The sequence below is a fragment of the Centroberyx affinis genome, unplaced genomic scaffold (assembly GCF_046629955.1).
Source record: "Centroberyx affinis isolate AG114_WGS23_722 - 3 ecotype Tasmania unplaced genomic scaffold, CSIRO-AGI_Caff_v1 ptg003307l_1, whole genome shotgun sequence".
NCBI classification, from domain to species: domain Eukaryota; kingdom Metazoa; phylum Chordata; class Actinopteri; order Beryciformes; family Berycidae; genus Centroberyx; species Centroberyx affinis.
Window position 1 is genome coordinate 349,490 of NW_027281313.1, and position 63,768 is coordinate 413,257.

At 43.5% G+C, this 63,768-nt stretch overlaps 1 protein-coding gene across 1 annotated transcript; it reads left to right on the top strand.

Moving 5' to 3' along the window:
• Positions 1 to 19,155: 19,155 nt before the first annotated feature.
• Positions 19,156 to 42,585, top strand: mdfic (MyoD family inhibitor domain containing). Its single transcript, XM_071538596.1, has 5 exons — positions 19,156 to 19,405; positions 19,722 to 19,880; positions 22,029 to 22,139; positions 35,028 to 35,411; positions 40,297 to 42,585. The coding sequence occupies exons 2-5, from the start codon at positions 19,787 to 19,789 to the stop codon at positions 40,545 to 40,547; spliced, it is 840 nt and encodes a 279-aa protein (XP_071394697.1). The 5' UTR covers positions 19,156 to 19,405; positions 19,722 to 19,786; the 3' UTR covers positions 40,548 to 42,585.
• Positions 42,586 to 63,768: the final 21,183 nt, after the last annotated feature.

The window sequence follows — 63,768 nt, forward strand, 5'->3', positions numbered from 1 at the left end:
TAGATAAAGTAGTTTGACACTTGAGGTGACAGAGAAGAAAATGTATTGGTGTTTAGTGAGGAAAAAAAAACAAAACCACAAGGGATACACAAATACTGAAACAGGACGTCCAAACAGGAACCAACAGAAATTATCAGGAAGTGAAAGGAGGAAAACAATTTGTCTTTACACTAAAAAAAAATCATTCTTTTTCTTTACGCATTGCACAACTTCAATGATTGGTCCAGCATTGTGTTTAATTAATGCTGGTGTTTACTCTGGTCATTACAATGTGTTTTAATTTAAACTTAACACCTCAAGTCTGAAATTTCACTCTGAGAAGGGGCTGCTGCAGGAGCTGCTGAGATCGACGGAAAACAGCGTGACCTCGATACAAAAAAAAAAAAAAAAATTCACTCATCATTACATCAGAGGGTCTTGACGTAAAGGTACATTTCACTTTGTGTGGACGTGATGTGCAGGGACCCACATAATGTATGCAAGAGAAATGCCTATTTCTCCAACTGAAACAAGGGATTAACCCAACAAAATGGTGAGAAACTGCTGATATTCATGAATTCTTGCCTGTGGCATTATCTACCACCTACAACACACACTCTCACAGGCACACACACATCCTATCAGCCTCTCTCCCTGTCTCACACACACACACCCCCACACACACAAGCACAGGGAGTCTTGACAATAGTCCTAATGAATATGATATGGTAACATGATATAGCTCATTAATTGTTTTTCTGCCGCTTTTGAAAACAACAACAATGCTTCTAGGCTGCTGGTAAATCTTCTCCTGATGAAAATAAGCACATCAAACATGAATGAAGGGGCAAAATCAGATTAACTAAATCCTCTTAGAAACAACACTTACCCCTCAACCACTTTTCTTTCCCTTTATCGCCTGTTTTTCCCCCCTCTTTCTCACACATTATATCTTTCTCACACACTACTTTTCCCCTTACGCATGAGCTGTGATAAATCAGGCTGTATGAGCTGGATGGCGTGCAAGTGGCTGGAGTGTTTATGGCTGAAGAAGCCCCGCTATCAGCTTCAATCCATTCCATGGGAATCGCATCTGGCCCTAATTGCCAATTCATCTGAATTTATTATGGAATGATTTCAATTACGTACCACCACTAGCACCAAGTTCTGATGTGCTGCAATTAAATTAGGGCGATGTAATTGTATCTTTGTCTCAAATCTCAATATGTTTTACGTCTTTTGTTTGTGGAACTTCTGACTTATGAGCGAGAACTTTAAGTTTGGTCTTGGCCTTGTGGAAAAGAAAGGAAAATTGAAAAAATTATAATAATAAAAAAAAAAAAAAAAAAACCTAGGGAGTTGATCATGATGTGGAGTGGGGGGTGGCGGTAAAGAAAAAAAAAAAGAAATATCTAGCATTAGTGAGGAATGGTGGGTTAAATCACTTACTGAAGATTTTTAATGACATTTCAGTGTTCCTCGTATAATTACTCTTCATCCGAGATGGGCCGTAATGCTGTTGGACAGTCGCGGTTCAGGCTCGCTAGCTCGCTTCATTAGCGTGTCATTCCTATTTCACATCAGAGGCTTTAATTGTAATGCTGAATATGCACAGCTCTCCACAGAAGCCTAATCAAAGTGGATCCACTTGTATTATTAATATCAGAAATCAGCCCGCTTGCTATTTTTTTATAAATAAAAGAATACAGACGCATAAATCAGCTGTCATTTATTAGCATGGGCCTGGCATATCCGCCAGACATGCAAGAAGAGCAACCCCACCCCATCCCTGTTCCTCCCCGCATCACTCATCAAGATTTAAAAAGAAAAGAAGAGAGACAGAGAGAGGAGAAAAAGAAAAAAAATGCCTGCATTAAATATACATACTAATTCCTCTGTGAAGTAATCAGATTACAAAGCAGGTGACACTGGGCACTGAAAATTCAGAGGGTTGGCAATAACGAGGGGATGGAGAGACGCTCGCAATCACAGGCGGAAAAGATGGAAGGATGGACGGACAGATAGGCAGAGGAAGGAGAAAGGGAAAAGGGGGTAGCGGGGAAGGAGAGAAAAGAAAGGATGGGAGGATTAGGGATTTACATTTAAAGGCAAATACTTCGGTCCTGGGCAGAGAAAGAGAGAGAGAGAGGCTGGAGCTGAGAAGAAGTGGTGTCTTTGAGTGGGCTGGATGAAGAGTGAGCGTGGCCCCATACAGGTTGTGCTGACCAACCATAAAAAAACCAGCTGTGTTTCGAATCCTGTGGCAGTGAGAGTCAAAGCGTCCCGAACCACTAATCCACCTCAGTAGAAGCCTTCAGTGCGGATCTGAATGGCACACGGGGCCGCGGAGAACGCAACTGGAAATACCTGCAGCGGGACTGAAAGAGAGAGCGGTGCTTTGGAAGATTAACCTTTATTTTGTGGAGGTGCATTTTTTTTGATGTGTAGTGATGCAAACTGATGATTTTAGCAGCTAATTTGCATTTATCACTTAACCAATTAGTTTGCATTAATTTCCCCCAAAAATGTTATTGATTTAAAATAAATATCAGGACAAAGTAGTGAATACATGAGCAGGACACACCACATTTTTCTTTATTTTTACTATTTTACACATTTTAGAATAATAGGAAAGACATCAAAACTATGAAATAACACAAATGGAATTATGCAGGGACCAAAAAAGCTGTTAAACAAATCAAAATTTTAGATTATTTAAAGTAGCCGCCCTTTGCCTTGATGGAAAGGCAAAGGCTTTGGAAAGAAATTCACACATAGGCATCAACATCACTATTTATATTTGTCTAAGAAACAAATTTCAAGTATTTAAGCCTTTAGATCAAAATGGCTTTAAGATAATGAAAAACATACATTCAATCAGGTGTGTCCAAACTTTTGACTGGTGGTGTACATATTTTTTACTCGTGTATATTTTATGTGCACACTATGTGATGATGTCATCCGCATGGAAGGTGTTTACGATCGGCCGGTTCCCAGGTCAGATGGCGTTGACAATGGTGGCCATGGCAACGCAGGGCAGCGCCATACAGTCACAGCTGCTTCCCATCAGTTTGGAGCGCTGCACGGATAGAGTCCCGTCCCGGAAGTCCTCACCACCACTGCCAGTAATGTTAAGAAGCCCGCTCGGTCACTGCCAACTCAGCCTGTCATCACTTATTTGGAGTTTTAGTGAAACGTCGAACGCGATACAAGTGTTGTCACTGACGTGTCTTTCTGTTTCTGTTGTTAAACAACATCACGGCTATCAAAAAGTGACTTCACTCAAGATCACAAAATGCTGACAGGCCAGGAATTATGTCGCATACTGTAGTTGCGACGTCAAAAATACAAAACCAAAGCCAACAAGCTGTTAACACTCAGTAGCATTTTGTGCTTTTGTCTCTTTCATTCAGCCAGTTTTTTGAAAATGCCAAACAGTTGCCGTGTGCTTTTCTGCACTGCAAATACACAAATTAGGGCTTTCATTAGCCCTAGTTAAACGGTTTAAGATAAGTGGACAATAAAAATGTGTAACACAGGACAAGACAAGACAAAGATGTCACATTTATTGTCAGAATACAGAAAAAGTTACGACAGCTTCAGGTAGACGAGACAGATTTATGACTAAATTATTAATTAGGCATTAATGGGGAGACAGACACTAATTAGGCATTAATGAGGAGACTCCTTATATGGAATCTGCCTTCACCTTCTTCCCAGTCACGTCCGTCCCCTCTGTTTCTATCTATAGGTCGGCCCTCTCTCTACCACACACACACACACACACACACACACACACACCCCTCTCATCTGTGTATATAGAGCCAGATGTGAGCTAGACTGCTATTTAGTCTGCAGGTCTAGAATTAACATCTTCAATTTGCTCTAGGATCTAGCCAGGTGCATTTTTGGACGATTCCGTTTGTTCCCCTTGTCTCGCAAAACACTGAAATCAAACAGCACTCAAATATTTCAAACATTTGAGGTGGGTGTTCCTGCGTTCACTCCATACATATTCCAAATGTGGTTGTTGTTGAGTTGTGCAAGTGACTAAGTGCAGCTTGGCTTCCCTTCCTGACATGTACCTGTTTTCTATAGAATTAGAAGGAGTGTGGCGAGGCGGGTAAAATGGGTGACACAGGCACGCAGGCCACCGTAGTTGCCAAAAGTCAATTGGATGTCAACATGTAAGAGTGGAATTTGCCACCGCTTTGTGAGGAAGTCTGCGTCTGTGTAAACCGTGTGTACTCAGTGAGCGATGAAAAGGTGCTTTAAAAACAGAGGCTGAGAAAGAGAGAAAAGAGAAGGACCGAGAGAGAGAAGAGAGAGAGGGGGGGGGGGGGTACAGTAAGGAGAAACTAAATTACTGGAGAGCGTACTGTAGATGCTTTAGCCGCGGTGGAAGGCAGGCAGGCAGGAAAATGATAGTGGCGGTGGGGGGCAGCATTCGAGTACAGGTCAGCTCCATTACCAAGGTGCAGCATGTCTCTCCCACACCCTGAACATACATATATAACCCCAGCTTGATGATATTCTCTCCCAATCTCGCCAGTTTCCATTCCAAACCTCTTTGATCTGTGATTTGCATTTCAGTGCCCACGGGGTGAAAATTATTTGGATGAGATTTTTTTTTTCTCTCGCTCTCTCCGTGCCTTTTTTTTCCCCCCGCATCTTCTCACTCACCCATTCACCGTACCTGGGGCTTGTAAACTCATCCCTACCTCCCTTGCCTGCCTGCCTGCCTCTCTCCCTCCATCCCCTCCTTCCCCTCTGCCTCCCTCCCTCGCTCGCTCGCCACCCTCCCTTTTAATGTCGGCGACGCCCGCGATCGAAACAAACAAGCCGGGGCGACAGGAGGAGCGGCGGCTTCAATCTCGGCTCCTCACCTGTGTGTGAACCCCCGGGGCGAGCAGACGGCCCTGAACAAACCTCCCAAACAGCGAGAGCGTGGCCAGGGACAGGCGGGAGGAGGCAGAGGGACACGCATCTGTTAACCCGTCACATCCCAGAGAGAGAGAGAGAGAGAGAGATAGAGAGAGAGAGACAGAGATAGAAACAGAGATAGAAACAGATAGGCCAAAAGAGAGAGACAGAGGTATAGAAAGATCATTTTGCGAGAGAGCGGTTAGACGAAAGCAAAAGAGAGGCATTCTGCAACGACCCTCCAAGCCCGCCCCAGCCTAAAAAAATGAACTCTGGAACACCCTGGAACTCAGGTGAGCATCATCCCACCAAAAGGCATTGTGGGTATGACAGGCCAAGCCTCCCGTCAGCTCGCTGAAACAAAAGCCTCGCAGCGGAGTCGCGGAGTCGGCCCGCGTCTGTGTACGAGGCACGTCGTCGCCCTCTAGACCAGACAACCGTCACGGCAAAGTCTGGCTCCGGCTTGCCGCCCATTTGATGTTTTTAAACAATTTATATTTGTTATCATATCAAAGAGGAGGCGTGCGGCTATCAAACGCGCGAGGAGCACACTCTCAGCCGAGGGGCCCGCTCAGCCAGCCACGCTGCATTCCTTATTCTATTTTATCTCTCTTGGTTTTTGACTAATGTCAGTAACAGCTACCGGTAATAAACTGCTTGTTAGAGTTTGTGCCGGTGCCTCCGAGCGCCAGCTTTGATACATTGTCAGGCCATTTGCCAGTGTTTCCTGATTACCTTACCAGCGACTGCATGTTTATTGATTGGGAGTTAATAAAGCGAGGGCCCGCGCTTATTCGCCCTCGCTTCCTTTGCAAAGGGGTGAGGCAGGCCTCCTTTGATGTGAAAGCGATACATTGTCAGGCAACATAAACGCGTGTGTTGTAATGTCAGCCTCGCTCCTGGCCCCCTCTGCATTGTGGGATGGCATGTGCAGTGCAGCGTGGAGCCTCGCTGTGGTTTTTCACTTTGAGCCGCGACTCTTATTGTCATCGTCGGAAATGAATTGAAGGCGTAAAGAAAAAAAAACAAATTGTGCCAATTATTGAAGTTACCTGCAGGCAGTCGAGGTTGCTTTATTTTGCTGTCTGTAATGCTGACATCTGATTCTGCAGACTTGTGTGTCTACAATGTCTCTTTGCATCTGTCTGTTTTTATGTGTTAGTGCTTTTATGTCTTGTTCTGCATTTGTGTATGGGTCTGTCATCTCTGGGTCTTTGTTTATCTGCTGGCTTCTCTGTCTCTGTCTTTGTCCCCTCCCCCCCCTCTCTCCCTCTCTCTCTCTCTCTCTCTCTCTCTCTCTCTGTGTACTGTACATCCTCATGACAGTCAGTACAGTCCTTCCATCCCTTACCAGCTGATTGTCTTGTGTCTCAGTCCTCTCTTGCTTCTCCCACCGCTGTTTATGCCGCCCCCTCCCCAGACACAGGCCGCCTTGTATGCTTCCATCTCTCTTCCTCTGGCTGTCTGTATCCCCCCCCCCCACACACACACACACTCCACTGAGCCGCCAGTCGTGTCAAATCAAAATAACATCTTTAAAAATTCAGTCAACATTGCCCCAACAAACAGCAAGGGTCTCCTTGTTGGCTATTCATGTATTCAGGTATACATTGTATCATGGTGTAGATGCATTCTGAGCGCGGGGAGCCCAACACGGCAATTCCATCAAAATTTGATGTATTCATTCACAGTCGCTAGTAAACTCTGTTTGTTTGCAGATAACGGGGATGTTTACCGGGGGCCGGGCGGACAGGGAGGCAGACGGGTACATGCAGATCGGTTTCTTATCGTACGAGTGGTGGCCCGGCACCTGCAGGCCACCTAACCCCTGCTAGGTCCCCGGTGGAACACGAGCCTCTGGACATGACAAGACTCTGCCGCTTTGCCTCCATGTTTCTGCCGCTTTCTTCCCATCCTCCTCTCTCTCCCTCTCTTTCTCTCTCTCTCTCTCTCTCTGTCTCTTTCTATCTCTATGTGTTTGTATGCTGTGACAAACACCATATGGCCTAAGAATACCCTCTCCTCCTCCGTCTCCACCGCTCAGAGTATTTACATTCTTGTTTAGTGTCACATTCTCGGGGTCAAACTAAAGTGCTTTAGCCCGGGGCTGGCTCCCAGGTTTGTGTACCATTGTGTTTGCTGATCGCTTTCACCAGCCTATCACACTCCAGCTCTTTTCCTGCCTTCTTTTTTTTTTCTTTTTAAATTCGTTATTATAAAATACCCGGTGGCGCTTGTACAGGCGGCCTGATCTGGAATAATATGTAAATAGAGAGTAGCAAAAGTTCATTTGGCACACTCACAGTCAGCCTACGAATTAGGAAGAGAGCCTTTTCCCCCACTCCTCCCCCACAATCCTCCATCTCCTTCCTCTCCTCCTCCTCCTCCTCCACTGCCTCCTTCTCTTCCTCCTCCTCCTTCTCCTCATATCTCCTGCTGCCTCTCTCCTCCCCTGGATCTCTCCCCACTATCTCACATTCCACCGCTTCCTTCCTTGGAACCGTCCCAAAATCTCATCGTGTCAAAATGCATTACGAACATCAAAACATTTCTGTTTACAACATCGCAGTCGTGTCAATTAAATCTGATAAATTATTCAAACATTTATCTTCCCCCACCATGCCTGGGGAATTTTTAATCAAGCCTCGTATTTGCTTTAAATTAGCACTGTCAAGTGTGCATTTGTGTAAAATCCCTGGTATCATTAAAGATTTATCAATTGGAAATCTGTTTGGGTTTATTTTACTGTTAATTGGCTAGGAGGCGTGCTGTGGCTCCACGCTCATCTGCAACAAGTGCCTGTGAGTTAGAGCTAGACATAGAGACAGAGCACAAATCAGCAGCCGCAGATAGAGTTGCGTTGGCTAGATCTGCACTCTGAGCCACAGCTGCTGCAGAGCTAAAGCAACCAGATCCTGATTCAGATCCAGAGCTTAAACATCCAGATCTCCTGTCAATCCAGCTGCATAATCAGCAATAGTTAAGCCAATATTTCTATTTAATACAAAGGTTTTACTTTTAAGCACTCAAACGGAAATTTTAATATTACCTAATGTAGGTCACGTTCCTAGTTTGTATATAAGGTAGAAGTAACATTTTCAGACAAGGTTTAAAAAAAAAACAAAAAAAACAAATGAGTGTGATGGATAGGCCTATGTCTACTGTGGCAAATATTGGCAGCGAACCATTCATTAAAGGAATGCACCAAGTTTTTGGTAGATTGGTCCATTGGTCAACAGAACGGAGACACCAGAGCATAGACACCACCCATGTGTCACTTTGGTGCTCCATGCTAACTCTTTAGCATACAATATGGTGAGTGATACTAGGCAACTAGCATTCGCCAAAGTAAGATGACTGACCTTTTAGTAATAAAAAGTTGTTGGTGGTTTTTAGTAAAAATGAACTTTAAAAATGATCATTAACTCAATATGGCATGCAGATCGGTCTGCTTTTGAGATAATTCTAGTCACCAGCTATCACTCAACATAGTTTATGCTAAAGCGTTAGCATGGAGTACCAGAGCAAACGATGGATGGATTTACATACATGGATGATTTTGATGTCTATCTTCTCATCATTTAATAGGTAAGTTGACCAACGGGCCAATCTCCCAAAAACTTGTGTGTTCCTTTCACTTCTATTGAGGTATGTAAAATGAAAAAGCCTTACCAAAGGGAAATATCACTTTAAAGCTAGAGTTAAAGCTCTATGTGATAACCTGGCACGTCAGCGGCTACTCAGAATTTGCAACTGCACTTTCAATGGCGACAGACAACAAACAAGTGTGTACTTATTGATCACGTAAACACTCATGACACTGTAGAGTGCATAAAACTGTTTGGACACATTAACACTCACAATACTGTTTCTTGGGATAAAACACAAGCGAGTTGTAGAATACTACTCACCAACGGGCTAATATATAGCTACTATGCTATGCAGCCGCGGTAGTTAGCATTAGCATCTGCTATAGTACCCTGATGGTACGTAAAACACATCACTGCCTGTGCAACAGTACTATTTGCCACCAGTGTACTATCCAGTACACTGCCGCATAGAAATGACTGTTCCAGAGCGTCTCATGTTACGTTGATGGTTTCACTGGAGCTTGGAAAGGCAAACTCCAACACTAATAGCAATTAAAAGTGAATGTTTTATCACAAAAAAAGTCATCACATCTTTAAACTTTAAAGCTTTAAACCATCTTGAGCTATGAACAAAACTAAAGCTACATCAGCCACAGTATCATAATCCCAGTAACATTTTAGAATAAATCTGCTGGTATAATAGTATTGTAAGCCAAGCCAGATGGCAACCACATGTCTGCCTGCGCTGACCTTAGAGGTTAGACTGGGGTCAAAGGGCCAGTCTGTGATCCTCACGCACCGCTCTCTCTCTCTCTCTCTCTCTCTCTCTCTCTCTCTCTCTCTCTTTATTTCTCTTACTCTCTTGATGTCTCTCTCTTCACTTCTAGAAGTTCAATATCCCTCAGCAGCAGATTAGAGGAAACTGGCACTGCAGCAAGTGTTTTACATTCTATTGTTTTCTTTACATTTGAGTTTCAGAGCAGCGCTTCATGTAGTGTTTTTGGGCATGTTTGAAGCATTTTTGAAGCCATATCAGAGATGACATGTTTTATGCATATTTTCAGACTGTTTCCCTTTGTAATGCAAATGGCCGTGACTCTGTCAATAAGTAGAAAGGCAGACGCAGGCTGGATGGATAGCCTGAAACTTCGGTGGTAGAGAGTTTTGACTGTTGTGAAGGATTGTAATGTTAACTGGTTGTGATAGGGGGTTGTTTTAGGGCTTCACTGCCTCCATTGAAACACACACACACTCACGCACACACATGACTTTACAAATCGGCAAGCGCACGTACTCTCTCACACACACACACACCTTGTGGATTCCAACGTTTGTGCTTCACTGCTCCCCATCAGAAAACACACACGCCCGCACATGGCTGCCCACGCCGTACATGCACTTGCACACACACACACACACACACTGTGCTGATTGTGAGGTTGTAGTATTGCGGCTGGCCGCCCCGCGGCCTGAAGAACCTGCAGCACATCTGTCTGCGCTGCGCCTCCTCCTCCTCCTCCTCCTCCCGCTCCTGCTCTGCTCCTCTAACCGTGGCCAGGTGTTTGCCCACAGCCACACGGCTCTTCATCTCCAGGCCGCCAGACCGACGCTGATGTAATTGCTCTCTCCGCTGAACCGTGAAAACAGAGAGAAAGCGAGGGAGAAAAAAGGGAGAAAAAGAAGAGAGTGAGAGAAAGACAGAGAAAGAGAGAGAGAGAGCGAGAGAGAGAGAGAGACCTGTGTTGTAAAGTCAGACAGAGGCTGGGACTATGTGACAGGGAGGTGTGGGTCCGGAGGAGGGGGGGGTGGTGAGGAAGGACATGGGAGTTTGTGTGTGTTTTTGGAGGCGGGCAGGGTATGGCTGTGTGTGTGTGTGTGTTTATGAGAAGGTCAGGGTTGAGGTGGGTATGATGTGTGTGGAGGGCTTATGATTTTTGTTTGTGTGTGTGTGTGTGTGTGTGTGTGTGTGTGTGAGTGTCTCCAGGTATGCCTGGAACCGTCTGCACGCATGTCCTCTCCCAGGAGAGACAAAGCAACTCCATAGCGGGAGCATGGCGTGCTCTTAGTGATGCGATGTGAGGGCAATGTCAATTAATGTATTCATGATATTTATATATTTAAATATATTTATAAGGGGTTAAACCCATAGGGGGTGGCGGCTTCCCATTTTCCTAATGACATGCAAATGGGGTGTAATGTTTTGTTCTGTCTCAAGCTCATTGCTGTGTGTTCTGTGGTGTTATGGGAATTATACCATAGTCTGTGTATGTGGCCTAAAGAATGGTTGATACATCATTGACTGTCTGGAATCACAAAGATGTTTGAGATGCAGTCAAAAAAAAAGTTTACATTTTGTGTTTACATTTTAGGCATTTAGCTGGCACAAAATGTGTGCAACAGGAGATTTAATTCCTAGATCATCAACAATACATACAGTTAGGAGTACAAGGATGAGAGCTACAGTGTCCTGACAATAGATGTAACAAATTATCCCTGTGTCCTTATAATTATCATATATGATAGAGAAGTACTATGGAAGGGAGGTCAAGTCCCTTTAGTCATATAAAAATCTTCAGATAAATATTTTCCAATAAACAAACCTGGATGACTAGATATGGTTCACTACATCAAAACCTGCATGATAAAAAAAAAGTGATGACACTATTTAAATTCCAATGTGCTAGTTATCCGATATTACACATATTGTGTACATTAGCAGCAAAGCCCATGTACTGTTGTCTATAAACCCATTCATTATGCAGCAGCCATAACAATGCAGCATATATAAACTGTCAAATACAGTGTACTGCTCACCAATAAACCTCATTAATCCAATATATCCTATTTGTTTCATCATGAAACAAACAACAACATTAATTTAATAGTCAGAGATTGCAACACTTACCAGGATCCCCTGGAGTTTTGAATGAAGTGTTGGATTAGATTAATGATTTCTCCCTATGTGGCTAACCTGCGGCATGGGGATGAGACGATAGTGTATCAAATTAGAGAATCAGAGGGAAAAACCCTCCCGCTGTTAGTGATCTAATTATTGCAAACACAATAAACAGCTTGATTATTTTTAACGTCTGTACTGTAGCCGCCCCCACACTCTCTGCTATACAGTTGGTTAAAACACAAAGGAGTTTTAATTTGAAGAACAAGAATGAGATAACTATTCAGATTTTTGTTGGGTAGGGTTTTAAATTTCAAGAAACTTCTCAGTTTTACTTACTGGAGAGTCCACTTTTCTACTGTGTCTGTGCACTGCAAAAGAAATCTTGTATTAAGTCTTAAAAAGACAGACAGGTATGCAGGCAGGCAAACATATAGATAGATGCTTTATTAATCCCTAGGGAAAATGGCAAATATTTATTAAAATAGAATAGTAGTAGGCCTACTAATCAAGGGTCACTGTTCAGGTATTACAACACTAAACTTCTCTGCGACTTAAGAGGTCAAACTGGTCTCAGTTCAGCATGACTTTTCTAGAATAACGCATACAGGGCTTGATCTCTGATCTGAATTTCAGATGGCTGCCAGTTCTGTTCACTGTTCACCACATCACCCATTTTTGATTAAATGGTCAGAGATAACATTTGAGGAGTTTTATTCCAAAACTCTACTATCCATTCGGGTAAAAAAAATCATGAACAGAGATCCATTTTTCAATATGTAGGCTATATAACAGAAGACTCAGTCTGTTAAAGAATCAACAAAGGATTCAAGTTTCATATTTTTCTATTAATTTTGTTCTTTCAGTCATTAGTTGTAGTCAGTGTCACTTTTTTTTACAAAGGGGAGATTTCTCATTTTGGAACAAAACTCTTCATTTACAGAAAAATGAAGTGAATCTATGCTGATTCAGCGGGAGAAAATATTTATCTTGTATCAAATTGATACTTGATATTAATTCATGTGTTCACTCTTGAAGTGTGCCCATGATTTAAGCCTGCCTCTTTTGTATGTCCAACTTTAATTAATTAACGTCATTACTATCATCGTGGTCCAGTTGATTGGTTGGATCATCATTTACTCTCTCCAAATCTCATCCTCTCCAGCAATGCTGACATTTGGAGAATTCTTGATTAACATAATTAGACAACTTTGATAGGAGATTTGCAAAATCCCCCTTTTCTCCCGTCCTGACTTGTTTCCATGCACGTCTCACAACCTTCACGTTAATGCTGTGAGTCCATGGATTAGATGTGACATTTAAAAGGGCATATTCAACCATTGAATATATAGAAAATATCCTCAACGCACCAAGAAGAAATGCAGATGAGTCAGTGTTTACATGTTGTAACTACCTCATATAGGTGCACTATATCACTATACAAATATAATGCTAAATGTCACACTCACACATATGCACACACACATCTGTGACCTTACTTCACCTTGTGTGTTTGAGTCTGCGTATGAGTGTGTATGTACAGTATAAAAAAGAGAGGAAGAGTGTGAAAAAAAGAGCTAGAGAGAGACAGATAGAGAGAGACACAGACTACAGCGTTGCTGTTATTTCTCTATGAAGGAGACCATGGAGAGCTCCAGTGGTTTATTGATTTTTAGAGCTGCTCTGCTCTCATTGTTCTCCCAGGGTGCTGAGCACTGTTCATTGGACACACGCAGCACCTCAGGCTGTGATCCCTGTCAGAGAAACCCCAGCTCTCGCAACAGGCCCTTCCCACAGCACACAGCCCGGACCCCATTCATACCCATTCACGCCTACGTCTCAGTAGCTTCCACCGAGGTAGCGGGCGACCGTATGGGGAATAAGGCAGAGCGGTCACAGAGCATGGAGGCTCGTTCTCACATCTTTGAAATCTATTGTGTGTGCAGTGGAAGATGGGGAATACACTCCTTTTCCAGATGAGAGATTCCACTACGTCATGCAGAGTAACGGTGTATTGTGCTGTGGTGGAGGGGGTGGACAGCGGTGAATAGGGTTAAAGGTTTAGAATAACAAGGCATACTAATGTATTTTGGTTTCTTCTTTCAGTGCTTATTCTCACCACAGCTGTTGAGAGGCTTATCTTTGGATAAGTAGTCAGCCTGACATTAAGGATGTTTATCCCAGAATGCATCGAAACATGCTAACAGGAAATAACAACCAAAGCTATGACTCAAGTGGGGCAAAATATCACACCACTGTTGTATTGTCCACTACAGCCTATTCAAACCAGGCTGTCTTGAGTGCCGTTGTGAAGTGATGTCATGGCTGCTGCTCACCTTTAGCTCGGGTTTGTCTTTAATTATTGTCAGGGAGGAACACACAGCCCAGCTCATCAACTGGATAAATATTTGACCGCTGTTCCATAAATTGGCATTGGGGGTTTATTTTAACGATGCGTTCTGTCCAAGCCAGACATCATGCGCCGAGCGATGCACAGTGGATTGGCTCTCTGCAGGTGACCACAGCTCGTCTCGGCATGAGGTAAATTAAAACTCACATTTCTGTTCAGGAAATGAGAGATTTCACACACTTCCTGAATTTGTCTTATTTAATTATAACCTATGTCAAAGCCTAATCTAGGAAGCTTAGGCAGGGCATCCAATTAATCAAGAAATAGGTATGTTTGTGGACTGTGTATGGGTGTGCAGGTGTGTGTGTGTGTGTGTGTGTTTGTGTGTGTGTGTGTGTGTGTGTGTGTGTGTGTGTGTGTGTGAGAGAGAGAGAGAGAGAGAGAGAGAGAGAGAGAGAGAGAGAGAGAGATTTTGCATGTTTGTGCGAGCATGCTTGTGCCTTGTTTTTGTATGTGTGTGTGTGTGCGGGTGGGTGCACGTGTGTGCGCGTGCACGTGGGTAAAATTTGATGTGCCTCAACCCAGGGGGCTTCACTAACAGGACTCAGGGGTATGTGCTGGCACCGTGTGAGAAAGCTCAAAGCAGGACACACAGGCTATGTGGCGTCACGCCTTAACAAATAAGGACCCCACTGTGATTTTTGCCAGTGTCGCTTTATCTTGGCTTATGGTTTATGCTAATCGCAAATCTGTGATGGATCACAGAAATCCAAGCAGTCTGACATTTTTGATTATCATTTCATATCGGACAACAAAGGCAGCAAAGGACGATGAAGATGAAAACTTTTATGAATGAAAACTTAACATCTGTAGATATAATGTTGATATGTTTATCGGAATTTGGGGTGGGAATACATGCGCTGAAATCAAAAATACAACCGAAAATTATGAGAATAATGACATTTTTAATTTACCAAGCATTAAACTACTACTCCTGATTCACAGAGTTATATTTTATGGGTTGCACCTATCATGTACATCTCTCACTAAGTCACATGGTGCTACAAATAATAACTATCTTACTTATCTCTGTTAATGCTTTCACAATGTGGTCTGATAAGTCACAGATTCTGTAAGCGTTAGTAGCATGTATGTAGCATGTAGTCACACACTCCCACGGTGTAAGGTGTCATGTGATGTGTTTGTTCCATGTCTTGTGGTTGTGACGCTGTTGCAGCTGAGGAAATGGAGAGGCTGATACAAGAGATGGGTAATAAGAGAGGCAGACACGGGGCTGGCATCCATGTGTGCATGCATGCATGTGTGTGTGTGTGTTATTTGTGTATGTATGCTCCACATATCAAGTGGTCTCTGCATTTAGACATAAGTTCTAAACCAGATTTCACCTGGTTTCTCTGATTTCCACACATCATCAAAACATCAGGATATGGCAGACCAATAGGCCTGAATGATGGGTCATACACAGTTGCTGTCTCGGTGGCTTTGGAAGAGTGTCAATAAAGTTAAATTAATCACACATGGGTGTCAACTTTGATCTCATATTCATCTTTCGGGAGCTGGCGGTAGCCATTTTGAAGGCGCTCTCAAGCTGCAGAACAGACGCCTTCTTCACATGTGGATTTTGCATCGCCTGGCTAAAGTTATCATGATAACCTGCCGACTGGGGTCTTTTGTTTTTAATGTCAGTAGTAATCGTCAATCACCTGCCATTCTTTTTCAGTATCCGAGGGATACATATTTATGAACTCTGGAGCGTCTGTGTGAACATTTGCTACTGATTATGTGCACTCTTCTCTCCCTCCAAAGTTTGAGTCCAGATGTGGAGCTACACAAGCAGAAAGTCAGTCATTACTCAACTCCCCACGTCCTTGTCCCTTGAGGAATAGGGTGTTTGTTTGCATTCAAAGCACCAATCAATTACAGTAACAGGCCTCATTGTGATCACAGAGACAGAGAGATTTGGCTTTAATGAGTCTATCAATTCATGCCCTATTCATGTCATTTCATTTCAAGCAGACAGAATGATTCAAACTGGCAAAAACAAAGTCTGCTTCCTCTGACAGTTGGACCAATAAAAGGTTGAACGTTTTGATCAGACAGCCTCAAACGATTCTCTCCTTGAAAAAAAAGAAAGAAAAAAAAAGACTTACCATAATGCTATTAATCATGCGAGGGCGTCAGGGTTCAGCTGGTGTCACGGTCAGCCCGACATTGGATTCCCGCTTCAAAAAGCCAGACTTATTAAGTTCTACTCGTTCTGCGTGGTCTTATGTGTTAAATCTTTGAAGATTTGATCAGGTACGGGTGTGCGCCGCAGCGGAGCTCGCTGTTCAAAGCAACACCTCGACTCTTTTGCCTGGCCATTAAAGTCGGCGCGAGGGCCAGAGTGGGCCAACTTTGGCGTTTCTATTGGAATCACAGTTGGCTGAAGAATAAGCTCATTAGGGATAATTACAGGTGTTCTATCCTACGGCCCCTTTTCCTTCTCAGCTCCTTTTGCTGCAAAAGTTTTACTCTGTAACAAAAACCAAATGCGTGGACCACAGATGGCCAGCATAAAGCTCCTCATAAGGGGGCATTGTGGGAGCCCCATCGTTAACGCTACAGGTGCAATAGCAAGCTAAACTGGGACTGCTCAGGTTTGTTCCTTGACTCACACTGTTCAACAGATTGTCTGGCCTGGCCTGTAATCATGCTACTGTCATTGTATTCAAATAGCATTATATGCTATTCTGTCTCAGTCGTTTATCAAAGACATACAGGACAAGTAGCAAAGACGATATGCTTGGACTACTGCAGTGTGTATGTGTGAGCGGAGGGAGAGTTGGAGCGAGAGTGGTTGTGGAGTGTGTGTGTGTGCATTTGTGTGTGTGTGTGTGTGTGTGTGTCAGGGACAGCGAGAGAGAGACAGAGATGTGTGTTTGTTTGGGGCCAGACTCCCTCCTTCTCAGTGAAGGAGGATTAGGCTCGTCGGCAGTGTGTGCACCAACTGAGCCGGCTCCTCTCTTCGCCACTACACACTCCAGCAATCAGGCAGGCTGCCAAACAAACAGATGAAGTCAACAGAGAGACGTTTCCTTGTGTCTTCTGAGATGTGACTGCAACAGATGCAACGCTGACACTGCCGCTTGACACAGTGTGACAGCCTACTGTGTGTACACAGCCGGCTCCACTTTGACTTATTTTGAAGGAGGAGGCGGAGGAGGCAGAGGAGGAGAGAGGGAGGGGGGAGGAGGGGGGGATGACACTATGCACATGATCACACACAAGATAATGTTTGTCAGCAGCAACAGCGGTGTCACTATGTAAGAGAGAAGAGAGAGACAAAAGACAACGGGGGTTGATTTCACGGTGCAGTCGTGTTGAGTGTGCAGTCCTCAGAAGATTTCCACATGAGGGGGAACTTCGCAGTCAGTTTTTCGAGGTGCAGGCTTTGATTTGCACTGTGCATGATTCAATCTCACCAGGTGAACCGTGGCCATTACACTGGGAAGGTCAAAATCCCATTACTTAAATGCAATTTTATCCATGATATTTCTTACAGGCCCTATCTCTCAATATATCTCCGTGTTGCCACCCAGACAGGCAGGCTGAAAGCACTGCATGCTGGTTAACGGAGTTCTTGGCTTGGAGCGGCTCTAGGGGAGGGAGTGAGGGAGTATCTGTATCCAGGTAATTATAGTCTGAGGGGGCACAGAGGCCCTCTGTGATTACACATCAGCCCTGTAATGGATTCAACACTTATAGACGGAGAGAGAGAGAGAGAGAGAGAGAGAGAGAGAGAGAGATAGAGAGAGAGGGAGAGAGAGAGAATGCCGCATTCCTCTCCTTCCCATTGCAAAGGCAAGGGACGGGCGGGCGAGGGAAGGCAAGGTGGGGTGGGGTAGGTAGGTATATCTGCAAGATGGATTACGTGGGGTTTGCCGAGTTCAACATTGACACAGATTCATCGTAAATCATTATGCCGGGGACCCGGAGTGATTTCTGCATTAGGAGCAGAAAATGGAGTTCAGCCAGTCAATGAGGGAGGGCATATTTCACATCAATCACCTCCACACTCTCATGTTACCAGGGCTTAAATCTCACTTATACTGTTACCAATAGGGTTCAATGGCTATGATGGCAATCAGCAAGACACTGCACTAACAATAGCCTACTGACTACACAGAGGACACTGCATGGGGCTCCCTTGCCATTTATCTAAAGTGAATTATATATGAATTGAAATAGGGAGATCTAAAAGATGATGTTGTATATCTTATAGGCACTAAAGAAGTTATCTAGGTTATAGGTCCGGTATGTTCCAGTAGAATTATGAAGGCCTATATTTCTAGTTGGTGGCTGTTCAAACGCACTTTAACTAATGTTAACTAACTTTCAAAGTGAGTCCCTCGAGCAAGTTTGTTCATATACATTATACATGGAGATTACTTTTTGGACTTGTCGTTGACAGGAACCAAACCAGCAACCCTTCAGCTACTGGGAGGTCACTCCAACAAAGCAAAATCCAGTGGGGCTAAATGCAAGTTCAGTAGGTCACGTTGCAAAATAGTTTCAAATGAGTCATTTTCCAGTTTATTGAAACAGCACACTCTACACAAAGTGATTCATTGAATTTGAATTACACAATTCATCACTTTACCAAGTTGCACAACACATCAAAACAGTGAAATCAAATTAAACACTTAAATGATCATTATGGGCAGTTTTAAAAACAATCATTTAATATGAGCTAAGCTACCCAACTGGTTCCAGTAATTGTTAGTGTTTTTAGAGCAGTGGTTCCCAAAGTGGGATCCGGGGACCCGCAGAGGGTCTTGGGATCTTTTGAGAGGGTCCACTGAAAAATATATTTACGGTTTAATTTGACTATTTCAATCACTAGAGGATAACACAGTAAGAAAATGTACAGGTTTGCACTGTTTTCTCCCCACCTACAGTATGGACAGTTATGCACCTACACATCATGGGAAAAAAGGTCCATGGGGGGGGAAAAAACATTAAATGGGGGTCTGTGGCCTAATGCAAAACTACCTTAAATCAATCTATCCACTTTAATCCACGTTTAATTTGTGGAATAGTTTAGGCTACCCAACTTTTAAGGCTGCCATAAGGATTAATTATATGAAATTCATAATAAGTAGTATCAAACTGATGTAATAAATGTGAGGATATGGCCTTTTCAGAAAAAAGAAACACAAATTAATGCTTTTGTATTTGATATTTTTCATATTTGATTTGTATTCATGTTGTTTTTTGGGGGGGACACATGTTCAGGGAGGGCTTTGTAAATTTTCCTGCCGCCAAGGGAAGCCAAGGGAGAGCAGAGAGTGGCTTCACTGGCTGTGAGTACTGCAGGAATCCGGATATGATGAAAATGTTTTAGACGAAACTATCCTCAGCAAACTACCGCCGCTGAGCGTCGAAGGCTTCGAGAGGAGTATTATTGTGATTTTTTTAATGCGACAACATCTGCATAAACGGAGGATTGGGACACATTGGCAACTTACTGAAAACTTTTTTTGTTGACGCAAATCACGCTTTCACCTAGTTTTTTTTCCCTCCCGGGGTCTCAGGAAAAGCGTTGGAGGAAGGAAGGATGGGAATAAGTCAGAGTTGAAGCAGGGGAGTTGTCATGTTTGAAAGGTAGGTTATACTTTATAAACACTTATCTCCGTTTTTATAAACGTACGTCTGCACGCGTGGGTCACGTTAGACGATAAGAAATGAGAGTTTCTAGGCAAAGTGAGCAGCATGTGGAGTCTCTCAGCAGTTTATGTAAAAAGCGAGAGAAGGGGGAAATTTCCACTAAGTTTTTTTTTTTTTTTTACTGCAGATCGACGTCACTTTCTCGGCGTGTGAATAAGCGAGACAGCTTCTCAACTTGAGTAATAACCTGCACGGTGTTAACTTGGTGTCTTGACGTCTGTGCGCTCATGATGAGACATTCATTTTCACACAGCGCTGAGGGCTGAGGAAAGGGAGGATCTCATTCTGCCGTGTGTGTCCCGACAAGACGCCTGTCTCATGTCCAAGGAGACCGTCCTTCTTCCGGATGGGCCGGCCGGGCCAGGGACGGGCCCTCACCAAGAGACAAGTCCTCTGCTGCCAGCCTCACACGGTAAGGGCCACACAGTGTAGGCCTGTGAGTCGATAGAGCATGTGAAATAATAAGTACAATGCTGTGGTTCCCAAAGTGGGGTCCGGGGATCCAACTGGGGTCCTGAGAGCCCCCCCCCTAGCAAAATGAGGAATACAATAATTTCACTGTTATTTCATATGATCGTAGGATAGTGAGAGAATCTTAAGGGAATGACTGTTTTGATTGGGTTTACTCACCATCAGTGTAAATGCTTGTCCAGTTTTGCTCCAAATCATATCTAACAACAGACAAAATCTTATTAAAAGTGTATCTATTTACACTTTTAATGTCCAAAATGTTTTCTGACTTGAAAAAAATTTGGGAATCCCCGCTATAATGAATGGCTTTTGTGCACAGGTGAAATTCCCTCTTGTGCATGTTGAGTCTGTTTCACTTTTGTTTCCCATGCTGCCACTGCACTGTTAATGAAACTGAGCTGTAAACACCAGAGTCATATTCCTTCCAGAAGTCATGTTCCTTGTTTGGTCAAGCATGGGAGGAAAACAACGCAAATATTAAATATAGAAAATGAGTCAATGAATGCATTAACAGTTTACTGGTGCTTGTCAACATTCATCAGTTTGCTTGGGACAATAACACCCTCGTCCTTGTAAATTATAGTCATGTGGTTTTAGTATACATCAGTATCTATGCTGCAGTGTTAGGCGTGATAATGTTTTTCCTTTTTTCCCCAATAAAGACTGAAGAAACGCCCTGGTGACTATTAACAGCAACCACAGCCAATTATAGTTTTTAATTAACTTTCTAGTTGCCCGTAAGATTATCACATGTAAAATAAGCTTACACCCCCTCCCACCCCCCCTTTTTCATTTTTCTTCAAACAAGCAATGAACCGTTCACCATCCTATTTATACCAAGCATCATTATGGCACTGTCAAAAAATAGCAAAGTAGGACAAAGTAAGCAATCACTGGGGCTGGTGGATTGCGAATGGATTTTCGCTGGACCTTCAAAGGCGCTCTCAGTTAAGACTGGATTTCCCTTCTCTGGGGACTGTGGATGTACTGAGAATAGACCAATTTATTTCTAACTGTGATCACTAAATACCGCGATGCATCACACAGTACTGCTGCTAACGCAACTGCCGCTACTGTAGGCAATGGTGCATCGATCTCAGCAGTCACACCCGGGCTAAAGATTCACCATATATCAGCCCCAAGCTGAGATTGTGCCATATCTATCTAGAGCTACTGGCCTGCGCCGTCCATTCCACTCCCCCATCCATCATTGCTTACAAAACAGAGAGCGTTGCAGCAGTGGAACAAACGCATCAATACGTCCAGCTGTGGTAAACGTGACTGTCATGTTTTGCTGAATCATTCTTCACAGTTTTTGCTTGATGTGCACTAGGAAACTACACCAATAGAGCCTAAACCTACGCAACTGCAAGACTTGGCATACTGAAACCTCAGCCAGGATCTATGAGCAGGCATCTGGCACCAAACCAATGAATAAAGTCATTGTGGAAGGTTTATTTACTGAACAAAGCAGCAGTGTGCAATGAGTAGAGCGTCAGCAAGTCCTTGTGTCAAGAAGCCAAAAGACACGGTTTAGAGAGATGAGTGAAACTGTCTCTCTTGTTTTTGCACAGCTATCAGGCCGAGGGTTTTTGCAATGCCTACATACTTTTTCCAATTTAGATGAATGCTGCCTTTATGGCAGTAAAAGAAGCTTGGCAGGTAGAGCGCACCCGGGAGCAGAAGGAGAGAAAATGAGATCCAGAACTCTGGCAAGGCCTTTACCTGAACCGCCCCACCATGTTGTGCAGCCATTTGCCAAAGTCCTGTGTTTTATCTGGCAAAAATAGGCAGCGCGGCCTCTGGCTCGTCTAGCTGTCCCTGATATTTCGTCCACCGAGGCTGACCCTGCGCTAAGAGTTTACATCTGTTTTTGGAGGAATAGCTGTAATATACCTTAATTTAGAACAGTTGAGCTCTTAATGGGATAACATTAAAATAAACAACCAAAGCACTCTCTGTTAGTTTCTCTCTCTCTCTCTAACACATACACGCAGTCACTATGCAGCATAATATTTTGCTGCTAAACGCGTGTGTGACTGTTTTTCCTTCTTCGCTCATGTTTAACATTGCATGCTTGTGATCCTAGATGCTTGTGACAGCGAATCATCAGGAAGATCAGCGTCTCCCAGGGAGCCATCCACTGAAGGACGAAGTCACGTGACCGAGGAGAAGCCTAATTATTGCGAGCCTGTAAAAAGTAAGTTTTAACGACCTGGGAAAGCTGTGGGCGGACAGCAGGATATCACCGTCTTATTTTAATGATAAACAACAATGAGCAGTTTAACTGGACAGATTGAAGAAGCCTATGTAGCTGGCATAGTCAGATGGTTGAGTTCAACTAGGTCTTTAGCAATGTTTTATTCAACATTTGTGCGGTTATAGTTTCATAACTTTCTTATGAACAGGCTTCAACCATCAAGATGGCAGTTATGATTTTTGTTATGACAGTCGGACAGGATACATGCACGAAGGCGGGGTCGGTGGGCCAACTAAAATATTAGCTTCAGCGTTTCCAAATAAAATAATATCAAGATAGCACTGAGGTCTCGTGGCATGGTCTTGGCCAGTGAGTGGTAACATGCGTGCGCTCTCATTCTAGCATAATGACCAAGACTTGGCTTGTCTCTCCACTTTGCTTCTCCTTCCAACCCTCAGCCCTGTGTTGTGGGAGTGAGGAAATCCTGTTTGTGGCTCTGGCACTGACTGTCTCAACGCACTGATTGCAGTTTAGCCACAATGTTTTTACCCCATACCAAACATTTACCTATTGGAGGGGAATTGTGCCAGTCCTCAGAAGTGCTTTTCTGCTGAACAGTGTCGGTGTTTTCAGTGTCATTCAGCTGTTTTTAACAGCCTAAGTTAACATTGCAGTGAAGTTATGCAACAACATTATTAAAGATGAGGAAGGGTGTGTTATACTGTATTTACTGTATGTCTGTGGACATTTCTCAGGTTGATCATTAGGTATGTCACTACCAAATCTATCATACCATACCAATACTTTAGGATACAGTGGCCTTTTATAATTCAAAGAAAATTTGATTAGGCTACTTCTTTCTGCATCTTATTGCATTTTGTCTTTTTTCCTGTGAAAATGATAGGGGAAACTAGTCTTTTTTTGATGGGAAAGTTCTCACCATTTTTTCTTTTTTTTTTTTTGAGTCAACGGAAAAGTATTTGTCACACCCATTTCCACAAGCCCCATTGTAACTCTGTGAAATAATAGAAACAACCTGTTCAGTCCAGAATGTTTTGCTAACAACTTCATGTTGTGCTCCTAATTCAGTCACATTGTTTTTGGCTAATGTCATTACACTGGGAAAGTATGGCAAACAATAATTTGGCATTGGAATGCTTGAGCTTTAGGCTCTTGGTTGCAGGTCTCATTAAGTCTAGATGCACTGTTGTTCAGTTAAATGACTTGACACTGTGCTATAGATTGCAGGTCACAAAAGGCAGCTGCCTAAAAGCCTTGTGTGTTTTATTGTTCCTAAGAAGAGTGAGAGGTGTCAAGCGAGGCTAATGGCAGCTGATTGCTTCCATCCATGTAAGTGCCTAGCTGTAATAAGGATTGTGTTTGCATTTGACACAACAGCTCTTTTGTTTCTAGGTTGTTAACTTTTCCAGGGCGCCTTTTCCTGCCTTTTTTTGGTTGTCGGCTTAATGACTTGCCAGTGGCTTGTTTACTGAAGCAGCGAGGAAAAGAGATTTGGTTGCAAAAAAAAAGATTTTCTGTCAAGAGGTCTTTCTAGCTTGGCAGGTGTGTGGAGTATTGCACTTCTGGAGGGAGGCATGCTTTTCTTTCATCTCAGCAGATAAGCCCCTGTGACAACAGTTTTGCGTTGTAATTGATGTCACCCCCCCACAGACTGGCTGGTAAGGGAATTTGAAAGGGAGGAAGATATGCTACTTCTCCTTTGAGAGAGTTACAAGAACATAAAGTAGTCACTTCAAATAAAGGCAAAACCCCAAATTTGTGTTATGATAATCTTTGTGAAGTTTTTTTTTTTACATCAGTGTCTGTTTGAGGTAAATGAAAGTAAGTTGGAAATCCTTGCATTTAGAGGGATTCCATTTAGCCTCTTTGTGTCATAGACCAGGCAATCTCACTGTGGATTCGTTTGTTGAGCTGACCAATCAGATTGCTTGCTGGCAGGGGTAATTGAGAGCCTTCTTCACTGCAGAAACAGGAAATCAATAAGAAATCATCTGCCTGCACACATCCTGCCCCTCGCTGTTTTCCTCCCCCCACTGTCCGATTTAGAGCTTGTGTATGCCAGTGATTTTTGTATCATAACAAGAGGAAGCCTATTCTAATGTTGTGATAACACCACAGATTTTATTTCAGTAATGACAAGGTTGTTTTGACAGTATTGTCGTTTTAGGCAAAGAGCTTCTCTTACAAACAGGAAAGTAAACATGGCAGTAGTTCCATAATCATTTAAAACTGTTCTTCTTCACACGGAGCACAACATTTGTTTGCATGAGAGACACAGTTAACACAATGTCTAAATCCCGCCACACAACTGCAAAAACTGCGGCTTAAAATTTAAAGTGTGACCTAAAAAGCTGGCATGGAGTGTACTTAAAAGAGTATGTTATTTAGGATTTCTTTCTGTGCTTTAGCACCAATGTTTCCATTATTTGGGTCATGGTGTCATCCTTGTGTCTGAGTGCGCTGAGGCTCGAAGGAACCAGACCTGTAAGTAAAATGGGAAATTATTACCATCAATTGAAAGTCCTATTCTAAAACCCAGATGGCTGGTAAAAAAAGTAACTGGTTATTTTGGGAATTTACCAACCACTATGTCTTGTTAGACAAAAATGTAAAATCGCTGTCCTTCCTGTAAGGCCTTTGTCAGTGAACGGTCCTCCATGGCTGCACCATCCTGGGGGAGGAGGGAGAATCTCGTGGGGGAGACAGACATTCCTCAAGAGACCTCTCTGGGTTTTCAAGCAGCTGATATCTCCTGCAAACAGGGCCTTGGCTCTCTAGTCCCTGCCTCGAAATAAATTGCCACGACCCAACACCAGTTTTAGGCATTTAATCGTCACATTATTCACCGGATTGTCAAATACTTTTTTAAACGCTTCTGTGGTGGATAAAGATGACCTTACTAGCTGCTGAAGAACAAGTCTTTTTTTTTTATCTCAGGGAAATTCTGTAGTGAGGAAGGAAGGTCAAATAACATGGCTCTCTTTTTGAAAAGAAAGACATTAGGCTGGCCTTTGTGTGAATCCCTGATGGGGCTCTTTAGCGGCAAACCTTCAAGGTTATTACCTGGGTGCAGAATTGACCTTTTGGAAGTGAATATGTGACACTTGAGAAATGCACTAAAAATGGATTGTTTAATGGATGAGTATCACATAATTGCATCTGTCTTGCAAAAAGATGCCTTGATAGTGCAACAATTACAATTATATGCACAACCATATAGTGTTATGATACTATCAAGTTTATATTTAAATGGCGTAGCTATGAATTTGTCTAACATAAAACAAAGGGCAAATGCATCATCATCATCCTCATCATTGTCGTAATACTTTTGCTGCACAACAAGTATTGAATCAAACGTCTCAAACTAAAACCGTACTCAAACCATACTTGTCCTCATCAATATTCCAAAGTCAACTCAGTAACTCGTAAGTTTTTTTTAACCACATGCCAGGTTTTTCCTAGGATGTTTTTTTCAGTTAAAGGAACGGCATGATGATTGTTGTTATGCAAGATTCATATCTTTATTGTAATCCTCAGACCCCTGTCTCCGCAGAAATAATGTGTCTGAAGCACAGACCTATTATAAATCGAGCCGTAATTTTCAAGTGATTACTTACCAGTGGGTCATGGAATCAAAAACTGTATAAATAGGGTGAAATGCTAGTGCAGGGGTTGATTAAAATGGCCATTGTAATTCTACCTCTGTTGTAATTATTTTCTCATTGTCTTGGTGCAGATAGATTTCATATGGGAAATTTCAAGTATGCTAATTAGCATATTTTACCCGAAGTGCCCAAGTCTATTCACTGTGATTTTTATTTTATTTTTTCAAAAAAGATTCAAAATACTTGAGCCAAATGATTAGATATGCATAGCTCAATTTATGGACTAAACTCTTTTGAGTGCTTATGCCGGACATAAAGCAATATAGGGATGTTGATTGTGGAGGAAGACAATGGCTTTTTTCTGCATCAGAGGACAATTTGGGTATTCAAAGTAATCTATCCAAGTCATTTTGGTGACACTTGACCTTTGTGTCTATATCCCTGTTATGCAGCACACAAGTGAATAGTTAAATTCTGGCAACTGTAGGTTGTTATCTTGTAATATTATTTTCTATAATTCACAGAACAGAGACAGCTGAAATAATAATTTAGTTTCCTTTATTTCCTTGTTTAACCTGTCTGTTTAGCACAGGTAAGGCAGGTACAATACACTCACAGTAGCGATATACCTTTCCACTTCCAGCTCCAGCTCCTGTTTACCGCCTCTCCAACCAACCACACACAAGACAGTGTTGGTGCCTCTCACAAGCCAGTCAGAGAGAAAAAAGAAAAACATCAGCCACTTCAAATGAGAGCAGCGCAGGGGGGATTACTTGGCCTCTAACAGGGTTTTGGCTCCAACATTAAGGTTAAAACCCTTTTCTATTACTGAGATCTCTGCTGATGTTACCCCCGCCAGCGCTGACCCCCTCGAGCTTCCAGCTCCTTGCCCCCTTCATGTTTGCAGGTTCAGTGCCTCTCTGCTAGGTCATTCTGTCAGGCCCCCTGATCAGCGGAGGGTGACCGGGGACCAGGAGCTGGCTCCCATCCAGACACACAGACAGCCACAGCTGACACAGGCCCCAGCTAGTGCGATCCACCCCCTCCCCTCTCCCGGGCTAGAGCTAAAATCGATACGGCCGTCTCCGCGTTTAAAAAGCCACTCAGAGGCAGACGAGCACCCCTGTCCCAAAGGCTGATCTCCCAGCTTAAGGCCTTGATTGGCACCCTGAAGACGCGAGGCGCTGACCCACAGCTGTCCCATTAGCAGAGGGTTAATGCTGAGATTGATACTGAGCAAATAAAGGAACTAGGTCTGGGGGTATTTTGATAGACTGTCTATCCCCTCCCTGACCCGGAGACAGACCTCAGCTGTATTCTGGCTTTTAGGGAGTGGTAGTGCTAACTGTCAGATCTTCATCTCTGGCTCCCAAAGTGACTGGGTTGGTGTAACGCATAGAACTGGAGGCCCGGCAGATGCACATTGCATTTTGTGTGTGTGTGTGTGTGTGTGTGTGTGTGGTTGTCTGTATGTCTGCATGTCTGTGTGTGCCTGCCTGTGTGTGTGTAAGCACGCATGTGCGCATGTGCATGTCTGCGCGCCTGCCGTTGAATTTCAAACAAGCGAGTTTCCTGTGGAACTTCTACTTCAGCAAGGAGATTTTGAAACCGGCGGAATATTTGAGTCATCGATGTAACTGAAACTGAAAATACCCCTATTCCCTCCCTCTCTCCCTCCCTCCCTGCCTCCCTCTCCTCCCCTCCCGTTCACTCCTTCTCTGTTGCTCCGTTTTTGTTTTGAGTCGTCAGTGAGGAGAGGGTGGAGCACGTTTTTGGAGTATGGAGCCTGGCAGCTCCCTCAGGCCTGCTCTGAGTCACGTCATAATTGATCTTTCTAGAAATTGTGGTAGCTAGCTGTGTAAAGCCTAAATCCGTGCAAGATGTGCAGCTTTTTAAAGATACTGCAATCGCAGATTTGGCCGTCTTTTTACTGCATTCCTTCTCCCCTCTCGGATGGAAAGAAACAGACAAGGGGAGAATGAAGGCATTTGACAAAGCTTAATGCGGAAACAGGCTTGTGCAAATTCATCTCAGAAATGAGGAGAGAGAGAAAAGGCGCCATTTAGTGTCTCTCACAGCAGCCAGGTTGTAAGGCTTTGAATGCCCTTGATGTCTTGCGTTCTGCTACATTAGTACCACTCAAATTAGCACCGTGCCAAATTCCACACAACAGCGAAGAGACAAGAAGAAGAAGAGAGACTTCAATGGCCAAAGCTGGGTGGGGGGGGGGGTGTGTGTGTGTGAATGACTTCCCCTCAACGTGATTCATATAAGAGAAAATGGCATCTCATTGGGAGTTTTAATGATTTAGATAGCAGTCAGACATATTAATCTGGGAAAATGTTCCGTTTTGAAATCAAAGGATAATTGATGATCCCCCCCCCCCCTCCCTCCCCCCATACACACACACACACACACTCCCCCTCACCCACCTCCCACGCCAAGTGCGCTGAAAGGTTCAGGTCGTCAAATCAAGCTCTTGTCTTTCAAGTTGCCTTCGCCACTGTAAAATGTAATTAAGCAGAACAAGGTCCGAGGGGGTTATTTTTTCCACTCAATCAGCAGCAAAATTGACAAATTTGAAATTAGTAAATCCCTGACGCCTCGCTTCCCTCATTGTCGGGAGGGAGGGAGGGAGAGGGGGGGTGGTGGCGGGGGGTGGGGGGGCAGAGAGGAGGAGTAGGAGGAGGTTGGAAATAATATTAAACGCTCTCTTCAAGTGTCACTTCCCTTCAGCAGGTTGGAGGAGCCAAATTTGAATGACCGTCACAGAGAATTAAAAGGTGTGGGGAGAAAATAAAAGTGTGTCGCCACCAAAAATCTAGCTGAGCAATACTGACTGACTGTTCATCACATATTGGCAAAAAATCCTGGATTGGGAGGGGTGGGGGTGGGGGTGGGGGGTGGTGAAGAAAATGAGACATGAACAAAAGTGTGATGTTCCCTGCTGAAATGAGATGCTACACAATATGATCAGCAGAGGCGGATGAAGACAGCTAATAGAGCTGAGAGTTCTGTCACATGGCAAGTCGCTGCCACTGATAGGGTACCAATATCTCACACACACACACACACACACACACACACACACACACACACACACCGCATGTCACTCTTGCTGATGGGGCTCTCATATCAGAACAGGTAATTTAGCTCTCCTTAACAGTCCCAGATGGCCCATCATCATCATCATCATCATCATCATCCCCGCCCCATCATCATCAACATCATCTACCTTGGATAAATATAACACTGCGTGTGTGTATGTGTGGTGGGAGGGGTTTATGTGGGTTGTGAGTGATCTGACAGGGCCAGGATTGCTGTGCGATATACAGAGTCCCATTTTTTTTTTCATCACTTCTATTGGAACAGGTGACATTTTTGTTAGCCCATGTCAGCTGGCCGTCCAGCCTGTAAAAACGCTCAAGACAAGGCTGCGGACTTTGCATAGCGCCCACATCTTCACACTACGTTATTCTAACTTCTAATCAAACCTTCATTCATGGTTTCCTGTTGACATAGCCCATTCACTCTCATTTGACACTGTAGAAATCCGCGTTATATTGATACTAATCACAGTTGAGATAGGGTGGGGGGGGGGGTTTGTTGTGATGGGACACTTGAATGATGAGCCTCCAGTTGCTCGTCCGTTCCTTCCAACGCGTCCTTCCAGACAATAAAGGAAGTCCTTGTCCCGGAGTTTGGAAGGTCAAACGGTAAACGAGGCTTTGATATGCCCAAGGAAAATTTCAATCAGAGCCCTTTGTAATAACATTCATCGTGCTATTTTCTTCTTCCCCCTCTCTCTCTCTCCCTCTCTCTCCCTCTCTCTCCCTCTCTCTCTCTCTGCAGTATAATTCCCCTGGTTTTGCGTCTATAAATATGGACAGGGAAGATGTATAATTTCTAATGAGAAAATATATCCCTTTGGATTGAAAGGCAGGGGCTGTTCCAACCGCTGCTGTTTGTTAGGAGGAGAGACGATACCTCAGGCTGTTTTGGGAGGGGGGGGGGGGGGGGGGGGTTGTGACGGGAGCCCGGCTAGGTCATTGCACATTTACAAATTAGCATTTCAATCAGGCAGGTACATGGCCAGCCGAGCAGAAAATATACATGTTTTTCTAATGCGAGGCGCGAAAAGATAAACAAAACACTAGCCGTGTTAGAGGAATTAGCATTTCAGAGCTAACTGCCACTGTGTGTTTTGCCCGTTGCTGTTTGTGACTCACAACTAAGAATAAAGGTGCTTTTTTTCTCTCGTATCCTATTCAGTGTGCTTTAACCCACAAACTCGTAGCATTGTGTAATAACGGTTATTAGGAGATGAATACAAGATCTGGATCGGGGTGTTTATTTGGCTGACATGATGTGACATTTGAATAACTGTATGCTCCTTATGATGGGCATTCTAATAAGCCTAGGCAAACACCTTTCCACTCTCTCTCTCTCTCCCTCTCTCTCTCTGTCTCAGGGGCATTAATATTAAAAAGGACTGAGCCTTAGAAACACAGAGCTTGTGGTTGTTCAATCCGCTCCCTGCCTTACCTGTGACTCTCCGCGTAGCAATGTGCAAATGAGAATCTCCACGCTGCCCTGTTTGACCTCTGTGTTATATTTTCATGTTCTCGACTATTTTAGAATTCTTGTTTATACAGCTCTGTTTCAGTTGACATGCATGCATGCATATTTCTTCCTGGTAGGTCTGCCTGTGTGTGTGTGTGTGTACATTTGTGTGTATGTGTGCATCTGTGTGTTCCAGTAGGCTTGTGATATATATATACTCCTTCTCTGTGTGTCTTTGGGGTGCAATTTCCAGTTCCCTCCTGTAGGACCTATTTTCCTTGACAAAAACGGAGGTGTTTATATACTCAGTTTTACATACAGAGCGATCCCCCGCGCAGCTCCGGCGCTCTCCAGGCACTCCGGTGCTCGGTCCCTGTGTGGCGCAGCCACTGAAGACTCGGTGACAAATGGCAATTATATTTGTGTGTTCTTCATGAATCCATCAAACACTGGCCTTTTAAAAATGCTCCCCAGATATTTGAGGCTGTCAGCTACTAGTAGCTGGGACCAAATTGGGATGCTGCTTAGACAGTCAAGAACCACTCACCCCCTAGTTTCCCCTGTGATGTGTGTGACAGCGTGTGTAGGGGAATACCATGTTTTATTCAACTACAAATGTACACTCTCAACAGTTGTTGATGTGCTAGAAATAGGGCGGTTACAAGTCCAATTTGAAGTGTGTGTGTGTATGTGTGTCCATCCCTTCCTCCAAAACATGGTGTTTTAATGCAACCTGTCAGGCTGTGTGCATTCAGTTATCTCAGGACACCTACCCGGCACTACAAGCTGGTGGTAAACCGCACAACTCCTCAATTTTAATCGCTTATGATTTTTTCAAACTTGCTGGGAGTTGTTCCTATCAAAATTTGATGCAGGCTGTGTTTCGTGGTGTGGTATAGGAACACTGCAGATATAGTGCATCTATATTTATCCACTAGTGTTAATCATCAGGCAAGCTGATATTTGCATTTTTCAGTTGAAGCCTCAGATGAGGAATCATATACAGTAAGTGTTAAAACAAATCACAGGAGTAATCACATTTCAGTTTTACATTTAGTTATCTTAAGACTTTCAATTTTGTGAAACTTCATAGTAAAAGGCTGTAGAGGTATAGTAACATTCACAATCCAAGTGGTCGACTAATACAGCAAAAATGTACAATGTTCAAAACATTTCACAGTGGACTTTGAGACATTTTCTGGCTTTTCCTGGTTACACACAATTTTTTGGGCAGATGTTAATCTGTATTGTACATATCTTTACAGTATACAGTGGGAAATCAAATGCCAGACCATATGGCAAATGTTTTCCTTTTACCGCACTGCAGAGCCGTGAAACTTTTTGATGCCCCAGCTTTAACTTTACCAGTGTAGCACAATTCCAACAAGGTCTACTGTATTCCTGCTTTCTCCCATTATGTCTTCATTTGTCTCACGGTGACTGTACGAGTCCGTCATTGCCATCTTTGACAGTATCATCATTATCATGATCAATGATTATGAATATTACTCCCCTCTGTCCATTCATCTCAGTCACCGTGTTCATCAGGATAAAAATAAAGACTGTGTGTGTGATGGTGTGTGTCCAGGAACCTGCTGCTGAAGCGCACTGCTCTGCAGACTTGCGCTTGAACCACTTTTTAGGCCCTGCAGTGTGTCGGAAACCCGAGTCGCCGCTTATGTGCTCTGGGTTTTACGTGGTGGTTTCCTAATAACTATTTATACTTGGGTAAATTGAAAGCTTGACTTTCTCAAAAGGAAAGGTAATTATGCTTCCCAGACTTACTTTGGCCTTGTCGCGCGCCTATGTGTGTGTTTGTGTGCCTCTGTGTGTGTGAGCCCATGTGGTTAGCTCCCTTAACCTAAATGGGGGAAAAAAGACAGCGTTACTACGCAAGCAACTGAGGGAAATTGAGTTTTTGTGTAACTGTCATCCTTTACACAGGAGTTTGGTGCCATAAAGGCCTGCATGTAGTGTATTCACTTCACAATACTCAAAGGAATCGGGGGGTGGGAGGGTGGGGGGTGTGTCATCACAAGTGATTGCAATTTGGACCAGTAAAACAAAGCTTTATCAATAAATATGAATAAGTACTGTTCATTAACTGTGTAAATAGATACATTTAAGAGAACTATATACGTTCAAATATTTATATCAACCAAATTTAATAAATAAACATAAAGCACACACTACTAGGAATGTAACAATTTACAACATGGGGAAAACACTAAAAACACCAGTATGGTCCCCTATATGTTTTCTTTTTGTCCTTCATTTCTCTAGCTCTTGCAAAGTTTGCGTTCGTGGTCCAAAGCACACAATCTTTCTTGGTGGCCTTTCTTGATTCAAAGAATCAGCTGCTTTTTTGAAATTCTCTCATTTTGTTTGTAATGAAAAAAATAGATGTAGGGTAACTTATCTGATAGGATGCCAAACCGTGTTTCACCCTTTTCTCACTCTGTGTGTGTTTAATTAGTCCACATTGAGAAAGAGGGGGAAGGGCTTATTGTCTACTGGTCTGTGCATCGCAAAATTACTGTCATACCACCATCTCTCTATAATGTCATGCCAATTTGACAAACTTGAGATTTAAAAAAAATTCAAAAAAATAGGTAAAGCCTATGTATGGAAAACCTGCTGTGGTGTGTGTGCATGTGTGGATATTACCTTCCTCATGAAAAACAGTTTGCCAAGCATTGAAGAAAAGAATGGTGAAAAAATACACAGAGCATGGATTAGGTAGGAGTGAAACATCGGTAGCGAGTTGCAACTGTCAAGGGTAAAACTGAGGAACAACAGCAAAACTAGCCTGCTCTGAGTCTCCTTGTTAGCAATCCTTAGTCTCCCCCACAATGTCATGGGCAGGCTGCAAGGCTTTTGTCTTTTGGAGAGGAAGATCCATCAACCTGGTCTTAAATCACTGCATAATGAATTCTCTCTTGCGCTGTCCAATTGTCTAATTCAAATTGCATGGAATCCTGATCCCTAAAGTCTATATTTGTTTATTGAAGCAGCATGCAGACCCCTGAATGAGGAGAAGGCAAAGCTTAGTGTCTGTATTTAATTGCGTTGTTTTACATCCACATTCACGTCCGGCCTCTCCCAGGGTGATGTGTTGTTAAAAAGCACAAGGCCCGATTCCCACACTCTCTCCCTCTCTTGTTAACTGTAATTGCACTTGTTGGTGAGCTGACAGAGAAGAAAAAAAAAATTGAGATGGAAAGAAAAGACTAGCATCATATTCTGTTCCGCGTTTGCATCCACTTTGGAAAGTTTGTTGGTTTTTGGACAGCTGCACACCACTTTTATCAATCCATGTTTGGTGTCATTGCCCGCGGTTATTTCCACGACTCGTAGATAGGGCTAATGGCAAAATCCAGAGTTTGTTGGAGAAGATACATTATATTCAATGTATCTACAGAATGCATAGACAAGACAAAATGAATAAGTACGGTTCGCGCAGATAGACTTAAAAAGGGATGAATAATTCACAAAATCTCAATAAGTTAACCATGCAGAGGCACGCGCACACGCACATCGGCTCTGATGTGGAAGGAAGGTAATGTGGGAGCAACTCCCAGTAGAGCTGAATGTGCAGGTGTTCCTCTCAGTAAAATGCCACCTCCTTTGCTCGCTCACATCCCTTGCTTTCTTTCTTATCAGACAGGTCGCTGTCTCCTGACTTTCTGTGGCTGTCACACATACACTTAGATAGACTATTTGAGGCCATCTCTGAGCTTTGAGAGGAAAGGAAATCATTACTGTTGCAGAGACAGCAGCTATTTTGTATATGCACAGTATCATAGGCTCTGTTTCTCTTCTTCCTGGATTAATCTCTTTCTTTTTCTCGTTCTCTCACACTTTCTCAACTCACCTGGGTACTGCTCCCGCAAATGCCTGTCTGCCTACAGCAGTGGCTTTTGTGATCCTGTCACATATGAGGCTCCTATATTCTCCTGCTTCTCTCTGTCATTTCTGTTTGAAATGTTTGCCATATAATCGATATTATGATGTTAGGAAATGGTGGCAAGATGTGATTTAGTTTCAAAATTTGCAGGTTCGCTTTAGCTGAGAACGGTATATCTCCATTACTGTGCTCGCTCAGTTTGTGAGAATTGAACATCACAAACTCCAGCTATAGTGGATAAAATATGTGAAGAGCGTGCTGTGGAGAGTGCAGACCAACTTCTCTGAAGTCGAAGTAAAGTTACCGTGTCGAGCATTTACCCAAATCCTTTGCCAGCTTAAAAGTAGAAATACCTGGTTAAAGTAGTGAAGTCCTGTATTCACTATTCGAGTAAAACAATGAAGTATTTTCAATTAAATCTACCTTAGTATTCCAAGTAAAGTGCCCATTCCTTATAATGATCTTGATGATCAGTGTTTGGGACTCTTCTGTCCTCTGCATTAACCTCTAAAGTTGTAGTAATGAATGAGTAGCAGCTTTGATTGCTTACTCTTACTATACATTTGGGTTTGAAATTTGATACTGCATACATTTTGTGAGCCTGACTGTCAAAGTTCAGTCATTGTATTCATTTTTATTTGATTGTATTATATTCAGAACCTTTGAATGCAGTTTTAGCAGTTAGATAAATGTTTCAGCTAAAATGGAGCAGTATTCCATTGAACTTCATGCACCTCAAACGTACTCAAAGTACCTAAGATCACGCTCCTCCTTCATGTCTCCTGCTTCCAGCTCAACCTCAGTCTGCGTCTCAGCCAGCGCCCTCGGAGCCTGCCGAGGGAGACGCTGCCAGGGACCAAAATGGCCTTCGCCACAACAGCGCTGGCACGCCCCCGCTGAGTAACGGCAACGGAATCCACCCTGGCATCGGCGGGGTCGGGGCCACGCGCACATGCTCCTGCGGTGCCAACGTCAGCGTGGGTGCCATGGGCGGGACGGGCCCCGGCACGAGGACGACGGCGACGGCGACGACAGAGCAGCCCAGGAAGCAGCCGTCCACGCCTGTGTCGCAGAAGATGCAGAGGAAGCTGAGGTCCAGCTTGTCTGTCAACAGCGACAGCAGCCGACGCAGCAAAGGCAGCTCCACCGGCTCGCAGAAACCTCCATTACCTGAGGGTGAGTACCCACACACAAGTTAAAAGACAAAGTAAAAGAGGGTGCAAACCTACACACACACACACACACAGACACAGATATTCTAACTAACCCTTGTTTGCTGGCATGCTTCTATCTGTGCATTCCACTGTCTATTGGTCATAAATTCATTTCATGTACAGTCACACAGTGCAATGAGCTCACCATCACCCCCTTGCCAATTCCTTTCCCTAACACTCTGAAAAAGGTGCGTGTATTTCCCAGTTGAAGTGACTGTTCCAAGATAAGATATCGACACAAAATTCTTACCTTCTCTCACCTTTTTAATGACGGGAGTGCAGACGCCCTTTCATATTATTCACGTCTAGCAAATGATAACTTGTCCTGCTCCTGTGGCTTTTATTTGCCTTAACAACAACTCATAGAGTCCCTTTGCCATGCGGGGAAGCCGTCACTTTGTCAGGTGTAAGGCCGAGGTGAGTCTGGTAATGAAGGCGATCGGGTGGTCCATTACCATCGGGCGGATAGGTGCGACTGTCTAACAAGGCCTAAGAGCGCAGGGGGCCCATTAAGTGTCGTGGCCAGCCCGCTATGGGCCCCTCACGGCCCCTCACACCTCTCTGGGACCTTTCCTGCTCCCCCGCCATCCCGTCAGCACCGCCTCGGCCCTCATTAACAGCGCCCCATCGCATACCTCCTCCTCTGTATGTGTGCATGTGGGCGTTCGGTTGGTTTCTTCAGAGGAGAGGGACGCTCTGTACTAATTCATCCAACCTGAGGCCTCTGTTGCTTTGTCTTTTTATGTGGGCTTTTACTCCAAGGCTAGGCAGAAAAATAAGATGTGATGATATGTGTTATTGAAAAAGCTTCATTGGGCAGGCTGAGATATAACTTGAGAAAAGGAGAAAACAGGGCTGTCGGATCTTTATTTGATGGAGGTTTACCTGAAATATGCAACATATTGAGTTCTCGGTTAATAAGGCAAGTAGGCTGGCAGATACATCCATAGTACCTTGTGAATAAAGGCGGGATGCATCCACCAGAGATATTCTACAGGCATCATGTTTTCAACATCTTAATTGGCAAAGAAGAGCAGAGAGAGTGAAAAGAAAAAAAAAAAACAACAGCAGCCCAATAAGTCTGTCTCATTATGGCTTTTGTGTTGCTTATTTGCAGACGCGTGCTCTCTGAATCAATATGTTCGCTCTCAAGTATTTATTTCCCCCCGGAAAACAGCCAAGCTGTTGTGTTTGAATGTTTACACGGATTAACATAATCTGTTTGCCTGTGAAATTAGCCTCCTAAACAGCCCCCTGAACACAGGAAATAAAAGGCGTTAGCTAGCAGGAGCTAGCTCTGGGGATTCTGCCGCTCCCTGTGTTTCTTGGCACGCGGCATTGGCACCGCAACCAATCTGTGATAACACTCCAGCTTCTGAGGAGTCGTTTACCGCATCGCTTTTGTTCGGCGGTTGGGGGGGGGGTCGTCTCAGCTCTTTTGTGATTCAGTTTGTGTATTTTCTTTTCTTGGGTGTGTGTAATCAATTAAGGTCTCTGAGCTACTTTAGCCTCATTTAGAGACTATTAGGGACAAGGCCGCGAGTGCTGTGAAATGTTCCTCTCTTTGCCTAAGCTTTATACCTGTATGTGTGTGTGTGTGTGTGTGTATGTGTGTTTACGTGTGTGTGTTGGTGGAAGCTCTTAACACTGACTTTTCCCTCAGTCATACATTATAGACTGGCTTGCTGTAAACTGCATGCGGTAGACCTCCACTTTGTAGCCCATATCCTCTGCCCTCTTTACGTGTTATGTGTGCCTTCTGTGCATTCCCTCGGCCTCTGAGGCTTCCTCTGCTCAGTCTCTCTCTCTCTCTCTCTTTATCTTTTTCTGTCTCTCTATCTCTCCCTCCCTCTCTCCCTCTTTGTGAGTTTGAATGTTTTGCACAGCTTGCCGCTCTGAGGCCCATCCAGCTTGTTTTGTGTCATGCCGCTCCCTTTTTTTTGATGTTAGCTTTCCAGATGTCTCAGACTATTTCCTCAGAGGCGCTGGACGCTGTTTTTGGCCCCGCGGATTCTGGGCATCATCGCCGCTCGCTGACGTTAAACAGGAGCAATGTCAATGTGCACTGTTGTCTTCTCCTGTCTGTTGGTTGGTCTCGCTCTGTCTCTCTGTCTGCCTGTCTGTCTCCCTCTCCCTCTCCCTCTCTCCCTCTCTCTCTCTTCGTGGAGATGTGCCTTGCGTCCAGCCCTCTTGTGTACAGTACACGACCCCCCCCTCTTTCCCCTCCTCCTCGTCGGGTTCTCTAAGATCCAGACTAATCGCTGGTGTTGAATTATACATCCAAGTGAATAGCTGAGATGGCCGGCTGCTGCTTAATGCCTATGTACTGTGTTTATATCGTATTCACAGTCTACTGTTATGTTCTGATCGCTGGCGTGGCTATACCCTCTGGGTCCTTCAAAGTTTGTTAGGCTGAACTTTGAGGTTTTCTGCATTGAGCTGTGGCCACGCAGCAGCAGTTTTGCTCTCATTGGCTTTGTGTAGCATTTATATGACAATACACTACAAGGAATGCCAGTGTAGAACTTGTCATGAATTTTGTTTTTGTGTACCGGCACGAAACAATCCACGATGATCTGCTACGTAGCAATTTACTGCATATCAGAGTCAGATGCTAAAATGTGAAGTATTTATTCTCATGCGTCTCCCATCTCACTGCCAGTGTTATGGCCTCAGATAAGGATAATAAGATGCATTCAAACTTCAGGCAGACTCACAGGCACACACGCGCGCACACACACTTGCTCGTTTCATGTTCCCCTCTCTATCTTGTTTGTATCACAGTCAGCTAGTGCTTCTGGTCAGCTCTGCAGCCCTGAGCACTGAAAAAAGAGGAAAAAAAAAATCCCCCTCTACTTTGATTAATCAAACATGAGCATCCAGCGGTCTTCAGCTTGCCTTTCCATGCCGTCCTCCACACTCTCCTCCTTTCGCTTTCCCTCCAACCCAATCAGTAACGGCCCCTCCTGACAGCTCAAGATGGGCTGATGAAAGTTATGCAAATGTGCCCTGTTTGTAATGCTATTTTTCTGCATCCATCTACATCATGTCTTTTTAACACTCCAAAGTAGCGGCACTGTGCTTGGCCTTGGTTCGAAAAGCAGGTAGCTGCAAGGAGTGTATGCGGGCGCCCTTATTGAATGTGATCTTGTACGATTTAGTGATTTAGATACAGCTGCATAAGTTCATGTGGTGCGGCTTGATGACAACAGAAATAGTGTAGATAAATTCATCTCTCTTTAGATTTCCAACTCACTTCACCTATTAATGAGCGTTACCATGTATATGTGCATGTGCAATCACAGCTCTGTATTAGTTATTTATCTCACTTTTGTGTACTAACCACTTGTGCATGTGCTTTATTGTATCCCGCACCAAACTATGTAAAGAGTTCTATTCCAAATTGAGCTATTCACCATTTGGAAAAAGTGACATCTACTCTTACAAAATTATTGATTATGATTATGGTTTTTAGAGGAGTGCAAGTAAATTAAGTCTTTGGTTGATAAAACTCCTTTACAAACTGGATCCTCTATATTTAAGAGAGATTCGATGATGAATTCCATGTAATGATTTTTTCCATAATGGATTTATAGCGTTCGGGAATAGAACTCTTGTACACCACATCCTGTACTTACATAGCATTATTAAGATACTCTGCCTGTGGAAGTTTCTAAGCGGCATAGTAAAAGCTGAATTTTTCCTTTTTCATTATCTGTCCAAATAGACCTAGTAAGCAAATGCAACATGTAACTAATCATTAGGAATTCAGCCATTCAGAAACAGATTTGAATGGTTAATGGGCCCATTGGTAATTTAAAGGGGAACTCTTCATGGCTGTGAAACAACAAACTGAAACTTGCCACCAGCCACATAAGAAGAGGGGCTACGGGGAGGTTAAATGTTAATCAGTGATGTGAGCATTGGCAGCATTAACACACCAATTTGCCGGGGAGAGATCTTTGGACTTTGCTAATCATCTTTATGTGATAAAGCCAGCGAGTTTGCATGATAATGCCACAATTATTTAACAGTCCGCTAATCAAAACTGCAGGAGAGGAATTCATTTCTTTGAATTTCCCTGATTCCCTTTAGCCCCCCTGCCTGGCTAGCCCTCACCCTTTACTGCCACATACCCAGTCTATTCCACCTGTATCCACCTGCCAAGCATGCAATATTCACACACACACACACACACACACACACACACACACACACACACACACACATGCACACACGCACACAGTGCCCTCAGGAGTGTTTTATTATGCAGACTTTTTGGTCAAATTCTCAAATTTCCACTGGTATACTGTAATGAAAATAGTGCGAAGGTGAACATTGTCTTCAGGAACATTTTTCCTTACATGGATTCGAGTTATGAGGCTCAATTCCCTGCACCACACAGGGCTGCACTAGTGTTCATGCCCTCATCCTCTCCACTAATCTACTTCTAAAAAGGTTCAGACAAAGTCACTTCAGCAATAACGATACCACTGCAACATATACAGTATTGGCTCCAGTCTGATTTTAGACTGAATCACTTCTCTGAGCTATACAGTGCATGAAGAGATCAGCAAAGTCCTAGATTTTATAGCCAGATTCTGTCATGTACAATGACCTGTCAGTGCTCTTGTCTCCTGGATAGTGCCATTTTTTAAATTATTTTATTTTTAATCACTTTTTTTACCATTTCTTTTCAGTGTAGCTCTAGAACAGATGATTATGTCACTGTATTTTGTGGATTTGTGTGCTTTTCTTCACGTACACCCCTTTTATTTTATTCATATTATCATATTTATTTCACCTCACCGCTCGTCGCACCCTGGATGGTTTTATCGGGGACCCAGACTGCTGTGTCCACTGCATCCTGGCCTGCCTGTTCTGCGAGTTCCTGACTCTTTGCAACATGGTGGTGGCCCAGGCGTCGTGCGGCACCTGCACATCAGAGGCCTGCTGCTGCTGCTGCTGCGGCGACGACATGGGCGACGACTGCAACTGCCCCTGCGATATGGACTGCGGCATCATGGACGCCTGCTGCGAGTCCTCCGATTGCCTGGAAATCTGTATGGAGTGCTGCGGCATCTGCTTCCCCACATAGGGAGGCCCCTGCTGGGGTGGAACTGGGTGGCTCTGCCGGGGGAGCTGGACCCCGGATGGAAGGACGAATGGACACTGCTGCTGCTGCTGCTGCTGCGGTCGATTTGAATCCAGCAGCAAGCAGACAGAGAGAGAGAGGCGGTGTGTGTGTGTGTGTGTGTGTGTGTGTGTGTGTATGCCGTTTCTGAAGTGTGTGTGATGACTGTTGAGCATGTGGAGGCGTGGAGTGGTTGGTGGAGTGTGTGTGTGTGTGTGTGCGCATGCAGTAAGCCTACTCAGAAAGATCTATTCGGACACTGGGCCTCTCCACCAAAACCGGCTTAGCAGGGGCCAGAAGAAACTCCAGACACGCTCTAGTCTTAAACCGCAAAATATAAACTTTTTATTTGAACATGTCAATTAAGTTGTTCATGTTGACAAGTATTCTAACCATTGCTTAAAAAGTATTATGATAGACTGCCTTAGAGATGATTTTATCGTCACCATTTCAGGAATACTGTCCAACTGATATCTTATCTTGCCTTATCTTTGTCATTTTGACGACCGATATGTTGCATACACAATGATAACATTTATTCTGTTTTAATTGTCATTGCAGTTGTTTCTTTGATGCTCATAAAAAAAAAACAACTGAGGTTGCAGTTTTGCTCAGTACTGTATGACACTGTAAAAGGTTTATGTGACAGTTCATATGGTCTTAGTTGCATACTGTAGTTCTGCAACACAGATTTTCACTTACGCACCGTCTACTGTAGCTTTGTAGGACCGTACAAAAAAAACATGTGAAACAGGAAAGATGAATCAGGACATAACATCATCTGTTAGTTTCTGAAACCAGAGATTAGGTAAAGAATGTGCCTGATTTGGGGACACGATGTAGTTGGTTTTCTATTTCAAGGGTTCTTGGGAATTCAAGTGGCCTATTATTACTGACAAAACTGCACAAAATTGCTGATGAGCTGATAATTATTTGCCAAGTTTGTTACTAAGTGCTGGAAATGTCTATGAACAAATGTTACCAAAGAATCTCATCTCGCGCTTCATGATTTGGCAGTATTTGAAGCCTTGGATTTACTGGAAATACAGTGGAAATACTCACTTTCTTTAATTCATTGGGTTCTGACTAGAAATAAAATGTGTACAGCTTATTTCTTTTTTTCTATGACAGTCCTCCTCAAGTGTTAACCATCAATGATTAGGCTTTGTCAATTACATATGGTACAAGTCTTTTCTGTGATGCTATTTTACATACAATGTATCTTTGATACTGTGTAAGTATGACTTGTTGAACTGCACTCTTTCAAGAAGGCCGTGTTAAGGAATTAAAATATGGTGACCCTGGTTGCCATATAAGCGGCTTTCGGGTATCAAGCCCAGTGACTCACAATACAAAAAGGAATCATGAACTGTCGGGTTGAAATGGTAAACTAATGCAGGGTAAAGGCAGTTTTCTTCTCCTTTTTTTCCATTCCTTAATTCTGTGTATCTCGAGATGAGTTTGTGGTGAATCACCAGCGGAGTCATTTTCTTGTCTTGGAGATCCGCTTTGATGTTGTTTAAGTGATGATACTTAATGCTGGCCCTCATTAGCACTGCTTGCTAAATGGTAACAAAAAAATGTCCCTTCCTCACGCCAACAAAGATAATGTGCTGTCAAGTACAGCTCCTCTTAATGGCGGATTGTGATTGTGCAGAAGGAGGTTGGATAGGCACCTCTGCAGCAGATAATGTGTAAGAAATTAAACCTCATTCTCATGTTTTATGATTAACTCAAGCCACAAGTTTGTTACAGGCTAAAGAGTGTAAAGAAAACACTATATAGATAATGTGAAGAATTTATCTAAAAGAAATAGTGGATACATGTAGCTAGTTCTCCTCCTATACTGTATTGTTATGTTTTTTTTATTCTGTGCCTTACACTTGATCTTAATCTTCTTATTACTGTCATGATGCATCCTTTCTCTACTTTGAGTCCACAACTCATTTTTATCAGTTGTTGTACATTATCTCCAAGCTCCGAAAAATCATTTTTGAAAATAAAACATTACAAAGAAAGCAATGCTTATTTTGTTTTGCTACCCGGCATAATTATTTCATCTTAACAGCATTGCACCTTGCCAAATCCAGCCAATACAGGACTTCACCTGGAAAGACGTTTCCCTGTACAGGTAAAGAGGTTATATCCCTCTCCACCCCATTCCCAGCTTGTCTGACAACTTTCCAGCTCAAAAACCGACGTACGGTGACTGCCACCGATCATTTTCCCAATCAAAATGGAGTTGACCTGTGCAGCATGAGAATCATGGTGGAACTGCACAGCTATGTTTGTTTCAACTGACAGGAATCAGTTGTGACACCAACTCTGTGCCCTGTAAACCACTAATGTGCTGGAAAGGCTTGTGTGGGAAAATGCTGAATTGTTGGTCAGGTCACTAGAGGGGAAGGGGGGGGTGGGGGGGACTTTTAAATTTTTCATCAAGCTTTTAAAACAATAAATGTGGCATCCTTCGTTCTTCATTACTTTCACTGTAGCGGAAGCCACAGTGGTGGTCCTAGTAGACATCGCTCATCCTGCATTAGCAGTGCAGCAGAGGTTCTTGAATTTTTTCACAGTAGAACAACAGTGTGTTACAACGCAAAACTTGCATCTCTCAAATGACTGCTTCTCAGACTATTCCTTGTGTCTTCTGATCGGCATAAAGAGAACATGGTCTCATTTTTCCTCTTGGGGGGGAAACAACAGTGCAGCCAGTGCGCTATAAAAAAGTGTGATTTTTCATGATGGCCACATCTGTCGCCTCTCTGTGTTGTTCAGTCGCCGTCCTCTGGTCCTCCCTCCATTAGAGAGGGTGCTCACGTAGCGGCAGCGGCGGCAGCACTAACATGGAAACATGGCCGACAACACTCAGCGAGGCCATCAGGGAGCAGGGACCTCCCGCTGCCTGGAACAGCAGCCTGACCTTCAGCCGACACCACCCCCTGTTAACCCCTCAATTAACCTCCACACCGGCCCACCTGCTGCAGCGGAGGAGAGGAAGACACCACCCCCCCCTCCCCTCCTCCTCTTCCCCATTCTATCTGTATTTCCTTTTATCATTTTCTGCCTGGATACACCCTGCCCCCAGGAAATTACCATCTTATTTCACTAATGCGTTCGGAAAAATATCACCGTCCAGAAAGTCTCTAATCACATAGGAGTTCTTATTGTTTTTTTCTTCTTTCACTCTTTTCAACTTTTATATAGGAGGCTGAGGGTTGGAAATATTAAAACTCCAGGTAAAGTGTGCGATGACCTTTTCACAAAGTCGTCCACCTTTCCACTCCTCTAATCAATCCCCCTCTGTTCGCTCGCTGTGTGTCTGGATTGTAATGTCACAATTAGGACGGCTCCATTGTTTCTGTTTGCCGTCTGGGGAGAAATTCAGCACTTCTCTGATCGCAAGGTCACTTCTCTTACAATATTAAATAAGTCATTAGAGTGTGGCAGTGGCTACCTCCTCCATTCATCCATCCATCCATCCATCCATCCGGCCATCCGTCCCTCCCTCCCTCCCCTCTTCCTCACCCAACCATGCTCAATTGGATGGGACAGAACTCTTTTTCACTCAGAAAATGAACGTCTCCTGCCCTCGGCCATGAGAACAAATTACTGCTTTTGCTGTTGCTTTATATGGTGAAAGAAAAAAAAGCAGATGGCATACTCTAATGGTGTTTTGGTTGCTTCATTTTCATATTAGAGGTAGACCTGAGAGCTGTATATTGATAAGATTATAACAATACTATAATTGTATGTAATATGAGCAATTAGACAGGACAAGAGGGGGTGGCAGTAATGTGTGACAGTTTTCTTTATGCACAGTGTGTTTTGTTCCAGACAGAACGCCAATGGTTCTTTTTATTGTGCAGCAGAATATTGTACAGAAGGTGTTTGCGTGTGCTTATTTTTCCCCAGTCCTCTGTGCATCCATAGGATCCATAATAGCCATCATTACCTGGTAATTAGCATCGAGGTGGATCATTTTGATATATTGATTATATGGCATTGTGAGCGCTAAAGGATAATTACAAGGATATTAGAATTGTCTGCATCTACGCAACTATTTTCACATTATAAACACATCTGAAAATTACATGCACTGTTGTTCATTATGACATGTCTTATAATTGGTTGTGAACCTTGTATGAGTTATACACTTGTCCCAAATAGTGTTGTTGCTTGTAGAGTATTATAGTACATACTGTATAGCATCGACTGATTAAACTTTTTATAACGCGTTGTTGATGTGCTTTTAATGCGATGCCTTACAATGCCTTGCAAGTAACACTTAAAATAATGTGTTAGCCGTTTCCTCGGCAGAAAGCAGCACTGCCGACATGGAACTGTGTGCAGAACGCGCCGCCATGTCCTTTCTTCCCCTCCTCACTCGTCTCAAAGTTTGAAAGGACTTGACCTCTCTGTTTAGACTTGTGGCATGGCATTAAAATATGATGAGAGGATCTTTCAGAGGGCTGTGCTCGGAAAAAAAAAGAAAAAAAAAAAAAGAAGAGAGTTCAAGTAATGTCACTTTCAATTAATCTCCTCAGGTAGTGGCCCCATTAGCCCTCTCACACGTGGGCCTGGTTTACAATGCAAATAGGGTCATTACCTGAGGACTCTAATTGACTTTGACACGGGGCCGGAGAAGCCTGCCTTCCTACACTGCATGCTGTTTGTTTGTGTATTATTACTCTCAAAAAAATGATTGATGTGCCTGCCAACATGAAAATCATGATAAAATTGTGCCAACAGTGACAGAATGCTTATGAGATGTGAGCAAATGTCAAGTTTTGTTTATTTTATTTCCAGCTACAAGGAAGTTGGGGATGTCTGTTAAAATTTGTATACTGTAATTGTTATCTGTCATATGCTATATGTTTTTATTTTCATGTACTGAATGCAGCAACACTCAAAAATTACATCAATCTCAGAACAGAGACTCGGCAGTGGAGCGGAAATGATTTCCAGGTGAAAGATGTGTATTCTTTGTTCCTCTCTCTTCTTAGAGTAACAATGTCTCATTGTACTCATACCTTAAATATTTAAAGACCCCCTTTTGCTAAAGCTTTGCTGTGGTACAAGGGCCTCTGACTGCTTCTAATCTCCTTGTTACCTGGAGGCGTCGCCACGGCGATGTAAAGACAACACGCGGCGGTTAGCGAGATCACGAGACGGGAGCCCAAAAACCCGAGGATGGAGCACGGCGAGGTTCAAAGTTTCTGTCGTGCGTTGCGCCCTGAGAAGACGGTGCTGACAACACCTGCCTGAGAGAAAGAAAGAAAGAAAGCAATGAAAGGAGAGAAGACAGACACATTGAGATGTTTTCAAATCATTTCTTTTCTCCCCCCACCTTTGCAGAAAACATCCCCTCCTCCCTCTCATCCCCCCCAGTTCAGACGCCGTTGCATCTTAAACTGTGCATGTAAATGGAATATTTTTGTTGAGGCTCAGGTTTCCTCTGTGTGTTTGTGTGCTTGTGTTCAGGCAGGTTTCATGCTTGCGTGCGCGTGTTTTAGGGCTTGATAACAGAGGCAGGGGTCTTGGGCCTGTAAATAAGACATCAGCCTAAAGTTGCACACTTTCAACTTTTCTATTTTTCCTCCGCGCCCCTCCGTCTGAAAGGCAATGGACCGTGGGAGAGGCAAATTGAGAGGGACGTGAGGACCAGGGATGCCTGTTTATTTGCTTGTACACGCTCCTTGAGCTATAAATTAGATGTCACCATTGTTACATGTCATTTGCTGATGTGGACGTGTTGCGGTCTCCCAAGCAGCGCTTTTGATTGTTTGTTCTTAACATCACTTAAATGAACGAGGGCCCCACTGGCCTCCAGTCATCTGAATCTCATCTGTGATTGGCAGGTTGTTTGGCAGGCATGCTTGTTCTATTATCGTATCTCTGAGTATTTACAACCACGTAGCACTGCCTAGGGATGCACGACGGTGACAAAAAATCATATTACAATGTTTTTGTGTTATTGTGACAGCGGTATGAATAGCGGTACATGATGTAAAAATATCTTCTTCAACATAGTTTCTTTTTCAGTGCTTAAAAAAAGTGCCAAAAAATTGTGGGCAAAATTATTTATTGCTTACAATTTGCTCAGTTTGAATGAAAATAAATTCTAGTGTTCAGCGTGATTTTTTTTCCAGGGATCCACACACTGGAAAACATTGCTTAGGAACTTATACTTGACTCTTTCCCTCTGAGAAAAATTGCAGCCTCTTGCGATTTGGACAATACAACAATCGATATTGCGACTTTTTTGGTTTATTGCCAAGTTTAACAGTTAACTGATGCAGACACCAGAGAACAGCATGACAGGTTGGTTGTTCTCAAGCATGGTACTCTCTGTGTATCACCCTGTTCATGCTCTGTTCAATACCTTTTGACATCAACAGTGAATATCAAATTATTATTAGTATTATTAGTGAATATCATATTTATTTTTCACAGCTAGACAGCCAAAAAAAAAAAAATGCACAACAAGTTGAGCATAAACATGAACACAAACAGTAACCTTTTTGCTCACTGTGGATTGACAAGGGATGTTTACAGAGCCAAGATTTTGTGTGTGTGTTTGTGTGTGTGTGTGTGTCTGCAACTCTCCTTAACCCCACTCTTGAGTCAAACAGCCAAACTGCCCCACCCAGACTGGGAGTAAAGAGAGAGAGAGCACCCAGTAGCTTACCTCCCTCCATGCAGAAAGAAAACACGGGCTGATCGAGGTCTTAATAATACCAGCCATTGTGGCAAATATATAGGACTCAACTTTCCGCTTGGAGCAGCCTCTTCACATTGAGTTAACATGACTGACAGGCAAAACGTCCTACACACACACACACACACACACACACACACACACAGGCCGGCACACACACAAACATGCTGGCACAAACACGCTCGTAACTGCATAGACAAAAGCACAAGATCAAACAAACAGCAATGTTTTTGCACAGTCTGCTCAGGCAAAGTCAAAGCAGTTGTTTCTGCTGTTCTTCATATAAATAAACAACCACGGTTTTAATTGTTTGTCAGATCCACTGGATTGTTTTCCTGCGATATGTCTCCTCTGAACAGTGACTCTGTAGTAAGGCTTGTCTCTACAAGGCATTGCGCTTCCATAAAAGACAACAGCACAGTGGTGATAAATAAATCCCCCATACTGTGGGATGCATCGCCTCAATGTGTTTATTTGCCTGTCAGGCTTCCTTAATTGTTTCATCTGCTGTGAATAAACACATCTCCTGTTGCATCTTTGTTTACACTCCATTCAGCAACAAACTGCTGCCGTGGTGACAGTTTGTTTGTGATGGTGTGCAGTCTGCAGACTACAGGAAGGTAACAAGGCCTGGTGTTTTGTATGCATGCCGCAGGGAATTTTATATGTGGGGAAAGTTTACAGGTGTGCATCGACAACACCTGCTCGCATCCTCATCCGGGGGAGAAATCCATTTGGCGTAAATTAACATGTACTTAATTCAAGGGTTCATTCCAGTATAACTGCTGCACTGTGCGATGCCTGCTACTACCCACACACTGATGTGATGTTTTTTTGCACTTTTCAACTTAAAGTTTAAGTTCATTTCATTTGCCGAATTAATTTTGGTACGGATGAAAAACTGATTTGTCATTTCCAGCAAATAATACACAGAACAAACCTGAACACAACAGACAGACAATGCAAAGTCCAACACCACAGTATAATGTACATTCAAGTCCACAGAATCATGTACACTAGTATACCTTCAAGTCACAAAACACAACATGTAACTTTGGAAAAGTGGAGTGTAATGGCAGGGCATTAGGTGGGAGGGGAAATGGCCATTTTCTTTGCATACTTGATGTTGCATCTGGTGTGAGTAAAGTCTAGAGGTGGAAGGTGGCAGTCTGGGGTTTTGGGATTTTTCCCGGATGCCCATTTTCTTTATCATTGCAGGAATGAACCAGTAATTTCTGTCGTAATTCTGATGTATTTTGCATGAAAATGTCATACTCTACCTATAAAAACACTCCCATGTAATCAAGCGTTGGTTTACTTTAACACGGCTCATAATGCTCATAACACATATCTTAGTATTCCAAGTTACATATTCCATTTATTGTATTGAAGCCAAACATGAATAGTTCATCGGCGCTTATTAATACTGTATGTTTGCCCTTCTTTAACGGCAAAGTCCTGGGGAGCCACCTAAACAAGGCAGCTCCCTGTATTTGAAGCCATCTCAAAGCAGTCGTAGTTGCCTCTTTGAGAGAGATGGAGAGAGAGCGCCAGGCAGAGAACAAGTGAGGAGGAGGAGGTTTCAGATCGGAGATGCCACAGCTCATATGTTGCAAGGTGATGAAGTGCTGATATCTGCCCTTAAAGAATATGTGCCCTGCGGACATGTACGAGATTTATGTGTCTTTCTCCTTTTTTTCTCCACCCCATCCCTCAAAATTCAAACGTGCCGCAACAAAAGGGGTTTGAAATATTCTCAGCCCCCGAAAGAATATTCATGATGATTCCGCTTGCAGGTTAAAAATGTATATGCAAATGCAGGCTACATTAGAGCATGCACAGGTTGTTAATAAATTAACACGTGGCAGAAATAATTCAGTTTAGCGTGATGATTCTTGGGTGCGAGCTGTCAGCTGTCGCATTGTTCCGGATGGAACGTGAGGCTGAGATGGCAACACGAGCAGTGAACTGTGATGTTTTAGTGTACCTAGCTCCTCAGTCTCAGCACTCTGACACAATAACTGCCTTTTGCTCGCCTGGCTCCACTTTTTTTCATTCTGGAAGAACAAAGGGTTTAATTAAGGATGACTTTTAAAGAGAGGTTGACACTATGCTTCTGCGCACACATACACACACTCACACACACACAAACACCTCAGAAGGGGGTTTATGTGTGAATATATTTGCCTTAGGGCAGATGCTGTGTTTAAGCACAAGGTGCATCTTTACTGTAACTTAAATTACTGTCTGTGTGAGCATCTCTCAATACATTTCCCTTCCAAAACACCTTCAAAAACATTGATAATCACTACTCAGAAGACCAAAGAATCTCCTGCGGTGTATTTGGGAAGAGGAGTTGGAGAGAGATAGTATGTGGTGTGTTTCTGCTCTGGTTGCTGTGGTTGCTAAGCCCCTGATTGTAGGAAGGCATCTTGACGTTCCAGGCAGGGATGGTGTGTGACGCGTGGCACTTCCTCTCTTCCTCTCTTTGCCTCATCCCAGAGATTTGCATAGCAGGAACCCAGGGAGCTGACACTCTGTTTATGTAGCTCAAGGTGCAGGGGATATGTGAGGTGTCAAGTGACTCACAGTCAAGTTTTTAATAAGCGCCATTTGTTCAATCTGCTGTTTAAACACTCCCGTCGCCTCTCTCTATATCCTTAAAGACTGTATGCCCCACTATCTTTTAATTAAGTCCCGGGCTAATGTGCCACTTAATTGACTAATCGGAGAGATTTTGTTTTCTCTAATTTACTTGAAAAACCATCGCCAGCTAAGCTTTTTATATCGGTGTGATGAGGACGGATACTTAGTGGATGCCTCAGAAGTGAGTGCGAGGGTAGAGGGAGTTCTTGATGGGGAGAGAAACAAAGTAGCGTTAACTCCTTCTAATTCCCATTAGCTTTGACAGAAGGCTGATAGCTAACTAGGCCATCATGCCATTCTTGCCACGGCATATTTTTTTTTCTACAGGTATGCATGTGGATCTGCAAACGAACGACTCGGAATTTGCACAGAGTATGTGATTGCGCATTGCAAATTTGGATCTGTCTTACACAAAACAATTGTGTTATTTTCTCCGGTTGAATTTCCCATATAAGTGCCATGCATTGCCGTGTATGCTATTCAGGGAGAGATGTCTTCAGCAGCAGGTTATGAGGAGGGAAGGAGAGGCCTATTCTCTGCTACAGGCTGGTGAAACAAAAGGCTAATTCAACAGTAAATTTTTCCAGCAGCTTCGCCAAAAACTCGGGAGGGAACATTCAGCAATGGCCTGGGATTCCATTCACTCTTCCAGTAAGGTGTGTGTGTGTGTGTGTGTGTGTGTGTGTGTGTGTGTCTGTGTATGTTTGTACTTAATACATTAGACAGTAGATATTAAAATAAGGGGGAAGTGTCACAAATCTGGAATATTTTGGATGTCTCATGATGTGTCTTTTGAGTATTGTGACCTAGCGGGTGGAGAGACAGTCCCATATCCGGATGGACACAGGTGTAATCCCCACAACAGCTATGTGTTCCACTGAGGTGTCACACTGAACCCCTCCCTGCACCCTTACCTGCTCAGGTTAAGAACACCAGCTAGATGCCTAAAGTTTAAATGTAAAAAGGTAGAGAAATGTGGTGAAATGCTGCAGCCAGTTGCCATCAGATTATCATGTGGACAAGAGCAGCAGGCCCAGGAGGAAATGCAGGGCCGGCCTCGTTGTCATGTCACCGCATGCAGGACCTGTGATTGAATGGAAAAGTAGCGTCAGAGCGGGGTGATAGGACAGCAGAGTGAAAGGCCTGTAAACAATGAGTCACCCTGCTAGCTAGCTAGGGAGGGGAGGGAAGGCAAGGAAAGGGAAGGAAGGCAGCCAAATCTAGTCTGTGTGTGTTTGTATGTGTGTGTGTGTGAGTGTGTGTAAGAGAGAGTGAGAGAGAGCCTTGAGAATCTGTGCAGCCACAGACAATCAGGCCTCTGTCAGAAAGTCCCGGATTTAACTCTCTTGTTGACAGACATGTGCGGACACACGCGCGCACACACACATACACACAGACACACACACACACACACACACACACACACACACACACACACACACATACAGAACATATACAGTACATCATATACATACACACACTTACCCATACAGTAGACATGCAGAGATAGAAATACAATCTCACTTAGTACCACGCAATATCCACAAGCAATCCCTCACTATATTCATACACACATCATATGCAAACACAACAACACACACACACATACACACACCCAAATCCAATAAATAATTAAATCTCCAGTGGCTGCCCTCAGAACTACAGTGATACATTAATTGGGCAAAATTAGCATGAATTAAAGCAAATAAGTGTAACATGTAATTTATTACTTATCAAGCGTAGTTTAGCAGAGGAAGGCTCCGATTTCCCCCAAGATTGCTTTAACAGCTATAATGCATTTCTTAATTTACTCTGTGGAAAATCAATTTTTTTCAGAGTTCATTAGGCACCAATATGTTACAATGCTGCTCCCCTGAGCACCCCGGCTACAAAAAACATTATGCAAATTCCTGCCAGTGCATCTGTATGTAAATAGCAACCAAGGCCAGAGTCAATTCTCCGTGGGAAGCTTTGTTAGCGGGCCCTTTGTTTCAAAGCCTGAGCCTTGTTCATGATAGTCTGGAAATTAGGAAATGGCTGCACGTCATCGGCAAAAGCAAACATCCACGCTCTTCCTCTCTCTGACTGTACCTGATTGATTCTTGTATACTTTCACCAAAGTTTATTTGACAAATCCGGCCCGTGTGCCCGTTCCCCTTTGCCGTGTGTTTATTCCCCTGTATTTTTGCTTGTTTGTGGTGTGTAACGTTATACTTTTCCAGTTGGCGTGGTATAATCAAAGCGTGTTGCGAGGGTTGAATGGGGTGCTTTCTTTTTTTGCTGGCTGGGAAGGGAGGACAGGGCATCTGCACGAGTGGAGTCCACCGCTCTGCCTCCACCCTGGGACCAAACCATGCCCCGAACTGCAAAAACCCCCCTTTAAAATGGGAAGCTCGTGTCATAAAGCAGTCATGGAAGCCACAAAATAAGCCCGCCAAGCTCTCAGTTGATCATCGGTTTACACTCAAATATGCACTTTTCCATCCCTGAGGTATAATGTTTATGTACCCTCATGGGACTCTCAGGCTGAAAGTCCAATTGAATTTCTCAGCAGAGACCATTCACTGTATTTACCAGCACAATACAGTTGTCCATAAATAGACTTTTAACCTTATTTTACCAGTCAAGTTGACAAATTACACAGTGTTATTTGCAGTAATAGCCTGGAGGAGGTTTTGGAAGTTGTGGGAGGGTTACATATGTACATGTATAGATAGACGCTCATTTGGGAGATTTCTAGTATGATCACAGTTTATTGCTAGGCACTGGAACATTTGCGGGTATAGTACCCTGCACTTTGGTCGTTGATGAGAAAGAGATGAATGGGATTCAGATGGGCTTGTTTCTACCACAAGGTTTCTGCCACCTCATAAACAACTGCGCTGTATTAGAACAAAACAGCGACATTTTCTTTGTAGTAGAGTCAATACACAGCTGTCGATGAAACGAGACGCTTGAGATGGGGATCGTGCAAACTACAATATGGTGGCCTTGCAGTTATGCTGTTGTGCAGAAAAATAGTGCTCAGTCTGCAAATAATTTGAATGGAGCCATTGTTTCTTTGGCTTCGTGTCAGTAGGACACAGTAGTCAGATGTAGCATGTCACATGTTTGACTTGGTTACATGCCAGACTTTATTGTGTTGCTCAATTTTGGGTGTCTGCCCCTGTGTGTCTGTCTTCCTCTTTCTGTCCATTTGTGTGTTTCTTTTTTGGTCCCTCTCTCTCTGTCTAGTTTTATGAAAGATCGGTTTTACCCCATATTTATCAACTGATAGGAATTTGGACTCCCACTCTCTCTCTCTCTCTCTCTCTCTCTCTCTCTCTCTCTCTCTCTCCCTCCCTCTCTCTCTCCCTATTTCTCTCTCTGTCTCACCCTCACCCTTCTTTTATTCTCTATAAAATCTGTTGCTACACTGCAACCAAAACAGCGATTCACCTGCTTGACTTGCTTGGACTCTTTCCATGAAGTAATTCTCACAAAGCCCATAGGCCACACCGGCCATATGGCGCTACATGGTCTGATAGATTGTACTACATCGCATACAACCAAGATGGTGACTTGAACGGGAACTAATTAGCACAATCTCTGAAAATTCCCATTTAATCTGAATTTCAATTAATTGGGTTCTGTATTTTAGAAGACTGCTTTAAAGGAAGTCGCTCCATTAGGTTCATAATACAAGCTGGGTTTCATTGGAGCATATTAATCATATGAGCAGATGTCGTCGGCAGCAATGTTACATTATGTAATGACAAAAGTAAATATATTGAAATATTCTTTGATCCTATCGCTGTGGGTACACATACATTACATGGCTACATCTTGTATTTTTATGCTGTTTTTTTTCATTGTGTGTTAAAGTGAGGTGATACTGTATTGACCTCGTACTGAAAAGAATACAGAATCAATCATAGAGACAGGGACTCTTTTCATGTTATAAATAATTTTTTTATGCAGTGGCTTTGACACAAACTGCCTCTCTAAGGTCTTTAAGTTCTCCAAGTTGAAGTTTATTATTTACCTTGCCCTAATAACACATTCAGTTCTGTAATTGGGTGTCACCTGCACACACAGCGGGGAAGTGGTGTCACTGCCGAGCCACCCTTGACATACACACACACACACACACACACACATACATGTCCTGGCTTACATTCCCAACAGGCAGCTCTGGCAGGTCACGCACTTTAATGGCAGGAAATGTGACAGGAAAACACACACACACACATACACACTCCAGCATTTCGACTAGACTTCCTCAAAACCAGTGTCACTGACAACTGAAACACGGCAATACTCTGAGACTCGGTGAGTATTAGACTGCCAGCGTGTGTCACTTCCTCTTTATCCTCGCCATTTGCCATCCTCCTATTGCAATATGTCTGTGCGGAATATTGGTTGTGAAAAGGATTCAGGTTTGGTGCACATTGGTGGTTTCATCAGATTGATGAAAATCAGAATTTGTCTCTCATGTGTAACACTGACAGAACTTTGTCATCAATTTGTCAGTTTTGCAATGATTTCTGTTTGAAGAGTTCTATTCCAAAATGCTATATCGTATATTTGTTTTGAAAAAAAGAAAAAAAAAAAGAAAAAAAAAATTCTTGAAATTAATCATTCAACATGTCCTAAGTATAGAAGATTCAGTCTGTAGTGTTAGCATTTTGTGAACTAGGAACATAAGTTGCCTAATTGCTTGAGCTACTTGAGTTACATAATTTGATTTAAATTTTGTGCTGTAATTTATTTTGGAAGAGTAGGTGTCACTTTGTTGAGACGGTGGATATCCCAGTCCGGCATCAAACTCCTCATTTAATTCATTTTCCTATCTGTTTCACTTAATGCTTGAGATTGAGCAAGTATAATTGTTTGTAATTCATATTGCTTGTTTATAGTGTCTTCATGTTTCTATCTTGTGCCCCCATCTCTATGTGTTTCACTTATATTGGGCTGTTTTCAGTTCCACACTTACTGATGCTTCATTACAGTTCATATTCAGGCAGGTAGTGACTTTCTATCACTATATTTCTGGCCTTTCTTCTTAAGTTTATCCATTATACCAGGACCATATTGTACCTGTACCAGGCTTACTATTGGCCCTCTTTACTTTCTCATGGGGATATTGAACCCTTGCAGCACCCTTTAAAAGTGAACTAATATCAAATGTGATTGGGTGCCTTTCAGTACCAGCACATTTATAGCATACCTGTACCATACTGAACTGTGCACAGATCATAATGGCTTAGTACACTTATGCTATGGAATAAAACATTAGAAACTCTTGAACCCGTTTTAGTAATACAATATAGGCCCGGTTTTGAGCGCACCTCCTCAGTATTGCTGCTTTTCTCACAACGTCACCAGCGACAGAGACGAGCTGCTTTCCTGCCTCGCATCCCAACAGGCTCACGTCTCATCGTACACAACTTGCTGCTCTATGTATGTTTGTGTTTAGCAGTGTTGGTATATCACATCTCCTTGTTTGAATTAGCGGCACCCGTAACCGCTCCCACTGGGAAACATCAAGCATTAAATGCCATTCCCCGGCATGCTTGTTTGGCTAATTTACGCTCAAATGAATGTCATCCCTCGTCTCCAGGTGGTCCTTTCTGCCACGTCTCTGTGTACGAGCCGGCACTGCTTTTGATGGCTCCACCTGAGAGATTTGCCCAAATGTGTCTGATTTTTCCCCACAGTGGTTCCCACTGTTTCCGCTCTGGGCTTGTTTACCAGTAAATGTTTTTGTGATTCCCCTAAGCAACTCGAGTGTCTTTTATTTTTTTTCGTTTTCCTCTCTACTTTGTTTTTCTTTTTTGCAAGGAATGCGGCATTTTTTTTTATTTAGTTTAGGTTTTTCTTTCTTTCTCCCCTCTCCAAAATGGCTGGGCGGGCTCTCAGTAAACAAAGTCTAGTTCCCATTAACCTCTGGTTCCCTCTGAGAAATCCACAAACAGGTCGAGTGCAGCAACGACCTCAAACAAACTGTACACACACATACACACCACACATACACACGCACAGACACACACACATGCACTCATGTCCTGGAGAACAATATGGAAATAGCTGTCCTTCCTCCCTTCCCATGCTTAGCCCTGGTGCTCTAGCCGTCTGTTTTGCCTAATTGCTTTAACACTAGCCTGGCATGCTAATTGCACTGGGCCCCCTGTCACCACATCATTTACATGGCCTGCTTGATTTGAAATTTAATCTGCTTGAAGGGTTTGTGTTTCATGCTCACTTTAAATCCTAATGCTCTGTGGGATTGCAGGCGGTTTGCATTATTGAGACTGTAAAATAAATCCTTGTGTGTTTGTTTGGCGACAACATGCTTCACACAAAGTCTTCAGTTAACGCGATCGGACACTTTTTTCAGAATTGATTACAATTTAGACTTTCTGATTTACAGTTCCACTTGTAAAAGTTACTCTGTTGCAAAATAAAACTTTGTATTGCCACTTCGGTTTCACTCAATGATGAAATCAAAGAGGAAAATTGATGAGACGGTGGGCAGTGCCGTGTCTGGACGCTGGGCAGAGGAAACTCGCGGACGAGATGGGATCACATGGTGCGTTGGCTGGCCTTTCTACTGCAGATGGCCTTTTTGATGTGGAGCTGAAAGAGAGTTAGACAGACAGAGACAGAGAGGGCTTATACAGTGTGGTGAACTCACATAGCGCAATTCAATCAAAGGCCAAAAGCTATTTCAATTTCTGAGAGGTTGGGTCGATCCCGGTTCTATACAGTGTTTTCTCCACCTGTCCTCCACTGAACCATAGCTTATAGGACGACACCTTGACAGGCTTGATCTACAGTAGTTTTATTGTCATCTTCAATGGAACATGACCTTTGATTAAATGAAATAAGTCATGTACAGTAGCGAGTGAAGTCTTAGGCAAAAACATGTAGAACGTCTAAGAGACATGCTCCTCTTCTCTTCTCTTCTCTTCTCTTCTCTTCTCTTCTCTTCTCTTCTCTTCTCTTCTCTTCTCTCCTCTCCTCTCCTCTCCTCTCCTCTCCTCTCCTCTCTCCTCCCTAACACCCAGAACTAGCAGAATAATGAAGGTATTGTGATCAGCTAAGCTCTCCAGATTCCTCCAACCCCTACGGTGCTTTCTGGAAAACGGAGAGCGCTGTCAGCGGTGCAGCTAACGGACCGCGGGGAGACAGAAAGAACGGGAGTGCCGCTCGTATTGGAAACAGCACGTTGATGCTGAATGGCTCGGTGGGGGTAGTTGGGTAGGTTGCGGCGGGCCCGTACGAGTATGTGTGTACGTCTGTGCGCATGTGTTTGTGGACAAGCATTCCTGCGTGTGCGTGTCCTCGGCTCAACCCTGCCCCTTACGTAAGCCGAAGCTGAATGGACAGGGGAGATACAGCGGCGGCCAAGCTCTGCCCCTGCCGCACCGCACCGCTCTAAACGTTTGCCCTTTCCCCAGACTGGGCGCCTGTCCCAGCCATGATTAGGCTCACTCGTGGTGCTTTTATTGGGAGTAATTTTTGGAGATCCGGCCCATGTTCCCAACTGTCACCTTTCATAAGGCGAGCGGGAGTGGGCACGGCGACTTCGCTGTGACCTCGCTGAGTACAGTCGAACTCTGAAGGAGGCCTCGCAACTGTGGAGCAGTCAAATAAAGGAGTGCTCATTAGCCTCAGCGAGGAAAACAGGCTACATTCACACACAGACACACACACACACACACACACAGGCAGGGGTTATTTATGTGAGGACAGAGCTACAGATGAACTGGATTGTGGTATTGTGCTCTTTGGGAAATTAAAGCTTTTTTTTTTTGGCTTCTTATTTTTTTTTCTCCCGATACAAGTTCAACCAAACAGAGAGAATACAGCCGATATTAAGTCAATTATAAATATTTATAATCTACACATTTTAAAAATCCTGTCAATCACGAAGATGTGGAGGATAAGCTCACAGCAGCTGGATGGTCCGGATGCGATTTGCATGCCACAGAAAGCCTCAGCTTGCCATCCCCGTTTTGTTTTTGACTTTGCATGCGTGCTTGTTCTCAGCGCAGATTAAATATAGAAGTTTTGTTCTCGCTGAGGATAGATATTTTTTTTTTCCCCCACTCACACACATACACATACACATACACATACACACACATACACACTGACACACACACAACACACAGAGCCAGTGTTGACGCCTGATGCTGATGGCGATTCATTATTGAAAAGGAAATCGTCTCAATATGACTGGAGTTTGTTATGGGGAGCTTTGTTCTTGTCATCCATATTGCAGGGCGTCTTTGTCAGTCAGCACTGTGAGATCTTTTTCTTCTTTCTGTGTGTTTGTGTGTATGTGTGTGTGTGTGATACAGAGAGAGAGAGAGAGAGAGAGAGAGAGGGAGAGCGAGAGAGAGACAGTTTTCCACCCTCTGTAGTGTTTGTCAGTGTTACTGTCCTAATAACTAACTGCCTTTTTTTTCAGTTGATAGAAAACTGAGATAAATGTAGATAGGGTGTGTGTGTGTGTGTGTGTGTGTGTGTGTGAGTGTGTGTGTGGGTGTATGCACAGTGGGTGCATGGGTTCAGTAAAGCCAAGCAGTTGGTCTTTGATAACATCTGCTCAGTGTCTCTGCTTGGCTGACAATCGCAGACAGTGTTGGCCCCACTTGAAGCAGAATAACCTCTTTAAAGGGGCATATTTTTCTGCTGTTCTTCCATTGCCTTGTTTTGATACAGTACAGACACATTGACAATACTGCTAGTTGGTTTGTCTGTCTCTAGAATTACTTGATGCAGCTCACAAGCAACTTTTTTGTCACTTACTTAAGTCGTTTCTGGCTTAGTTAGCTTCTGAGGTGTGCAGTTCTAGCAACTTTATCTATAAGTTGCAGCATGTTGCAAACTTTGTAACTTTGTGCAAGCAGTTGGACGCAGCAGCAACAAAGTTTCATGAAAGGGATACCTCATACCAAATTACAACCTGCAACTGCTTCCAGAAATCTAGTAACGCCATCTCCCAAAGTAGCATTCGGGCTCTTCATCAATAAGCGTCTTGATTGTCACTGTAGCTCAGCATCCACTTGACTCCCTAACAAGCCGTACAGTTTATTCAGAGGCCGGGACGTGTCTGTGCATGAGTGTTTGTGTTTGTGCGCGGGCGTGTATGCTTGTGTATGCGGGTGAAATGGCGAAGTGGCCCCTCATAAGAGTGCTTGTTGTGTGGCATTCTCTCTTGATTTCATGCTTTGCTGATGGAAAATTAGGCCCCGGCGTATCGCTGCGTGAAGAGGAGGTGTAGGAGGAGGAGGAGGAGGAGGAGGAGGAGGAGGAGTGGTGATGGCTGCTGTTATTGCCTCAGGACACTCTCCCCGACAACAAGAAAACTAGAGCGATGAGGAGGGAGGGAGGCTGTGTCACTGGCTGCTAATGCACTCTAAACAAGACGATGAGACACGGAATCCCCAACGCGACGCCAAGGAGCCTCAGAAAAAAACATCTCTCTCTCTCTTTCTCTCTCTCTCTCCCTCTATCACTTTCCCCATCTTTTTTTCCCTCGCATTGTTGTAAAGTGCAGTTATGAGTCTGGCATTTTAAAACATTTTAAATGTATTCCGCCTTTTTTTTGTGTGGTGGTTTTGAATGGCATGTTGAAGTGTTGAAGAGTTCATTTGCATTCTTTGTCTATTTTTTTTCCCTGTCTGTTGCCCAATGAAGCTCTGAGGATAAAGTGCTTAAAGGACTGCAGGCACTTCACTTGAGTTGTTTGGTTGTTCAAAGATACGCCACAGTACACCGCTAGTTGAAATGCAGCTCAGCCCACTGTCAGAAGTGTGAGGAGCATTTTGAGGCAAAAAAAAAAAAAATGTTCTAATCCCACAATGTTATGTAAGTGGAATAAGAGCCTATATTGTAGGCTGCCTGTGTTCATCATGTCACAAAGATCAAACATCATGCAAACGATTATAAAACTTGTCTTTGATACATTATAAAGTAAAAAAAAAATAAAGTTTTCAGAGACCTCCTCTGTCGTTGTTTGCCACTACACCAGTTTTCTGACTGGTGTATGCAATCCGTAGTCCATTCCAGGTTATTGGTTTTATCCAAAAGCTCTTCTATTTTACTGTTAGTTTAGACTGAGCTTAATCAATCTTTAAGTGAGGTAATTTTTGTTTTTGAGCATTGCCCTGCACATGAGAAGATTCCAGGTTCTGTGATGCTTTTACCTATCAGTCTGATAAAAGTGTGTGTGTGTCATGGTGTGTGTGGGGGGTTACTGTGGTGTAAAAAAACCCTGGTGTCTTTATGCAGCGTTGTCCGGTGATCCTCTATCAGTGACCACAGAAGAAAGGATAGAAGTCCTATCATCTGGTGGTCTTTGTCCTCCCTGTGGGAACACTAACCTCCCAGTCACTGTGTTCATTGTGGTCATGGAACAATCCACTACATATGGACTGCATTCCTGTCTGTGTATGATTGTGTGTGTATGTGCGTGCGTGTGCTCGTCTCCTGGTGAGTAGAAAATATTACATACCCTATACTGCTGTTCCACCAGCCACTGGCCCCTATGCTTGGCCTCCAATATTATGTAACATTGTGGTTTTTCCCGACTGTGCGACTTGTCCTGGAAAAACTATATGCATCCGCTACGGTGGCATTTAACTAGTTCTGTAATCCCATATGTCTTCTGTGGTCTGTGTGTTTTGTCGCTCTCTTTCATATGCTGAGTTTGGGCTACAAATATCCGTGTTTCCCACAGGTTGTCAGCTTCGATGGCGTCAGGAGGGGGTTATTGACGGTTTGTTATTGACAAGCCCAGGAAGTAACTTAAATCTCTCAATCTAGTATAAACTAATGGCATTGCAACATTACCAGACTATTATACTTCCATCTGATTATTGAGGCTAAGTTTAAAATTTTCTATCCGTTCACTTTGTGGCGGCGCAGACACACCGGGACTTGAAGGAGCACAGATGCACTGGGTCATAGGTGGTTGATGTGGTTTACTAACATGCTTTTGGTGCATGGCAGCATTCAATCCTGTTTGAAAATGACATTGATAAACTGCCAGCTTCATGCATCATGGCACCTTGAATGAATCTGAAGCAACAATATACTTGGTGGGATGTCCAAACATTAAGATTATATGGGAAACACTGAATATAAGTTCTGATAATGAGCATTTTCAGAAGAACTACAAGCACTTTGTGGTAACATGAACAACCACTGTGATATGGACATATTACTCAGCAGTTCACTCACTTGACTGAAACACTTTGAGCTTTTGGGGCTCTGCACTCTGAGCGGTGGTCAGCGAGCTCTTTCCCGGCTCAAAGGGAAAACCTGTTTACTCCTCCAAGCAACAAGCAGGGGAGCAGATGAGAGCGGAGCGAGGGAGGAGAGCAGAGAGAGAGGGAGAGAGAGCGCAAGAGGGGCGCGGCGGGGTCTCGGTGTAAAAATATCCACAACACCTGGGACCGCTCAGCGCTGTGACGCACACAACAGAAAGCTGGCAGTGGAGACCGGGACACACCGGCCACGTCTGGACCGGCTTCCCATGAGGGAGCGGCCTGACAGAGCTAACTGCTCTTACTGGTCTGGACTGGATTTGACCTGGGATGTGACTTCTGGACTGGTGACAGGAGCTGGCCCTGGAGGAGTGGGTAGGCCTGCTGGTTGGTGGGTCAGGGCTGAGCAATTTTCTCCTCAAGGGATGGGAGGATATGAGAGGGAGGAAAGAAAGAGAGAGAGCGCTGGCATAGATATATTGCAGAAAGGTGAATTTATCAATAGGTCATCTCCTATCTTTTCCTCCTGTCTCCAAAATAATGTAATCGAAGTTAGAGCAAGTTTAGGATCCTAAATTAGCAATCAGAAAGGTGTTCGGTCCAGCCCTGCGCTTCCCCTCTGCAGCAATCAGTGAAACTCTAATATTCTATTTCCACAAAGTAATCACTGAGGAAGTTAGGGGAATCTAACTCATTCCAACCCATCTGAGTCCACAGATAAATCAATATTCACAGACGGAGCCTAATATTTGGCGTGGGATGAGACTTTTTTGTATGATCTCATAAGCAAATGGTGCTGGAAAAGGACTTTTGAAGACGAGGGGGGGGGGGGGAAAGACATTCGAACCTCAAAGGCACATTCCACCACTCTGAGCCAAGACTTAATTACAATGACCTTACAACAGGGCAGTAGCCTAAAGCCTCGCACTCAGGCTAACCCAGCACCCCCCACCAGCGCACAATACACCCCCTGCCGCCATCAGACCTGATAAATGAGTTCTTTTCCTTGATTGCTGCATCAGGGCCGAGAGCGAGAATTGGGGAGGGAATGAAAAAGAGAGAGAGAGAGAGAGAGAGAGAGAGAGAGAGAGGAGTGGTAGAGACTGGCATGGAGAGAGGAACAGGGGAGCAGGGGAGAGAGTGAACGAGAAACAAATAACAGTACAGTGCCGCTGCTGATAACCCCGCAGACTGCAGCAGGGGCAATGGCCTGATTTTAGTATCTCTCCGAAGCCTGGGTGAACGACTGTCTTTCAGTACAGACTTACTTTCTTTTGTCAATATATAAGCCTGTATCCTAGACTGAGAAATGGATGTAATAACCCAAATCCAGTTTGTTCAATACACAAGAACTTGAGTAAACACACACACACCTAATCGCACTTTCACATTGTCATTGTCAGGTGGAAACCTCAAATTTTCATGTTGTAACTTAAATTGAAGGAATACATGGACTGCTATGGGTTGAGAAAACTCTAATTTAGGTTTATGAAAACCTTTCAATCCCCATTGGATAAACTGAGGAATGCATGGTGATTAAGTTAAAAACAAGGCTGCTTTTCTTCGTTCCGGGAAAGTTGACGTTTTGGAGATACAAGGTTTTCACCTGACATCAGCGATACACCCATACACACTCATGCAGCCATTGTTACTCTCTGTGTCATCAGTTGTATCACCGCCAATGAGGCGATGAACAAGGCCAGCTCTGTAAACCTGATACTCATGTTCAACAACTGATGCTCAGTCAAAACTCTGTGTGAACTTCATTCACACTCACTGAAACTCATTTGTTTTGTTTTTTTACCAGGGGGTGAATTACGGGTGGAGAGAGACAGGCAGGCATACTGTACATACGCGTACACACACACACACACACCACACACATACGCACACACCTTGACAGACTCTCAACATTTGCAATTTGCATTCCCCACTCTCCGTCACTCGCTATTTCTAAGAGTCACTGGCTGCCACGAGTTGAACTTGGTTTTTGATTAAGTGTTTGTAGGTAGCGCCTCGGGCCTCGTCTCTCATAGATAAGAAGCAGTAATCCTGGTGTGTGTGTGTGTGTGTGTTATTGTGTGTTTTCTAGAGGATTCCGTGGCTGTCTGTCGCAGGACCGGGAAACAGTTTTAAAATTCAAGAATTTAATTTGGCTATTTTTTTTTCCCCTGCTGGAAAATGAAGTGTCATTAAGTTCCTCTCCCCTCTCCTATTTTTTAAATGAGCTTTTAAATGAGGCCCTTTTCCCTTAATCACTATCAGATTTCTAATGACAAAACAAATCAGAATTTAGCACAGGCACTTAATCTAACTCATCATCTGTATTTAAGGAAAAAAAAAATCTGATAAGTAGCTTTTTTTCTTTCTCTCAAAGAGGATCCCTCTCCCAAAAAAGCCCTTTTAGGAAGTGTTCTCATGTTTGACAGCATGCCAGTCTTAACGAAGGGGAAATGCCGAGTTCCCTTTAATAGATCTATATTCATTTTCAAATGAGTTGATTAGCCAGCACAATGTCATTGGATTCAGGGGCCCATTACACATTTATGATGGTAAA

Coding starts and splice junctions, on each gene's coding strand:
- mdfic (XM_071538596.1), top strand. CDS start 19,787: ATGTCCAAGGAGACCGTCCTTCTTCCGGATGGGCCGGCCGGGCCAGGG. Junction 19,881..22,028: donor TCTGCTGCCAGCCTCACACG/GTAAGGGCCACA, acceptor TTGTGATCCTAG/ATGCTTGTGACAGCGAATCA. Junction 22,140..35,027: donor TTATTGCGAGCCTGTAAAAA/GTAAGTTTTAAC, acceptor TCCTGCTTCCAG/CTCAACCTCAGTCTGCGTCT.